At 40.3% G+C, this 72,089-nt stretch overlaps 1 pseudogene; it reads left to right on the forward strand.

The window, feature by feature from the left end:
- The first annotated feature begins 11,887 nt into the window (after positions 1 to 11,887).
- LOC150012180 (E3 ubiquitin-protein ligase RNF5 pseudogene) lies at positions 11,888 to 15,287 on the forward strand (annotated as a pseudogene).
- The last annotated feature ends 56,802 nt before the right edge of the window (positions 15,288 to 72,089 follow it).

Raw genomic sequence — 72,089 nt, forward strand, 5'->3', positions numbered from 1 at the left:
TTCTTTTTCTGGGTCCGCAGCTGGTCTAGTGTGGCAGGTCAGAGGTTCTTGTTCTTTTGCCGGACTGGTGTGCGCACCCGGTTGCCGCTATGGTGCGCGCCCGCGATTGCCGGCGCGGCGCGCTACCTTGCTGCCCTCTGTAGCCAGTTGAGGTGCCCTTGCGCGTAAGCCCCTGCGCGCTCTGACGGCCCGAGAGTTTGCCCCGCGGTTGGAGCCCACTGCTGCCGGGCCGCGGTGGTTCCCCGTTCGTGCCAAGGTGTCTCTGTCCGCGCGGGCGGCCCGAGCGCTTTCCCCGGGATTGGCTCCTTCTTTCGCTGGGGCGCGGCAGTTCCCCGTTCGCAACGAGGTGACCCTGCCCGCGCGGACGGCCCGAGTGCTTTCCCCGGGATTGGCTCCTTCTTTCGCTGGGGCGCGGCAGTTCCCCGTTCGCGCCGAGGTGACCCTGCCCGCGCGGACGGCCCGAGCGCTTTCCCCGGGATTGGCTCCTTCTTTCGCTGGGGCGCGGCAGTTCCCCGTTCGCGCCGAGGTGACCCTGCCCGCGCGGACGGCCCGAGCGCTTTCCCCGGGATTGGCTCCTTCTTTCGCTGGGGCGCGGCAGTTCCCCGTTCGCGCCGAGGTGACCCTGCCCGCGCGGACGGCCCGAGCGCTTTCCCCGGGATTGGCTCCTTCTTTCGCTGGGGCGCGGCAGTTCCCCGTTCGCGCCGAGGTGACCCTGCCCGCGCGGACGGCCCGAGCGCTTTCCCCGGGATTGGCTCCTTCTTTCGCTGGGCCGCGGCGGTTCCCCGTTTGCGCCAAGGTGACCCTGCCCGCACAGGTGGCCAGAGAGCTCCCACTGACCCCGGGCTGAGGTGCTTTCACGCTAGCATGCTGCCCCGTGCCCTCAGTCCCGCTGAGCCGAGCTCCGGGAGTTGGTCTCTCGCCTCTTAGGGCAGGGCCAGGGACACTTGCGCTCAGTGGAATCGAGCGTCCGTGGGTCGCCGCCTCTCGCTGTTCCCGTGCTGCAGCCGCCCGCCTTCCCTCACCCGTCTGGGCGGGCACAAACGGAGCCTGCGCTAGTGGTCTGCTTTCCGGCCTGGGGCCCTGCGCCCACGGGAGCTGTCTAGGGGTGTCTGTGCACAGTCCTCTGCGTGTTCAGTGGGCCCTCCCTGTGCCCGTTGGGGCACTGATCTTATGTCCGTTGGGGAATGTCCGAGGGACGCCTGGACTCACGGCCCCGCGCACCTGGGCCAGTGAATGAGAGCACTTCCCTATGTGCGCCCCCGCGACCCAATGGTAGGGTTGAGGAGTGGATTAGCGCGCCCCTGCGCCTGGGCTCCTCCAGAACGGCCTACCACACCCAAACTTTCCTCCCGTCTCCACCATCCACTAGAGAAAAATATAAAGGAGAATTATGTTCTCACTTGCCCGGTAGCACGCTGTCTCCTGTCCTTCAGCGCCAATGCCACTTGGTCGAGTCCCGTCTCTGCCAGCGGGCAGAGATCCGCTCTCCGCCTGACTCCTCTCTGGGGTAGCCTGTGGTCGCCAAAAATCCTTTGTGTGCTTCCCGCCACAGCTCGGGCAGCCGCCCCAGTCAGGAATCCCGTTTCGTCCCCTTTTTCTCCGCTATCCTCACTAAACAGGTTGTTCCCAGATGGATTTTCTCTAATCCAGCAGTGCCTTGGCTCAACTCCCGCCAATGTCCAGCTGCTCACTGAGATGTTCTGTCTGCAATTAGACCAAACTGTAGACGGGTCTCCGGAGCCTAAAACCGCAACCTCTCCTCACTCCTCCGCCATCTTACCGCCTTCTGCTTCTTAAAATACAGAGTCCATCATAGTGTTCAAAAAAGACTGCTTTCCCCTTCTACGATGTCACTAAACAAGTCTCATCTCTTCCTTTCTACCCAGCAATGTGTCCCCTGGTTTTGGGTCCTCTGCAGAGTCACTCTCTGTTTAATGGACTGCCTGGTTGTGGTGGCTTCATCTAATGGTCTGGATTTGGGCAGAAATACTGGGTCAAATTGCACAGTAGTGTGATTGCTGTTTTATTTCCTATGCCACACTGTTATATGTGCAGGTCAGGTTAATTAATTAACTTACTTCACAGCCACATTCATGCAGCCTACATTAGTGAATAATGATGCAAAGTTATAACATAACTTATTACATCAAAACTCTCATTCCAGTTTAAAAAGGAATCAAAGGGAAACTTCAATGCAGAAATTCTCATTTATTTAGGAATGCAGGAGCAGCCTGCCTTCCAGGCAAGTACGTGGTCTTGATGCTCTTGTAACATTTTTCCCATTCCAGTAATGGTAAAATTTTGCACAAGTAACAACGAAAATCAAAGTCACTGCTCAGTTCAACCAGGTCATGTTTTTTTCGATGTTTATAAAGGACTTACCTTAGAAACTAATCATTTGATTTCTGTGGTTTTCTTATCTAAATTTAAATTCCGGTTTAGTTTCAAGTAATATCAGTAGCCCTTTAAAGAAATCAGGGAAGTAGTTAAAAGGGTTAATTGCAGAAGGTTAAAGCAGAATGTTATTTTTAAAAGACACCTTAAAGATTTTAGTTACCTTAAGAATATATAGCCCTGGCTGCGTAGCTCAGCTGTTTAGAGCGTTGTCCTGATATGCCAGGGTTGTACGTTTGATCCCCCATCAGGCCACATATGAGAATCAACCGATGAATGTAAATAAGTGGAACAACAAATTGATGTTTCTCTCTCTGTCTCTCTTCACCTTTCTCTTTCTAAAACCAATAAATAAATAAAAAAAACATATAAATCTGTATTCATTCATCAATACTTTGCTGTAGACTGACTGTCCTCATTTTGGGTGTGGGTCCCCTGACTGGAGCTGGGTGTCATCTTTCTTTCATCACCCACAGCCATAATCCATTGTCTTTGAGCTCTGGTTTAGCTTTCTTCATGTGGAGCAATAACCTAAGGACATGGGCACAGCCACCTGGGTGCTGGCACCTACATTTTCTTTTTTTTTTTTTTTTTTAAAGTATATTTTATTGATTATGCTGTTACAGTAGTTCCAATTTTTTCCCCTTTACTCCCCTCCACCCAGTATCTCCCTCCCCCAGCATCCCCCCCCAAGTCCATACCCATGGTTCGTAAAAAATAACTATCCCTCCCTCTCAGATATTAAGACCCTTTGTAATCTTGTAAAGGACAATGGGCGAAGGTCTCAAGCTCCTCTAGCTGCTTCAAGCTGGACATGGTCGTCGTCCTACCTACCCTTGGGTCCAGAAATCCCTAATAAGAGTGGGGGTGTGGAGGGGAGGGGAGGGGAAGGATCATGCAGACTCCAGGTCAGTTGGCTGTCTCCGGACAACGGCGTGCTTGGTTTAGCAGGCTGGCATCCTTGTTGTGTTCTGGGGGCAACAGATTTGGCAAAAAGGGTTAAAAAGCATCATTCAATCCATAACTACTAGGTGGCAAAAGGCAGGGATTAATTTTTCAATGTTCCACATTAGGAGAAAAAAAAAAAAAAAAAAAAAAAAGGGCTTCTTTGGAGGAAGGTGTGCTAGGCACATCTCTCCTGTCCAAAACCCTTTTGCCCATTTTATTTAGTTTGGGCTGAGGGAAATAGTTTATGTTTCCCCCCTCTCAGACCTCTGGGCCCTTTCTGTCCAAGCCATTAGGATAGAAAAGAGAATTCAGTTTTAAAGTGAAGCCCACAGACCACCCCATTCTTCACCAACTCAGCCATTTAGTTCAGCCAAACTGTTGAGTCGGCACCTACATTTTCATGATTCTTTAAAAATACTTTGTCTCACTCACATCTAATCTGACAACAAAGTTTTTAGTGATTCACCTTTATAAAATCTTTCAAAGCATTCAATATGGTTTTCAACTCCCATTTTGCATTTGTATTCAGTTGACTTACATGTTATTTCATTAAATTATGCAATTACAAAAACAACTTGAAGAGCCACAAACAGGGCTGAGAGCAAACAGCTGACTCTTGGCAAGCCCTGAACTCAACTGATGGGATTCAGTGGCTTTCTTACCGCTCTAGGCTTCAACAGAAAAGCTTCATAAGTAGACAGGAGCACTGGGGGATACAGCAAGTTGGGTAAGTGGGGTTGGTTAAGAGTTCTGTTGTTCTTCTAAGATCCCTATTAAATGTTTAATAGGGAAATTTAAATGCTATTTACCATGATTTCAGTTAATGTGTGAAATAAGTCTTTTGCAGAGGTCAAAACCTTTTAATTTGAGATTCTAAAAGATTTTATCTTTTAGTTCACTCTAATACTCTAACACTTGTCTTGATGTAATTCTTGGCAGCTTCAATATCTGAGCCTAGATGAATCTTTTGATACAAGGACGTTCCATTTCCTTCATCTTCCTTCTTCCACATACCTTGTCCTCCACCTTCCTATAACACTTCACTCCCAGTCACACTGTCCATAAATTCTGTTTAAGAAACCACTTTCTGCAACTACCACTCCAACTTCGCAGCTAGCTTCAGTGACTTCAATTCTAAAAGTTCTTGTGCCCAATATCATTCTCCCTCACCCCTACTTGTACACATTTCTCTCCTCTTCCAACTTAAATTTCATGGTCAAATATTATCATTCCCCTGTATACACTCTCAACTACCTTGATGCACTCTGTTGCTTTCTTAGTTTTGTTTGGGAAAGTCCCAACTTTGGATACATCTAATTACCTTCCTGCTCTATGGGTGTAATAGAACATAGTTGTAAACACACACACAACCATGTGATTGGTCTCACTTCATATTCATGATCTCTTACCTCAAGTGGACCTTATGCAGCCTGGCCTTGTGTGGTCCATTGACTTTCTCTTTCTCCTAATGATTATTTCACACTTTTTCCTCTCTCTCTAAACTCTCATATCTCCTGCCCCATGCTCTCTTAGCTGACCATGCTTCCGAGTCCATTAAGACAATATAAACAAGCAGAAGAGACTTTTCATAAGCTCCCATCCACAACTGCTTGCCTTCTTGCATAAGTTCCCATCTACTCCATCTTCTTTTCCTGTTTATCAATTGTCCACCTCTCTCTTCTATCAAGCTTTCCTCTTCTGCTCATCAGTATATGAAAAAGAATGCTATTCTCTGCCCCATTAAAAGAACAAGCTTTTATTTTTATTGATTGATTGACTGAATTTATTGGGGAGACATTGGTTCACAAAACTATACAGCTTTCAAGTGTTTAGCTCAACAAAACATCATCTGCACACTGCATAACACACCCATTGCCCTAAGCAAAATCTGTTTCTGTCCCCGGTTATCCCCACCTTGCACACCTCCTTCTACTCCCACCCTCCTTCCCCTCTGGCTATCACCACACTGTTGTCTGTGCTATGTGTTACATACACATGTTTTTCGCTTAATCCTTCCATCTTTCATCCAGCTCACACCCTCTCCTCTCTGTCAGCTGTCAGTCTGTTTCATGTATCTAGGCCTCTGTTTCTCTTTTGTTCATCAGTTTATTCTGTTCATCAGATTCCACATATACGTGAGATATGTTGTTTTCTTTCTCTGACTGGCTTATTTTACTTAGCATAATAATCTCCAGGTCCATTCATACTGTGGCAAAAGGTAAGATTTCCTTCTTTTTTTTATGACTGAGTAGAATTTTATTGTTAAAAATATCTACTCAAAACTCCTTTTAAAATCTCATTTCTCCCTCTAGCCAATTTTCTACTTCTCCACTTCTCTCTACAGTGTAACAAAACTTGTTAAAGAATGATCTGTACATACTGATTGATCCTTTTCTTTTCCTCACTCAAACTCATTTCAATCAAGCTTTAAAATGTTTTTTTTTTAATTCTTACCAGAGGATATTTTTCTCTTTGATTTTATAGACAGAGGAAGGGAGAGAGAGAAAAATTGATGTGAAAGAGAAACATTGATTGGTTGCCTCCTGAGCGCCTGGATTGAAGATCCTACTCACCCAGACTGGTGATCACACTGAAACTTAGATATGTGCCCTGACTGGGAACCAAACAATTAGCCCTTCGGTTTTGAGATGATGTTCTAACCAAGTGAACCACACTAGCCAGGGCTTAATCAAACTTTTACCCCTACTATTATATCAAAACTTAGCAAAGTCACCAGACCTTTACACTGCAGACTCAGTAGTAAAGTTTCAGTCTTCATCCTTACTTCACCTATCAGTGCAACATCTGGGCCAATGGATCACTTCCTCTGTACATCACTTATTCACTAGGCTTCAAGGCACCATCCTCTTTTGGGCCCTTCTCCTACTCTTCTGGCTGTTTCTACTCAGTCTCCTTTGCTTGGTTCTTCTTCATTTCCTCACCTTCTTCACATTGAAGTGTCCCAAGGCTTAGATTTCATCTATTCTTTACCTGTACTCACTTCCTTGGAGATCTTAACTAACCTTATGTCTTTAAATACCATCTAAATTCCTATGACACTTATATTTTAACCTAGACCTTTTCCCTTGCATGTGCAATTCTTATTCAATCTCTGCTTTAAAGTCTAAAGGAAACTCAGTATGTCCAAGACTAAGATCTTGATTTTCTTCCCCAATCTCACTTCCTCTTGCAGGCATCCTTAGTTTAGTAATTACAGGTGTACCCATTAGTTTGTTCAGTGTATCAGTTAGGATTGCTTCATAACCACCCCATTCTCAAAGGCTGAAAACAGCTCTCATTTCTTATTAATCACATGTCTAAAGGTTGATTTGGAGTTGGCTAATTTAGACTGGCTTTGGCTAGGCACCTCTGTTCAGCTTCAGAGGTTAAGACTCTGCTTCCCACTCTAAGTCTGTTGGTCCCCTGAGCCATTTGACTACACTTGTATATTATCCTGAAACAGGAAGGCTGTTTTTTCATACTGATGGCAGACGTATAAGAGGGCAAGAAACAATGTGCAAGGTATCTTAAGCCTGTCATACTTGACTCTTCTTTCTCATACTAGCCCTAAACATCTAACTAGTGAATTCTGTTGACTCTAACTTCAAAATACAGTACATGCCAAATCTGATCACTTCTCACCACCTTACTTGCTTGCCACTACTCAGGTCCCAGCCAACATTATATATTATTAGGATAACCATGAGGACTTTTCCATCCTGTCTCTTAGATGCTGCCCTGAATCCATTGCCTTACCTCTATGATATAATCTTTACTTTCTCCTGTTTCACATAGCTCTAGAGATACTTTATTCCTTGATGTTCCTTGAAAATGTCAATCATATCTATGCCTCAGGGCCCTTGCACTCATTCTTCCCTTTGCCTGAAATGCTTTTGTCAAAAATGCTTTTGCCCTAGATATCAAAATGTCTTCCTTCCGGTCTTTGCACACATGCTAACTTCTCAGAAAGGCCTTTTATTCAATTTTCTGTCCCCAAATCTTGCTACCCCCAGTACTTCCCATCATCCTGTTTTGCTTTGTTTTCCAGAGTACTTATCACCATCAAATATATATATATGTATATATATAAATTCATATTTTGTCTTTCTTTATTAGAATGAAAACTCTATTCTTACTGCTCCTAGCTGAGATTTCCCCCTTCTTGTTCACTTGTTAACCTCCAATGTCTAGAAAAACAGTCTAGACCTTCAATAAATATTCAATAAATAGTAGACCTTAAATAAAAAAAAAACTTTGAATCAAAGAATAACTGAGTGAATTTGACTGTTTTATCAATATTTATTTCATAATGGGCAGAAATTATTACCTTAGAAATGTTTAACCTTTGAAATACTGTTGATTAGTCCTCTGAAGTTGGCTATGGATTTAGGAACTGTTTCCTTAGAAAATTTTTATAATTTGAATGTTGGTTAATTATTATTAAAGTACATGGTAGAGAATATATTAATTGAAATTACTTCTTAACTGAGCTTTATTTTCATCTTTCTCCTTCTTCTTTAATCCATAGTATTTACTCTGGGCAGCACAGAATCTTTATTATCCATTCTCTTTCTTTTGCAAAAATATCTTGTTTTGCAATTTCAGCACAATGGCCTCAGTTAGGGAAATAAATACATTTAATTCTCTTTTAGGTTTGAGATTATTAAAATTGAGAATAGGTGGAATGTTTCTTTCGTATATTATTTCTTCAGCTTTATAATTGTATGTTCAGGCTAGTTTATTTTTCTAAGCCCTCCCTTATTTTCCCTCCTCAGAGGGCAAAATATATCGCTTTACCTTGCAGAAATGTGCCAGCAGCAGCCTGCAAAATCTTTGAGGAAGCTGATCCATTGTCATTAATTTTGGAAGACCCATGGATTCCTGTAAAAGACATCAAAAGTCAGTGCTTGGGGGTTGATGATGATGATTTTTTACTTTTCTTCCCTTTCATATTCAAGGGAGTGGGGTGGGTATATTACCCTAGTTTTAATGATAGTGATACATGATCATAGGTAGTCATTCTTCCCTAGCTCTAATGGGGTAGGGGGTGACTGCTCATCCAAATAATAGAGCTTGGTCTTCAGTAAGAATTATGTGTGACTGGATGAAAGAAATTGGTTTGGATTTTCTAGCATATATCAATAAGTTTAGTTTCCTCTGTATATCTTACAAAGTTCTTTTCATTTCTTTTATTTTGTAAAAGGTGATTGCAATAGAGGTTTAGAGGAACTAAATATATTACTGCAATTCCCTGCAACTATTGTTTCCCTTCATATGTCAGGCTGAAGACAATTATCAATAAAATGTATAGAATTATTATTTGGCATTTAACACTCACCACTTATCACACACATTTATAAATGCACAGGGGATATATTGGGTTAGGTTTTCCAAGTCTTTATAAATAAATCTTTGATCTTTTATTGTTTTAATTCATATTTAATTTTTAATTCGTATTTTAACCTTCAGGTTTTTATAGGGAAAAACAAAAAACAAAACCCTCACTATCTGGCTTCTTCATGATCCACATTTCAAAGAAGATTTTTTTGTAGGAATGCATAATCTTACCCCTCCCACCTCCTGCAATGATCAAATAGTAGTTTTTCTTTATGTGAAAAAAATTGAACTTAAATGGTATCATTTTTAACCACTGCGGTATATTAAGAAAAATACATTACATTAATTATTTGCTCTCCTTTCTAAAATCAAAAGCAGCAGATGAGAAACAGTAGCCACTTTAGCATTCTCCTATAGAAAGCTTTCTATTTGTCAATAGTATCTTGCAATATTTTCTTTGGGACCCAGTGATCCTAGTACCCATGTCTCTTCTGGAAAAAAATATAGGAAACTTTACCTTAAAGAAACAAATATTTTGCAGATACTTCCGAAGTTAATTTCTCCCTGAGGAAGGTCAAAGTCTTATTTTTAGCCATTTAAAATGAGAATGTTAATAACACAATTAGAGTAAACAGTCTACAGCCCATGTGAGAATCATCAAAGTTATGAACAAGAGAAGGCATTTACATGGTAAACATAATTGCTGAAAGGTATTTGAAAGAAAAGAAGATTAGACTGGAGGGTATGCTGTGGGATTTTAATCAGATTTTGGCTCCTTTTCATACACTCCCCTCAACCCGCCTCCCCCAAGTGCCAGTCAAGCATTGGTCTTGCTGTTGGGCCTGGAGGGGTGGGAAGGTGACAAGGTAGTGAATGCCCGCTTCCCCATCCCCCTTCTCTTCTTATGAGTCTCCTGGCCCACCAACCCCATAGGTTTTACTACTTGTTGGATCCAGGTCCACATGCTCTGGGCAGAAATGGCATTTTCCTCATGTGAAGGCACGTAGGAATTTCATGAGAGAGGTCCTGATAAGGCTTTTTCTAATTCTATGGAAAACTCTTAAAAGGAACTGGTTGGAATTCAGGACACTTTTTAAAAGTTGAAAGCACTGGAGTAGTCACTGTTATAGAAAAAGTCTTTAAGTTTCTGCTTCTGGAGATTGTCAAGGAAAACAGTTCATCAACAGCTATTCACTGAAGCTTATTTTGTTCTAACGTTCAGAGCTCTCACATCTGCTGCCATATAGCTACACCAGAATGTGAAGGGCCTGTGGAACTTCTTGTTATTCATGATTTTGTCTGTTCTTGTCTGAGGTGAGAGCCCCCCCAACCCCTGGCCCACTTTCCCCAGTGTGAAGAGACATCTGGCTGGTGGAGACCTTGACCTCAGCAGTCAGATTGCCTGGCTTTGAGCTCCAGTTCTCAAGGTCACAAGCTTTGGGACCTCAGAAAGTTACCTAATCTCTCTGTGCCTCAGTTTTCTCATCTGTAATATGGGAGCAGTAATGGTATTCCCTTCATAGAGCTGCAGTAGAGTGCTGAGAACAGTGTCTGACACATGGTACTCATGAGCTGGGAGTTGGAGGAGGCTGACAATAAGAATGATTCTGCTTTGCATTAATGTGAGATGTGATTGAACTCTATGAAACCAAAGTGACTAATTAAGAAGTGCGACAGCACCAATGGATTTTATTCTACCCCAGCCAACATTTAGATGTAAGACATTTCTTTTACTTCTCTAAGTCAAGTTTAATCTTATTCAAGCATTTATCTCATTATGTTGGCTGAAAATTCAATTTCAGTAATTATTGGAGTTTTTCCTATCTCCAGATTGGGCAAAGATGAGGATGGAATGGGGTGAAAAAGGTTGTGAATCCTGTGGTGAGAACATTAGGGGATGATTCTTGTGTCTTTGGTTCAAATGGATCTCTGCCCAAACTCGTATCTGTCCTGGATGGGGAGAGGCTCTGCTGTCCAACCAGGCTTTACTGAGGTAGAATTGACAAATAAAATCATATATATTTAAAGTGTACAACATGAAGATTTAATATATATGTGTGTCTATATATATACACACACACACATTATGAAGTGATTTCCACAATCAAGTAAATTAACACGTGTCACCTCACAAAGTAATTTTCTTTTTTTGGTGGTTGTAAAAAGCCTTAAAATCTACTCTCTTAGCAAAGTTAAAGTATATGATACAGTCTCGTTAGCTATAGTCATCATGCTGTGTATTAGTTCCTCAAAACTCATTCATCGTATACCTGGAGGTTTGTACCCGTTCACCATCTTCCCATTTCCCCAACCCTCAGCCCCTGGCAACCATGATTTACTCTGTCTATGAGTTCAACTTTTTAATTCAGAGTCCACATATAAGTGATACCACACAGTATTTGTTTTTCTCTGTCTGCTGCTTTGTTGTAAGCTGGAGCCTGGGTCTTTATGAGGCCTAGGCACCTACTGTCGAGTCTCCCTACATACATAGCGCAGTTGTTCCCTTTGAGGTCCTACTGTCTTCTCACATTGTGGAATCTCCTTGTAGAATTTACAGATCTCAATCCCTTTCCCAGTTTTACGAGAAGCTCTCCCTCCAAACATTCACCTTATTACCTTCTCTTCTTCCCCCACAGACCTAGCATACTGTCCTAAATGAGTTTAGACTTTTAGGGACAAACAAAAATCCAGAACTTTGCATAATCTTTAGGCAACTTCTACTTGGCATTGGCAACATGAACTCTCCTTAGGAGAAAACACAGAGACCTTGTGGCCAATGGGCCATGTATAACAGGGAGAGAAAGTTATAGGGGAAAAAAACCATGTGAATCTCACCATTTTGGTTTTAATATTGGTTTCAGAGTAAAACATGGGAGTTATTTTTCTCTGGAGTTTCTCATATATGCCTTTTACACTTATAAGAGTTATCTTCTCTGTCACTCATTGAAATCAATAAGTCATGTTAAATGGTAGTCAATACAGTTTTAATAATTCCTGGCCTATTGTATGGCCCATGCATTTTCTTCCATTGGAAAATGCAGTATGATTCTTCCCACAACAGAGGTCTCAAATGGTGGAAGTACAATGCACACCAGAGCAGATCTGAGGGATCCAAATACACCAAGGTGACACTGAATCTGTTATATTAGATGTTTTGTTTTATAGAGTTGGAGGAGGCCATTGAGAGGAAGTGACCACTGGTTGACCCATGCATGAATTGGAGCTGTGCAGTTGGATGCTTCTTACCTCCTCTCCTGTCTTTGGAATGTACGTCCTACCCACCACGCCAATAGTTGGAGCCATTTTAAGGACACAATGTAGAAAGAATAAGATGTTGTTAAGACCATATGGACTTGATATACCAGTAGCCCTCAGTTCTTTTGCACCAGGGACGAGTTTTTCCATGGAGGTGGAGGGAGGCGGAACTCAGATGGGGGTTGGGTGGGGGTCAGGAGGCAGAGCTCAGGCAGTGGGTAGGGGACAGGAGGTGGGGCTCAGGAAACCTTTCCTTGCAGCAGGTTTCCTAACAGGCCATGTACTTGTCCATCACCTGGGGGTTGGGGACCTCTGGTGTATATGACTGAACCCAGTTAAGGTTTCTACACAAACTTTAAATATTATGGGCAAATGTAGAGATCTACTCATCTTGCGGATGCTTCAATAAACCTCCTAAGTGTTTCCTTGCTTATTAACACCATTACCTACCAATCAGAAGTAGTTTGCCTCTTTCCTTTGGTCTCTTTTGCCCTCCAAGTATGTGGACAGTGGAACCAACACAAAGAATTGAATTAAGGCAATTATCTTAATTTCTGTAAAATACTATATACTAGATTTTTGAAAACTATTGTTAACCAGACTGGTCATCCATGACTCTGGACTGTTTACATGACCTTGAAGGAATCCTTGACAACCTGCCACTCCTACCATAGGCTCTTTGATCTCTGTCTCTTTACCTTATTATTCCTTCCTCTCCTATTTTTATTATCTTTCTTATTACTTTTTCTATCTCTCAATTTTCTCTGTCCCATTTCTCTGTACTTTCTCTAATATTCTATTGCAGAATAATTATTTCCAGCTATCTGATATGATCAAGCCTTCATCTCATTGGGTACAATCAGGAATAATGAGACTGTTAATTTCTACATGGAGGTTTTTTTCCCATTTAACATGAAGAGCTGTTTTTCTTTTTCTAAAAGAATGTTACATGTGTATAGTATGGTGTCCATTTGCTATCTTCTTTTTTCTGTCTTAGGTATCTAAACTAGAATTTAGGGAAACAATATAATCTCAGTAAATATAGTTCCTTGAGTTCTCATCAGAGAAAATAAGGCCTGTTTTCTCTACACCAGACAAGAATTTGGGTTTCTAAACTGATACTCCTTTTGATCTTTTTAAGACCAAGCAGTAGTATTGATGTCCCATTCTGTTTTCATTTCTGCAGCAACATTTTTTGGAGGTGCTTAGTGTCAGTTACCATTGCTTCAGGTGAATATATGTGTATATATCTATCTATCCAATATTTACCTATGATCCTGACCGTCTTGGTGTGTTTAGCCTTATCACCACAGACATATATGAGGTCTGTCCAGAAAAAGTCTAGCCACTGTTAATATAATGAGAATGGTTTGTGTGACATCGATGTAACCTGGCAGTCAAGGAAAGTGGACTGGAATGCATATGTGAGAACAATGATGACATCACTGTACCAGTTAATGGGGGCTGCAGATATTGAATGAGCATGTGTACTGTGTGGCCATCACATTCAAAATGACTGAGCAAGTAGAGCAACGAATTTGCATCAAATTTTGTGTCAAGCTTGAATGTTCCTTCATGGAAACTATTCAGATGATTCAGAAGGATTCAGGGACAGTGCAATGAGTGTAGTGCAAATAAAAGTGTGGTGCAAATGCTTCAAAGATAGTCGAGAATCTGTTGAAAGTGATCCATGTTATGGAAGGCCTGCAACAAGCAGAACACATGAGAGTGTTGAACACGTATGGGCAGCAATCAATAAAGATTGGCAACTGTCAGTGCGAGAACTAGAAGCTGATCTGGGGATTCCAAAGCTATTGTATCTGAGATTTTGATGCAGGGTCTTGGCATAAAATGTGTTATGACAAAATTTGTTCTGTGGCTTCTGCTGCCAGAGCAGAAGGGATATTGTGCTGCAGTTGCTAATGACTTGATTCAGCCCTCTACCAACAAACCAGATTTGGTGCTCTGCAACTTCTGGCTTTTCTCAAAACTAAAATCACCTTTGAAAGGGAAGAGATTTCAGACCGTCGATGAGATTCAGGAAAATATGAGGGGGCAGCTGATGGCAACTGGGAAAACTATAAGTTCCCAAAGTGCCTACCGTGAAGGAGACTAAAGTGCCATTGTCCTATGTACAATGCTTCTTGTATCTTCTTCAATGAATTTCTATTTTTCATAGTACATGGCTGGATACTTTCTGGGTAGACCTTTTATATATATGTGTGTATATTTGTATATAGGTATATATGAATATATGTGTGTGTATATGTGTATATCAGCAAAGATCAGAGTCCAAAATCAAAAGAGTAAAGTCCTCCAAATAGTTCAACTTCATTCAACAAAAATTGCAATGATAAAAATGGTTTCTATCCTCTAGAACAGGATTCAGCAAACTATGTTCCATGGGCCCAATATGGATCACTGTCTGTAAATAAAGTTTTATTGGGATATAGCCATGCTTCTTTGTTTCCATATTGACTATGGCTGCTTTTGTGCCACAGTGACAGGGTTTAATAGTTGTGACAGACAGAGTATGGTTTGAAAAGCTTAGAATATTTACTGTCTGGCTCTTTGCAGAAAATGGTTTCTGATCCCTGCTGCTGAAACTCACATTTGGTGCGGGAAGCAGTGTGGAGCGTGGGCAAGCAGACACATCCGCACCTTCTGGCTTACCTTTATTATATGTTATGCTGATTGAAGAGGCAAAGCCTGTTGTGTTTCCACTGTATCCTGTATATATTTTTAAAATAGCCGTTGTGAGGGGAGTGGGGGTTGGGGAGGGGCGAAACCAAACCAGCCCTGGCAGCAGCAGAGGAGGAGGAGGAGGACGGGCCCGAAGGGACAAACCGCGAGCAGGGCGGGGCAGGCGCAACCTTCGAACGTGTTATACACCTGGAGACTGCTCAGGAAGCTGTGATCGGTGTGTGTGGCCACCTGTACTGTTGGCCCCGTCTTCCTCAGTGGCTGGAGACCGGCGGCCAGAGCGGCAAGAGTGCCCGTGTGTAAAGCTGGGATCAGCAGAGAAAAGGTTGTCCCTCTTTTCTTTACGGGCAAGGGAGTCAGAAACCCCAGGATCCCAGACTGAAGAAGACTCCACCTCGTCCCCAGGGCCAGCGACCAACTCCAGAGAGCAGAGGGGGATTCCAGCCATTTGGCGATATCGGGGGCTTTCACTTCTCATTTGGTCTCGGTGATTTTCCCTTTGGATTTTCACCACCGTCTTTGATACCCGTGAGCCATTCTGCCGGGGTGCAGGTGTGGATCTGGGACAGGGTCACCTGGCCTCCTGCTGACAGGACTCCCTCGTCCTGTTTTTTGCCATTTTCTTCTTTTTCTGGCTGCTGAGTATTTGAGCTGTGTCTCCTTTCTGCCCAACCCCAGCCAGAGGAGAATCAGTATTGGGGGTCCCTGCTGACCCTTCCTCACTCCTGGGCCCTTCCCCGCAGCCCCTCCATTCCTGTGGCTGAAGCCAACCATGGTCATTTTCCTGGAGGGTGTGGGGAAGAGTGACATCTGTGCATGGGACGGGAGAAGCATCTGTTCTGAATTGCACACTCTTACTCAGTAGCAGCGTACCTCCCAGCTCAGGGGGTAGGGGGATGAGGGGGTGGAGGGGAGGACGGACTGAAGAGAAGGTCTGTTTCTCCTCTCTCCTCATCCTTTGCTTTCCCTCACATTTCTTGATTTGATATTGAAAGGTGGGCAGGGCTCCCTTTGACTCTCCCCACCTTTCCCCTTGTTGATTTAATTTTTCTCTGCCCAGTGTCTAATATGGGTTCTGATTTTAAATGCTTCCTTTCCTTCGTTACCTCCTTTATTACAAATTCAACAAACAAGGAGAGATGTAAAAACAAAACAAAACAAAAAAAATAGCAGTTGTCATTGTGTAAATGCAGTTATTATTTTTAAATAGCTATCTCCTTTTCTCTTTGACTGTGTTTGTTCAACAAACACATACTCAGGATCTGCTTTGTGCCAGGCATTGTTCTAGGCATAGAAGATAGGACAATAAAGAACAACAAAATATTCTCTCTCTCTTTCCCCCTCTCTTCATGGAATTAACAGTCTTGTGGCTTGCAAACCCAAATGACTTCAGGGACCAGGCTGGTAATGTAAATGAGTAAAGCAGCCCAAGTTTCCTAGTCTGTGCAGGTAGCTATAACAAAATACTATGAACAGGGTGGCTTATAAACAATAAACATTTACTTCTCATCACTCTAGAGGCTAGAAAGTTCAAGATTAAGGTGCTGACAGATTCAGCGTCTGGTGAGAACCAGCCTCCCCCTTGACAGACAACTTCTCACTGTAACTTCACAGGTAGAAGGGGCAAGGAAGCCCCCGGAGGCTTCTTTTAAGGGCATTAATGTTATTTGTGAGGGCCCCACCTTTATAACCTAATCACCGCCAAAGGTCCCACCTCCTAGTACCATCACCTTGGGGTTAGGATTTCAACATATAAATTTTTTTTTGGGGGGGGAACACAAGCATTCATACCATAACAACAAGTGGAAGACACATACTCATATATGTAAAAATAGTTTTCACTCCTACAGAGTTTGTGCCGTTTTCCGGTTTTATTGAAACATAACTTCTTTCTGGATTACCCTTTTCCAATTTTGTTAGAGACACATTTGAGATATATTTCTCTGCTCTAAGAAAAACAATACTGTATGATGGTAAGTGGGGACTAATGGCTTTGGTATCAGGCAATAGGGACTGGTGGGGACTGTGACACACTAAGACGAATACCTTCTTCAAAGGGAACACCAGCTACTCAACTCCAGGGCATTGGCATATAGGAATGCTAAATCTTTCCTCCTCCTCTTCCACCTTCAGAGAAAGAGAAGCTGGATAGCTGATCTGGATTTTCTGTGAACTCCTGATCTTTAAATGTTGGCCGAACTAAAAAAATTCCTTGCAGACCCAACTCAATATATATACCAGTCAAATTCTGTTTACAGTCCATCAGTTTGTGTTCTCTATGTGAAAACTGGGTAAGGTCCTTGGGAATAGGTACCTTGTTTTAATAGTAATAACAATATTCTCAATGATTATTGATTTACTATATTATTATTCGTATTTTGCAGATAGAAATGAGGTTCAGATAGAAATAACTTGTCTGAGGTACTGAAAATTCCTTCTCTTTCTTCAAGAAAATAGTACTGAAAATACAGGACTTTTGTGAAAATTTAGAGATAATATCTGCAAAAGTTATTTTGTAAACCATAACATATTGCCTAGATGTTTATTTATAAAGGGCTAAAAAGAAAGAAAGAGCTTCAGTATTCTCTATAAGTGCTGAGAAAAGAGAGATTTTGTTTTCTTGACAGAGAGACACTTTCCTGGGAAGTTTCACAGAAGGCTGGGGCTTCGGAGGTTTGGAGGATTGCATCCAGGGCAGAGGGAACTGCCTGGGCAAGGCTAAAGCATCATTTCTTAATCTGTTCCTAAGAAGCCTGTTGGAGCACTGGTGTTTGAGAAATACGTGCCTAGAAATAGGCAACTCTAGTGTTAATTTAGGGAACTGACTATAATTGTGTGACTGAAACATGTTTGAAGGGGAAGGAAACTGCCAAATAGGAAAGGGTTTAAAGGGCCATACTGGGGAAGTTGAACTTTATTCTGTAGGAAATAGGTATCACGGGACGTTTTGGGCAGGCCAGAGATATGCTTATTTTCAAATGTGAGGAGGAAATAAACCCCTTTAACCACAGCAGGAACTATGGGGAGCTTTGGGAAACTGACCAGAGGTTGGAAAGCTGATATGTCCATCTAGGAAAATACCCAGCATGTACAAATGAAGGGAAAGGTTGGGAAAAGTTTTTCATAAACTTTCTCTTGTTTTAGATAAAGCTGCATTTTCATGTTGCTTGTATATTAAAAAAATAATAAGAAGGCATGTGGATCTAGGCTGCAGATTTCTTCCGAAGGACCCGAAGGACTTTTGCATCACTGAATTTGATCCTTCCATCACCATCCATTTAAAGAAGTGAAAGCTCTGGACAGAATGATAAACATAATTTTTGTTGTAAAAATTTAATTATTTGAAGAAAAATCCATCGTGATGGTAGCACTTTGATGTTCTAATGTTTCTGTTTAAACCTAATAGTATACACTTCCTATCTTTTACTCCATTCTCCTTCTCTCCTTTTTAAATTTACAATGTAAATTTTACCATCTTTCTCTCTTCGCCTTGTCTCTATTCCCTGCTCTTATTGTGGCTTCTCCCTCTCAAAATCATTTTTTTTCAGTTACCTCGTACTTGTTTTTCCTTTCTTACAATAGTCTTTTTTTACACCTTTATTAATATTGGCTCATTAGCTGTTAATAGTGTGATCTTGGGTGGGGGATATTTTTGCAGGTGTGGGTTTGTTTTCTGGGCTTTTTGGTTTTGTTTGGCAGCACCTATACAACAGCATACAAGACATCGTGGTCAGAGTGACTCTCAGTCAGCCAGCCTGAGGAAAGGACCCATCAAAGAATGACCCAACAACAACCAAAATCCAATTACAACCAGAGAGCCTATAAAAACAGCATAAAGGATATCCCCAAAGCATCAAACTCAGGAGATCAAGGATACTGCACCACTGCACTAATCTATAGATTTAACTCAATTCCTATTAAAATACCAATGACATATTTTACAGATATAGAAAAAATATTTCAAAAATTTATATGGAAACAAAGACAACCCCAAACATTCTCAGCAATCTAGAGAAAGAAGAACAAAGTAGGAGGGATCACAATACCTGATATCAAATTATATTACAACACAACTATAATCAAAACAGTCTTATACTGGCATAAGAATAGACACATAGATCAATGGAACAGAATGGGTCTCTACAGTCAATTAATATTTCACAAAGGGGACAGGAGCATAAAATGGAGTAAAAATAGCCTCTTCAACAAATGGTATTGAGAGAACTGGACAGGGACATGCAGAAAAATGAAACTAGACCACAACTTACATCATACACCGGAATAAACTCAAAATGGATAAAAGACTTAAACATAAGGCATGACATCATAAAAGTCCTAGAGGAAAACATAGGCAGGAAAATCTCAGATATCCCATGTAGCAATATTTTCACTGATATATCCTCCACGGCAAGGGAAGTAAAGGAAAAAAAAATAAACAAATGGGACTACTTCAAATTAAAAAGCTTCTGCACAGCTAAAGAAAACATCAAAATGAAAAGGAAACTGACCATATGAAAAGCATATTTGCCAATACCTTGGATAAGGGTTTAATCTCTAAAATACACAAAGAACTAAAAAAACAAACAAAAAAAAAAACCTCAACACTGGAAGACAAAAAATCCAATCAAAAAATGGGCAAAGGACCTGAACAGACACTTCTTCCTGGAGGACATACAGAAAGCCTATAGACACATGAAAGGATGCTCAACATCACTAGCCAGCAGAGAGATGCAAATTAAAACCACAATGAGGTACCACCTCACATCTGTCAGAATGGCCATCATTAACAAATTAAAAAACAACAACTGCTAACAAGGATGTGGATAGAAGGGAACCCTAGTGCACTGTTGGTGGGAATGCAGGGTGGTATAGCCTCTGTGGAAAGCAGTATGGAATTTTCTCAAAAAAACTAAAAATGGAACTGCCTTTTGATCCAGGGATTCCACTACTGGGATTATACCCTAAGAATCCTGGATCACCACTTCAGAAGAACCTATGCACCCCTATGTTCATAGCAGCATTATTTACAATAGCCAAGTGCTGGAAGTAACCCAAGTACCCATCAGAAAATGAGTAGATCAAAAAACCGTGGTACATTTACAGAATGGACTGCTGTGCAGCAGAAAGAATGAACTACTACCTTTTGCAACAGCATGGATGGAACTGGAGAGTATTATGCTAAGTGAAAAAATGCCAGGCTTATACATAATCTAATTTATAAGAGGAACCTAATGAACAAAACAAACGAGCAAAGAGAACCAAAGTCATGGAAACAGGGAAGAGACGGACTGTGACCAGAGGGGAGGGGTGAGGGGGGAAAGAAGGGGAAAGGACTAGTCAAGGAACAGGTATAAATGACCCACGGACACGGACAACAGGGTGGGGACTGACTGTGGGAGCAGGGTGTGGGCGGGGCGGTGGAGAGCAATGGGAAAATTGAGACAACTGTAATAGAACAACAATAAAATAAAAAGAATGTGTCTAATATTTTTTTGCAAGGCTTATTTCTGGTTTGTAAATAGCCATCTAAAGAGAAAACTAGAGGAAAAAATCTTCAGTAGAGTTTATGCAGATAGAATCGGATTAGCATTATTCATTAACCTCAGCAGTGCGTACTGGTTAATAATAGCTACACACTGCACTTTGGAAGATTACTTATTAGGTAGTATAAATGTCCCTTCAAAGACATTCTTGCTATTTCATTTAAAAGACAATGAATTAGCCCCTGACATCTGCCATCTATAATTTCTATCTAGTGGAATTGCCCTTTTATATAGCATAATAGAATTTAATGTTGGGAAAATTTTGTCAGGTAACATCTTGTTTCTCTAGCAGGGGAAAGAATTGAAAATGAGAGCAGTGTCAGGAGTGATGATAAAATTTACTTTTTTTGTTTTAAATTTATTTTTCCCTTTTTTATTAAATTTATTGGGGTGATGCTAGTTAACAAAATTATATAGGTTTTAAGTGCACAATTCTACAACATATCATCTGTACCCTGTATTGTGTGTTCATTGCCCCATCAAGTCTCCATCTTATCTGTCCTTGTTTTATTTTGTCTTTTTAATCTTTATTATATTTTTTCCCATTACAATTTAGTCCCTTTATTCCTTTCCCCCCAGCAATCACCACACTGTTGTTTATGTCCATGAATCCTTTTTCCTTTTCACTCAATCTTTCCAACCTCTCACTTCCCCACCAACTGTCATCCTGCTTTCCATCTATGAATCTGTCCCATTTACCTTGCTAGTTCAGTTTGCTTATTAGATTCTACATATGAGTGAAATCATATGATATTTGTCTTTCCATGACTGGCTTACTTCACTTAGGATAATGTTCTCCAGGTCCATCTATCCTGTCGCAAAAGGTAAAATTTTCTTCAGTTTTATGGCCTAATAGCATCCCATTGTACAAATGTTCCATAGTTGCTTTATCCACTCATCTATTGATGGGCACTTGGGTTGCTTCCATATCTTGGTGATTGTAAATAATGCTGCAATGAAATAGTGGTGCTTATGTTCTTTTGCATTTGTGTTTTGGGTTCCTTAGGATATATTCCCAGAAGTGGGATTGCTGGGTCAAAAGGCAGATGCATTTTTAATTTTTTGAAGTATCTAAATACTGCTTTCCACAGTGGTGGCACCAGCCTACATTCCCACCAACAGTGCAAAGTGGTTCCCTTTCTCCATGTCCTCGCCAGCACTTGTTTGTTGATTTATTGACATAGCCATTCTGACTGGTGTGAGGTGGTATCGCATTGTAGTTTTAATTTGCGTTTCTCTGATGATTAATGACGTTGAGCATCTATCTTTTCATATGTCTATTGGCCATCTGTATGTTCTCTTTGGAGAAGTGTCTATTCAGGTCCTTTGCCCATTTTTAAATTGGGTTGTTGTTTTTTTTTTCGTGTTGAGTTTTATAAGTTCTTTATAAATTTTGGATATTAACCCATTAGCAAACGTATTGGTGAATATGTTCTCCCATTCCCTGGGTTAACTTTTTATTTTGTTGACGGTTTCCTTTTTTGTGAAAAATCTTTTTAGTATGATGTAGCCCTATTTGTTTCTTTTTTTTTTTTCTTAGCCTGGGGGTATATAACTGAAAAAATATTGCTACAAGCAATGTCTGATATTTTGCTGCCTATGTTTTCTTCTGTGATGGCTTCAAGTCTAACATTTATGTCTTTGACCCATTTTGAGTTTATGATTGTGTGTGGTGTAAGGAGGTGGTCTAGTTTCTTTTTTCTGCAAGTATATGTCCAATTTTCCCAACACCATTTTTTAAATAAACTACCTTTAGACAATTGTATGTACTTGCTTCCTCTGTTGAATATTAATTGACTATAAAGGCATGGGTTTATTTCTGGGCTCTCTTTTGTGTTTCATTGATCTATGTGTCTGTTTTTATGGCAGTACCACGATTACTATGGCCTTAGAATATAGTTTGATATTAGGTAGTGTGATTCATTGAACTCTGTTCTTTCTCAGGATCGCTGTTGCCATGTGGGGCCTTTTGTGGTTCCATGTAAACTTTTGAAATATTTCTTCTAGTTCTGTGAAATATGTCATTGAAATCTTAATAGGAATTGCATTGACTCTATAGATGGCTTTGGGTAGAATGCACATTTCAAGGATGTTAATTCCTCCTACCCATAAACATGGTATATACTTACAGTTATTTGTACTTTTCAACTTTTTTCTTCAATGTCTTGTAATTTTCCAAGTACTGGTATTTTACGTCCTTGGTTAACTATATTCCTGGGTATTTTATTTTATTTTATTCACTTGTACATGAGATGGTTTTCTCAGTTTTCCTTTATGAAAGTTCATTATTGATGGGTTAAAATGCAATTGATATTCATATATTAATTTTATATCCTGCTACTTTGCCAAACCCATTTATCAGTTCCAGTAGTTTCTAGGTGGAATCTTTAGGGTTCTCTCTGTCCAGTGTCATGTCTTCTGTGAATGACAGTTTTACTTCTTCCTTTCCAATATGGATGCCTTTAATTTTCTCTTCTTGTCTGACTGCTGTGGCTGGGACTTCCACTACAGTGTTGGGTAAGAGTGGTGAAAACAAGCATCTCTGCCTTTTCCCTGATCTGAAGGGAAACATTTGTAGATTTTGCCCACTGAGTATGATGTTGGCTGTAGCTTTGTCAATTTGGCCTCTACTGTGTGCAAGCATGTTCCCTCTATTCCCAGTTTGGTGAGAGTTTTTATCATAAATGGGTGCTAGATTTCATCAAATGCTCTTTCTGCATCTGTTGATGGATCATATAATTTTTATACTTCCTTTTATGTAGTGTATCATGTTAATTGATTTGCAGATATTGTACCAACCTTGCATCCCAGGAATAAATCCTATGTGACCGCGGTATATAATCTTTTCAATGTATTGCTGGATTTGGTTTGCTAATATTTTGTAGAAGATTTTGCATCTATGTTCATGAAAGATATTGGCTTCTATTTTCTTTCTTTGTAGTGCCTTTATCTGGTTTTAGTATTAGGATAATGCTGGCCTGGTAAAATGAGCTTGGGTCTCTTCCCTCCTCTTGAACTTTTTGGAATAGTTCTGACTGGCTTCTGAGCCTGGGGTCATACTTAGCACAGTGGTCTCTACCCCAAGATTATCCACACAATTTCTAAAAAGGCTTTCTTTTTCCTTCTTTTTTTTAAAGTATATTTTATTGATTATGTTGTTACAGTAGTTCCAATTTTTTCCCCTTTGCTCCCTTTGCCCAGTACCCGCCTTCCCTCTAGCAATCCCACCCCCCTTAGTTCATGTCCGTAGGTCGTGCATATAAATTCTTTGGCTTCTCCCTTTCCTATATTATTCTTAAGTTCCCCCTGTCTATTTTGTACTAAACAATTATGCTTCTTAGTCCCTGCACCATTTCTCCATTTCTCCCCTCCCCTCTCCCAGCAATAAACCTCCAAATGATCCCCATACCTATGATTCTGTTCCTATTCTGGTTTGCTTAGTTGGGTTTTGTTTTTCAGATTCAGTTGATAGTTGTGAGTTTGTTGTCATTTTAGTGTTCATAGTTTTGATCTTCTTTTTCTTAAGTCCCTTTGACATTTCATATAATAATGGCTTGGTGATGATGAACTGCTATAGCTTCACCTTAACTGGGAAGCACTTCACCTGCCCTTCCATTCCAAATGATAGCTTTGCTGGATAGAGTAATCTTGGTTGTAGTTTGCTTTTCATTACATTGAATACTGCTTGCCAGTCCCTTCCTGCCTGCAAAGTGTCCTCTGAGAAATCAGCTGATAGTCATATAGGCACCCTCCTGTAGGCAACTCTCCACCTCTCTGTTGCTGCCCCCAGGACTCTGTCTTTATCTTTCACCTTTGGCATCTCAGTCATGATGTGTCCTGGTGTGGTCCCCTCTGGGTCCAGCTCGCCCAGGACCCTCCATGCTTCCTGAATCTGAACATCCACCTCCTTCACAAAATTTGGGAAGTTTTCCTCATTTTTTTCAGTCCTTGCTTCTTCATTCTGCACTGGTTGACTTTTTTTCTTCCTCATGTTCCAAATCATTGATTTGAACCCTAGTTTCCTTCCCTTCACCATTGGTTTTGTGTGGATTTTCCTTTGTTTCACTTAGCATAGCCTTCGCTTCTTCTCTTATACGTTTGCCATACTCAAGCATATCTGTCAAGCCTGTGAGCATCTTTATCACCAGTGTTTTAAATTCTGTGTGTGTTAGGCTGTCTATTACCTCATCCGTTAGGTTGGCTACCTCCTTGTTGCTTGGTTCTCCCACTGGAACCTTGATCCATTCCCCCTTCTGGGACATACTCCTCTGTCTCCTCATTCTGACAGGCTCCTGTGTTTGTTTGCCTCCACATCCCAGGTAGAGCTGTCGCTCCTGTTACATTGTAAGGGGCGGAGCCTTAGGGATTCGTCAGTACAGAGCGACCAGTTTCACCATGTTGTGGCACTGTATGTGGGGGAGGGGTCCAAAGGGGAACAATGCTGCCTGGCCAGCACTCGCCCCTTTTCCAGGCACCTCTCCCACTTCCGCACCAGACTGGGGACCCTCTAGCTGCTGCCCTGGCTGTTGTTCCCAGAGTGGGTGGGTCTGCAGATATTCTAGGACTGTGGGGGCCTTTTAAACAAGCAGACTCTGCTGAGACCAGCAGTTTCTGCCTCCACCCCAACCCCCAGTGGTTTGCACAGTCACAAGTAATGAGACTTGATTTTCTCTGGTGCTGGGACTGTGAGCTGCAGTGTCTGGTGAGGAGCTGGGAATGCTCCCCAGGTGTCCCTCCTGACTTTTTAAAACATGTGACTGTGCTCTCTGCCAGCCTGCCATGCTTGCCGCCACCACACCGCGTCCTCTCCCCCCTGGCTCCACCCCTCCTACCTGTCAGGATGAGTATTTCTTCTTTATATCTTTGTTTGTTGGACTTCCATGCAGTTTAATTTTCTGGAACTTCTAGTTGATTCTAGTTTTGAGGTAGTTGTATTCCTTCTTAGTTGTGGAGGGAGACGCAGCGTGTATGTCTACAGCTCCATCTTGGCTAGAAGTCTCTTTTTCCTTCTTAACATACGATCACTAATACCCCTTGAAATTTCCTTTGAAAAAACCAAAATGCAATTTTAGATAAAAACTAACAAAATATGTGAGCAGACATAAAAATGTACCTATTGTAACATTCCATTGATAGCAAACTTCCAGAACAGGTAAAAGAACAGAGACAGAAAGCAGAGCAGGGGTTGCTGGGGCAGGAGGAGTGGGGAGTGAGTATCTGGTGCAGGGTTTCCCTGTGGGGAGATGGAGCGTCCTGCAACTAGACAGCAGCCGTGATGCTTGCACAGCATCGTGAATGGCACATGCTCAGGAATGGCACGAATTTAAAATACAAACAATAGCTTTTATTTATTATTTAAAATGAATCACACCCTGGAAAAGTGAAGGTTAAAAACACATAAAAGAAAAGAATACAAGAAAAAAATCCTAAGGAATCCCAAATAATAAAAGTAAGACAATAGAAAACTGAATTATGCCACAGAGAAAAGAAAGACACAACAATGAAAGCAAATAATAGAATTACGTTAAAGAATGAAGGCAAAACAAATTCAACAGACCCAACAGGTAGCTCTAGAGCTGGGTGTGACCCATCTTCCAGAGGCTGCTCTGACTCTGCAGCAGGAACCAGGGCAGATTTGAGGGAGGGCTCTTTAGGCAGGGGCAGTGGGGCCTCAGTCAGGTAGGAGATGCTGCACAGGCCAGCCCCGGCTCCAGAGCTGCAGCTGCAGTGGCTGCTGGCGGTGGCGTGGCCTCTGGAGGCGGACACCCCACCAAGTCTGGGGTGGCCTCCTGGTCTGCCCTTGCGTGGAGCTCCTCAGGATGTGTGACAGGTGTTGATGCAGGAGCCAGCTCTGCCTCCTGGGCTGGTGTTGGAGTTGCAAGAAGAGAAGAGATCACTCACGTGCCTGGATTTCCATGGGCCCCAAAAGATAGAACACAGCCACAGGCTGGGACCCAGCCCAGGATGTTCTTTCTTGTGGGCAGTCCAGCTCATGGGTGGTCTGAGACCAATCTCTGCTCCTGGCCAGCTTCTGCAGGTGCTCCCTGTATGTCTGGCACTGACCCCTCCCCATGAGCTGGCATTCACCTTCACCCCCATGCCACTCCCACCTCCCCCACCTTCTCACACTTGGGCTTTTCTTCCTTGGGCCCCAGGTCATCAGCCCTGTGTGTTTAATGTGGGCACCATGCTCCAGGCTGCAGTTGGAAATGGTGAGCTGGCTGTGGAGCCCGGGGGGATCCTGGGGTGGTGTACTCTGGTCATCCACTGGCCCTGGTTCCTCAGACCCCCAGGTGCCATTGTCATTTTGGGCCTTCCCTGGCCCTTAGTGATGTGGCACACCTGCCCCTCGCTGGTGGACACAGTGTGGGAGTCTTTGTCAATCAGCCACTGCTCCTCCATGACCTGGGTGGAGCTCTGCAATGACAGTGACCAGCAGCCAGTCCAGTTGCCTCAGGCCCTGCCTGGCCCTAGTCGCTTACTTGCTGCTGCTTCTGCCCACTGGAACTTCTGCTCCTGGATCTGGCCCAGCTCTGTGTCTGCACAGACCTCCACCCAGGGAAAGGGAGATTCACCCCCAGGGCTCCAGATAAAGCAAGGGCAGAGGGTGTCGCCCACACTCCATGTCCACTCAGCCAGGCTTGGCCTGGGGTGTGGACTTGAACGGTGCACCAGGCTTCTGACCACGCCCCTCAGCTTGTTTCTGCTCTGGCATCCTCCCCACATGCACCCCCTTATATGTGCACACACATATGCATATGCACACAAGGGGAAGGGACATAGGGCTGCTTAAGAGGGATCAGAGTGGTGGCCTGGCCCAAGCAAAACCACCCTGGGCCACCATGTGTTACCTCTGGGTCTCACCATGAAAAGTGCTACAGGTGTCTGGGATGAGTGTGAACCTAACTGTGGCCATGGTGGAACATGTCATTGCTGCCTCTTTTGGGGCCACGGCCTTGTGACACAGGCCAACAATGAGAAAACATCCTGTTGGGTGTCAGAGTGTCCAGCCAAATGAGCTGGGAGGGGCAGTTTTAGAATGTAGCTGCCTGGGTACCAGGGTTGTAAGTTCTGTTGGGCTCTATGGTCAGGAAGTGAGGTCACTGCTCAGTGTAGCTCAGTGTAGTGAGGTCACTGCCTGGGTCCCCTACGATGAGCATCTCCTCAGGCAGGAGCACTGACTTCAATTTTTTTTTTTTTTGCACAGTATTTTTTATTGTATATTTTTCCATTACCGTTCATCCCCCTAAACCACCGCCTGCCCCACAACGGTCACCACATTTTTGTCCATGTTTATGAGTCCCTTTTCCTTTCTGTTCGATACCTTTGTTCCCTAACCCTCATTCCCATAGCTGTCATCCTACTTTCTATGAGTGTCTCTATTTTGCTTGTTAGTTCAGTTTGTTCATTAGATTCCACATATGAGTGAGATCATATGGTATTTGTCTTTCTCTGACTGGCTTATTTCACTTAGCATAATGTTTTTGAGATCCAGGTAAAGCCCACCCCCCAACCCTCAATGCTGCAGAGGAAAAAGAACAATGGCTATAGCCCTCAAAGGAAAAAGGAAAAAAAAAAAAAAAAAGGAAAGAAAAGAAATGGGACATAAAACAGCCTTTGGAGTGCTGATATTTTGTTTCTTGACCTGGTTTTTGGTATGTTTGCTTTGTGATAATATATTGAGCTATGCACTTGTCTGAATGTATGTTACCAGTAGAAGAATGAAAATTAATGAAAAGAACAAATCAGATGATAAAATGTAGGCTGCAAAATAGACTAGACATAGAGATCAAGACAGTTCATCTTAAATGCATAAGGAACATGCATTGTTTTCAGAGATAAAAAGAAATATTCTATCCTTGCATTCATGTCAGTGTCCGTGTCTATGCTAGTTCCAGGTTTTGGCTGATAGTGCAGGACCCACAAGTGGGTTAGCTCAGCTGGGCAGGAGAGAAGAGAGCTGGCTTCCACACAGCAAACACTATGAAGCAGGCTTGCAGGTGGGGAGCTGGTATCTGGCAGGCCTGGCTGTGGTCTGCAGACAGATGTCCTGGCTGGTGGGTTAGGGTTCTCAAGCTGGCAGCAGGCAGGCAATGAGTGTCCAAGTGGTCAGGTGGTTGGTATTGCAGGTAGTACTAACCATGCCATGTAATAGGGCTCAGGGGCTGGCATCCATAGCATGAGAGCAATGGGAGGAAAAAGATAGAATTGAAATCCCAGAGAAAGAGGGGACAAGGCAGGAAATTAGGTGTCAATTCAGTTAATGGAAATGGGGTATAATGTGGAGGTTTGGACATAAGAATCTTAGAGCCTGGAGCTATTTTGAATCTATAAGTAGGAGTTTAATATTTGCTGCTATGAACCTTGGAGGCTAGAAGAGGAAACCAGGCTGGTAAATAATTTCTAATACTAGGAAAAAATAATAGAAATATAAAATGTTAGCATCAGAAGGCATCTCAAGGCTCACCTAATTAAATTCCTTCATTTTACAGAGAAGGAGACTAATATTATTAAATAGCACCTGTTAATTGCTTTCTATAAGTGAATTAATTTGATTCTTATTGTTAGGTTTTGGGGGCTAAATTGCCTCCTTATGCAGCCAGCAGGTTTGTGACTGGCCCAGTTGCACCCTCCTGATAGCCACCTGAGTCCAGGGCAGCTGGGGGGGCGGGGAGGGGGGTGGATGGAAGAGGAGAGGAAGGTGAGTTGCCTTGGGGCAGGCTTTTGTTTGGAATGGTGGGCTTTTGAATGGCTTTGTTTAGAATGGCAGGCTTCAAAAAGGCTTCTTCCTCACACTTGTAACCATCCTGTGAATTAAATAGTAATATTATCTTCATTTTATAGCTGGATTGGAGAAGTAATTTCCTTTGTGTCACACAGCACTGACATGCTATTTCCACTTCATCAAATGGCAAGTTGTGGCAGAGTTGGGTAAAATTTAGCATTTTTGACTTCTAGGTTTATTCTATTTCCAGTATGACAGAAATGACTGTAATTTTATTTACATGGATTAGTGGAAAAGGAAAGAATCTAAAATTTCAATACCTCTCCTATCTCTCTTGAGCTGAAAACATGGGTTGATTGATAATTTACACTGAAAGTATTAGTTTCCTGTATTTGAGGGTTGTTGAAAATCTGATTTGTGCTTGAGACAGCTTCAAATACAGAAGGATGCTTAAATGGATCAAATTGTATTTTCGGTTTCCAGCTGAATTTTCTGTGTGGTCTTAGTTCAGGAAAACCAGAGCATGCAAAGTAAAAAAAAAAAAAAAAATCAAATAGGAAAGTTCTAGTCAACTGCTCTGAAGCTTTTTGGATGAGAGGTGAGCTGATGGCCTGGGGAGAGGCTAATGACACCCTTGCAGCCTGCTATCACAGCCCTGTTAGCCCTGCAGCAAGAACAAGGAAGACAATGGAAGCACTCTGCTGGGGTAGAGGAGGAGAAATTTCCAAAGCCACCTGAAAAGCAAAATAATTATAGAGAGTCACCTGAAATTCAGCCAGAAACATAGCATGGACAAGTCACCTGAAACCTTTATTCATTCCATTTGAATTACAGATAAAAGCTTTTTTATCTACCCACCTTATGGAGACATAAAAATACATGTAATTTTTGTTGTAAGATTCTTTCAACTATTTCACAAAGAATTCTATCTAAAGACAATGTATTGTTACTATCATTTTTTTCTGCTTTGTGTCTAGGGAGATTTTGAAAGATGCTACAAATGGATTGGGTGGGTTAGGGATAATATAGTCACCATCCTTCAGGAGGCTGAAATCTGTAGATGGCAGATCATTTTCTCCATAGCACCCACATGTAGAAATACAAATGAATACATATCAATATGTATATAATATCTAGAGATGTTTCTGTACTGGTATATTGTGTTAAGTCCTCTTGTGTTAATGATGAGATTTCTTGTTCTCTGTGTCATGCTTTGTCCCCTTTCCCCTTCCTGTCTGTGATCCTCCCCTTCTTTCTTATTTGTCCCCTTTGGGCATTTATTGACTGAGATGAGAAGTGAAAATCATGGATGTTTTCTTTTTCTATATGATGTCAAATATCCAAATATTTCTATGTGATGCCAAATACCCAAATATTCTTAAACATCCTCACTTTGGAAGACTCTGTTTGGTGTGTTACTGAAAAACAGGTGGCCGTTCTCTCTCAGTTCAGTTTTAAAACAGAAACATGTGGTTCTCTCAGTCCAGATTTCACTTTCTCATGTAGTAAAAGATACTTTTAGAAAAATACCCATGACTATGACATGAAAAAGAGACTGTGCACCCTTGATGATAAAGAAATATTGATGCACAGATGAGGCTCCGAAGATGTGATGGGATGGTGGAAGTTGTAGTTCTTACCATGTGGAAACATGGGTCCAGTTTAGACATAGTTTACAAATTTTCAAGAAAATTCAGAAATTTCCATTTTTAATGGTAATATCCTCCTTTTCAAATATTGGTATTTGAAATCTTTTGAAACCCTCTTTAGGGCAAACAAAATATGTTTGTGGGTCAAATTCTCTTTACAGGTCCTAGTCTATAGCCTTTGAGGCAAGATCTTATGAGAATATTAGATTTTAATATGTATGCAATGGCACATCACTGAATAGTTTTAGTAGCAGTGATATAATCTAATTTACATTTCCATAGGAACCTCGTGACTTTGGAGACTGGCTGCTAGGTGGGCAAGGGCTGAAGGAGGTTACGGCTGTGGTCCAGGTGAAAGATGGTGGGCCTTGGTATGCGAAGTGCCAATGGAAGAATACTTTAGAAAGGGTAGAATCTAGGATGTCACATAGATATGGGGCTGATGCAGTGAGGTAGGTGGTGGTACCATCTACTGAGGTTGTGACAAGAAAAAAAGGATTCAGTTCCAGGTAGAACCAGAATTTAATTTTGGAAAAGTTCTTTCTCTAATTTCTTACATTAAATCTTTGTTCACTTCTCCTTTCTTTAAAATTTGATAGCATTTCTGTTTGACCCTATCAAGATTGTCAATTTTATTTTTTGGTAGTTTCCCTTCAATGGGTTATTATATTTTTAATTTTCATTTTGATCTAAACTTGTTTAAGAGAATATTTAAAAATATCTAAGTGGTCTGGCTTTATTATTGACTTCTTTCATTGCATTGTGGTTAGAAAATGATGCCTATCCAAATTCTGATTTTCTAAATTGAGATTTTCTTTGTATTAATGCCTAGTATAAAACTGGTTCTTTTGGGAAAAGTACCTATTTTATCTCTATTGCAGGTCACTAAGGTTTTAACACCTCTGAAGGCCAATCAGAGTTTCTTTTCTAGACTACTTCAAGAAAGAAGAATTATTGTTCTATTTAAACTAATTGTTGTTTTGCTCTGTCAGTGAAAATACCTCATACAAAATGAATCTCATGAAAAGGTAATGTCATACCATTTTTTTTTACATTTGAGTTTTCAGTGGAATACAGTGAACATTTGCTACAGAACCATTTACTTTAGATCTGACTGTGACAAAAGGCGATTTTATTTTGGACCTTGTTCAAAGAAGTTTGACCTCTTCCAAGGGATTTAAGCTACTGCGGGCTAGCAAGTTAAGAGGGTCTCTGGGACACTTTCTCATAACACAGCCCTGTTCCCAGGCCTGGCACAACCTGCAGGTCCCAGGGATGCGCTGCCCATTCCACCGCAGATGCTTCTTAAGTATGTACTTACTTTGATTCCCTCAGATGCTCTCCTCTGCTCTTTCTTTTCTGAACCCTCATTTCTGTGACTTCTTTGATAGCTTCTCTGAAGTGCTGACTCTCATGCACGTGCATTTCTTAGGATATTCCCTTTCTGTTGAAATACTGTGCAGCTGCTCTGCAACAGAGTGACAATCTTGTTCCCGCCACTTTTTACATACTCTCTTGGCCTCGTGTTTCTCCTCTTTTTAATAAGGGGTCAAGCAGAATAAAACTTTGCCAAACTCCTGTTTCACAATATAGCCTCCTGTTCACTTATTCATTTTTCAGTTTTTCTCTCTCTCCTTAGGTCCCTCTCTGAAACTACTTGGGTAAGTATATAGTGTTTATTTCACAAGCATAGCTAATATTTTTATACTTGTTATTATAATAACATTCGGTAGTAAACCTGCTTGTCTGTTCTACACTGTTTTGGACTTCTATTTACACTTTTGTGTATTCTTTTTGTGAAGAGTTGAGCTCAACTTTCAACAGGAGGAAAATAGGGAAATAGAGTCTAATGAAGTGCATCATAGTTAAAAGCTCATGGAAGAAGAGAGCCTTTCTTAAAAAGTTTCTGAAATATCGCCAATGTGGAGGTTGTGCTAAAGGTGAAGCAAGGTAAAGAATCAAATTTAAATCCCCCCCCAAATGGTAGCCAATATTTCTAGTGTACATTGAAAATAAAGTAGTCTACCAGTTACTAAGTAGGCTTGAATATATTATTATAGGAAGAAAATTATATGGGATTTAAGTGCCAGCTCAGGACGAGAGAGTCCTAGGCTAGCATTCTTGCCTCCTCTGGTCTCCATTTAGTTGCAGCTTGCTTCTGAAAGAAGCAATCAGCAGTGGTTTATGAGGCTCAGACATTTCTCTGATGCACACTCCCTGAAAATCATTGATGTTTCTGCTTTAACTAGATTTAGCTACTTTAAGTTGAAAGCACTGTGCTGCCTGAAATCCCATTTTACTAAACCTGTCAGTGAGTCAAACCACTGAGTCCTTCAGGAAAATTTCATTGCACAGTTAGAGGAAGCTGTTAATTACAGCTACAATCAGCTCTACCTTAAAGGTACAGGAATTCTGCCTGCTCCAGCTGTCTTTATATCCAGCCCATGTGGTGCCATTCAAGTGGTATCATGTGGTTTAGCTTCTTTTGATGTGTTTCCTGGGCTCCTGTGATTTTTGTGTCCCTGCAAAATGCTGTGTGAGCGAGGCCGTGAATTTTTCAGACATATCCTTTCTTTTCCATTCGTGGGATTACAGGTTTTTTCCACCTTCCATCTTCTCCCCTCTCCTTTAGCAAAACACCTACTTAAAAAATAAGTCTAAACAGCACCACACTCGACTATGTGTAGAAATCGCCCCTTTATATGGAATAAGTTACCTTGGGAACTGAGACAATTTGTAGGCTTATGGATTATAAAGATTATTTTTTTACCTTAATGAAAATTTAATTTGTTATGAATGGTTCATCATAACATATGCCTAGAAGAGCATGCCAGAAATAACAATCTGAAGGAACACACGAGATCTAATGCTTTCATACTTTTCCAGGAGTGAAAGAGATCACTGAAACAACACATGTCAGATGCTATTACTGTCATATTGTTGAGGCCATCTGTTAAAAACCAAGATCAGGACCTGCTGCATTCATTGCATTTTCAGTACCAAAAAAGACAATGTCAAATGAAATTAAGTTGATTCTGTTAAGAAGAACGTACCTGAGAGATTAAATTTTTTTTCCAGAAAGGTAAATCCATTTTATTTGTGTAGATGTCCATACAAACATAGCAGTCTTTTTTTAAAAAAAGCACTATAATTTACATCATGACAGTATTCAGTTTTTAAAACACAAAATTCAATAATCATTTGTATATTTACATATTAAATGTATGCATGTAAAGATGCAGAATATGGCTACACACTCAACAAAGTTGGCACTTAGAATACTTAGGGGCTTCCAGAATAAATCAAGGATGATCGCAAAAGAATATCTGTTAGCTTATAAATGAAAAACATATGCTTTTTCCTTTGATATTCTGATGAGGCCTGAAAAGTGGAATGTAAGAGTGGTTTTTAATGAGATGCTTGCTCACTTTTCAGCCACTCTAGCTTTTGTATTGAAACATCAAGCTGGTTTTATTAAACAATAACTATGTGGGCCTGCCAGTTTTCTAGAATGTTTTTTGGGGCTGTATTTCAAGTGTCCCTGCCAAGATTCCATTTGTCTGTATTCTATGCTTTCCCCCCATTCTCCCCTAATCTACCCTCCCCTCACATAGATAACAAAAGAGTAAAAATTCTCTTTCTCAGAAAATCTGTTTCTTAATTCTGATCAGGCTCTGTGGCTGGGGCTCTTTAGTAAAAGCATATTTGCCTAATGCATCAGTTCTTAACTGGTGGCTAAATGCATTGGAAAGTCATGGACAACCCTTCAATCTTAGTTTCCTCATCTATTAAAATAATCTATTTATTAATTATTAATCTCCTTTCTCTTTATAGAAATCCAGGATCCCGGGGAAAAGGAAATCCCGTATATGGCTATGAAGTGATAGAACACGCTCTATTTAAATGTTATCTCAGTGGATGATACAGAGTTAATGATATAGAGCCAAATTGCCAAGAAAATCTAGGACTTAGAACAATGTTTGACATAAATTTGTACCCACTGAAGAGGAGGATACTTTCTAAATAGTTCCCTAATTTTCCTTTGTTTTTTAAAATCTTATTCCAGGTTTCACCACAAATTTGTATTTATCTATGTAGTTATTATTTGTCTGTCTAACTGTCTATCAATCATCAGTGAAGTTTCCTTTGAGGTCATCAGATGGCTTACATGCATGAGGTTGTTTCTCATTTACTTTCCGTGTGATGCTCAAGGCTGGTCCATGTTATAACAAGCCTATAGAATTGTTCCCAGTCTTCCCTTGCATGGAATGGGTCTGAGAGGAAAGGAAGTGGGCCCAGATTAAATGGATGTGGACCCAATGGTGAGAACTATACATATGTCAATACCAAAGCAGTAGGGGTGGATGTTGGGGTGGGAGAGGGGTTGCTGGAATCCTTCATTTATCCTTCTCTTTCCTAGGGTTTCCAAAAGAGTGACATAGACACTGAAATCTCTTTAAAAAGAAAGTCACGTCTGAGTAGTTGCTTGATGGTCCTTGGTGCATAAGACTTAGGCCCAGAAATCTAAGAACATATTCCCAATTCCTTCTCACCTAATGGCTGACCAGCAGGGCAGACTTAATCTGACTCACCCAGCCATAAACTGAGAGTTAATATCACTAGGTTCACTGTAGTGATCCTGTCTATAGGTGAAATGGAATCAGGGTCTGTTTCAGGCTCTGACTAATCTCTGGCAGCGTTTTATTCCTCCATCGGGGCCTTGGGAAATGGTGCGGGGAGGTGGAATTTAGTTAGTAAGGGAGTGGACAGTGGTGGAAGCATGGGCAGAAGTTATCCCTGTGGACAGAGCAGAAATACGAGGAGAGAGAAAGACATACCCTCAATCCCAGCAGCTCATATAAAAATAGCAAATGTAACAAATTGATTGATTGCTCACCTTCTTGGTTCTACATGCAACTCTCAGGGAACCTGTTGTCTACTGTCCCATACTATTATACAAATAGGTATTGGGGATCAATATGCTTCATGCTTTTGGGCTTTATAGTTCTAATAAGAGGAATCCGCTATATATTTGATTGAAATTTCCTATAAACGCATTTTTTTCTAGTGACATTATCAGATACTGATTAATTATTACTCTTCATAGATTGTGAGAGGGTCCCTAACCCAAAAGGAAAGTTATAACTGTCTTTTGCATATATTTGATTAAATGTAACAAAAGATCATTGCCTACTATAAACAAAGCTCTGTAGGGTACACAAATGAATTTCTCTGCTCTTCAGGATCTCACAGTTTGGTTTAAAAATATTAATACTATACTTACTGATTCTGAGATAAGCATTTTAACATCTCTAAATTTGGGATTCTTATAGTTGATGGCATGACACACTTTGACTGCATTTAAATTTTTTGATGGTAAGTAAAATTATGTGTCTCACAGTTAATGTCTTCGGATTCAGTGAGATGGCAGCATGAGAAATTTGGGCAAGCCACCTGCCATTCTACTTGGTAACCACATGCTGTGAGCGATTGTGGCTGAGGAAATAGGAATCTGTAGTTCTGTCTGTTGATTTCAGTTTTCAGTTTCCATCTGCCTTTCATTGTGTGAGCATTGCACCAACTGAAAGTGATTCTAGGATTTAAAGATATATCATTGTCTTACAAGATTTAAACCAATTACCTCATTTGGCAGTCAGTAAACAGATACCTCTCACAACTCTGGAGGGAACATTGGGTTTTCTAGAGTTATTGAAAGATAACATGAAAGACTTCAGTAATGTGACACCTTTCTAAAAGATTTTCAAAGTTAAATCTGACTATATGTGACCTTTTTCACTATCACAACTAAAAGATTATATAAGGTGGGCCTTAAGTTTATACAATGAGGCAGGATATGTAATTTTTGGCATTGGTGTGAAGGTTGGACAATGTCCAAATTATTTCCATGAATTTGTGTATTTGGAAAACATATTGAATGTGTATATGTGCAAGGTGCCCCCCCGCCCCCCAGTCTGAGACAGTATATTAGCAAGAGGCCAAGAGATATCATTATAGATTTTTGCCTTAAAGGACTTTGTAATATAATGTATCAAAGTGTATACAAATATTTAAATGAGAAAAGTATTGTAATTGTTGATGTTATTAAATGAGTTAATATTTTAAAATGTGTTTAAAACAGTGTCTAGAACATTGTAAGTGCTACATGAAGGTATTTCTTAAAATAAATACGCAGACAAAGGAAGGACAATATGTAGTGTGCTATGGTATGGAATAAATGATCTAGTATCAAAAAATATTATGGAGGTTCAAATAGAGCAATATGTTCCAGCTGGGGGTGATCGCAGAGTCAAGGGATTTTTGAGCCAAGGGATTTTTGAGCCAAGCCTGCAAAGAACAGTAGGATTCCAGTGAAGACAGAGAGAGAAGAGAAAGCACTCTGGATCCAAAGAGTGTCAGAAGAAAAGTCCTTGTACACTAGCTTGTCTCTTTACACTAGATCATGTTTATTTGCTACAGGTAGGAGCCATGGGAGAGAGAAAGGCTAAAGACATGAGGCCAGAGGGATCAATAATTGAGCCTGACTTGGGAAGAGGTAAGAGGTGATGGAATTTAGACAGGCAGAGAGATTAATATTAGATAAGAAAGGCAACATCTATTCCTCCAAGGCATGAGAAAAGGAAAAAGGAGTAGGTATGAATACAGTTGAATTAATTTGGGGTTGATTCCTTTAGCAATCCTTAGCAGCTGAGATGCAAAAGCAGAAGAGAAGTAGGAATGCAGGATCTCTACAAGGCTGAGTTGTCTTGGAAGCTGCAGCTCAACAGGGAAGAAAATGAAGTCAAGAAGGTGTCCAAAGAGAAGAAGGGAAATGAAGGGTCAGGAATTGGCAGGCTTCAAGAAGTTGAGTGGGCTTTGTGGAAGTCCAGGAGGCTGTTTCGTAGAACAGAGTATCAGAATCTTGGGTCCTTAGGCTGAGAGATCTCTGCAGTGGAAAAGGAGCTGTAGGATAGTCATCCACATTGATACTGAATTAACTCAACTTTCAAAGTCCTCAGTGGATCTTGAAATATAATTAGGAAGTCAACAGATGATTAGAACAAGGACAGCTGCAAGGAGTTCCAGAGGAATCAAATGTGCCTTGAGGAAGTGAAGGCATATTTTCAAAGGTGAGGGTGGAAAGAGCAAAGATCTGCAACAAACAGTGGGAGAATGGAGAGTCATATCCGAATATTTTAGCCTTAAAGTATGTGTGCTATAGGAGAATGAACATTTGAGGGGTCTATAATGACAGCAATGATTTTAGGGGAGACACATGCCTTGAAGATTATGCCTATAGCAGTTTAGCATTTCGAATTAGAGTATGGACTACGTAATTGGACAAATGAGTCAAACCCAGGCTCTAGAGCTGTTTGACTCCAGGCAGCAAAACTTTTCTATGCCTCGGTTTTCTCACCTGTAAAGTGGGAATAATAATAGTACCTGGTTATCGTGTGGGTTAAATGCTATGGTGTTTTCCTAGATCTCTCATTCTCAGTTCCTTTTTTTTGTCCCGTTGGGTTTTTAATTTTAAACTGTATTAGGGCTCATATCTTGCTCTGCTTTGTTTTACATCTTCTCCCCTTCCCTTCCCATCAGCCAACCTCAGGGTTTTAAATAACATTCATATGCTGATAACTCATAAGTTTTTATATCTAATACGGATCTTTCTCCACCTGTTTATTAGACATCTCCGTTTGGATGACTAATAAACATCTTCAACTCAACATGTTCAGAACTGAAATTCTGAACTATCTCTTAAACCTGCTCTACCCACAGCCTTCCGCACCTCACTGATGGCAACTCTATCCAGTTGCTGAGGTGCACATTCACATGTCTCTGTCTACAATGACTATCCTGAACCCAGCCATTTCTCACGTCTTCTGCTGCTACCATCCTGATTGGAGTTCACCTCCTACACTGTCTCCAGCATTGTCCTCTGCAGTCTTTTCTCAGCATAACTTGGGAATGCTAGAGAGATCTTTAGAAATTAAAGTCAGGTCATATCACTCTTCTAACACTGTCCAGTGGAATCCATTTTTCTCAGAAAATGGAAGTCCTTACAAAGGTCTGTATAGCTTCCTCGTTCCTTGAAGAGGTCATGGATGCTCTCATTCTACTGCCTTTGTGTTGACAATTTTCTCTTTCCAGTATGCTCTTTTTTTAAGTTGTTTTTGTGGCCAACTTCTTGCCTTCAAATCTTTGTTCAAATATTTACATTCTCGATGATGTCTGCTGCCCACCCCATTTAGCAGTGCACCCTGTCCCAGACCCCCTGTGGCCCTCCCAGTCTCCTAACCCTGCTTTACTTTTCATTATCACCTCCTTACAGACCATATGATTCACTTATTATGTTTATTCTCTATTTCCTATATCCTGTGCAATAAAAACTCTACACAAGCAGAGTCTTTATCTGTTTTTATCATTAATGTAACTAAGAACCTAGTATGGTGTTTGGCAAGTGGTGGGTACTCAATAAATATTTATTGAATGAATAAAACAATAGACAAATGAATGGATGACTATAAAGCACTTTCCATATGCTGGACATTATACTAAACACCCCATTAATGCTACCTGTTATTATTGTTGCTCTGTTTTAGTTGGGAGAAATGAATGGAGAATACATTCTAGAAAGGTTTGCAAAAAAGGAAGAAGGCAGGAGAGGAAGACTGTTAGCTTGACATAGGACAGAAACTGGATTATGACTTTAAAATAAACCCTAACAGACTATTGACTTCTCTTTAGGATCTTGCTTTCTGGAAGAAGGCACCTTCGGGAGAGCATAGTTAGGAAAGAATTTGCACAGGAATAATTGTTACTAGCAGGAATGAGTCTTTTCCCACCCTGACTCACCCAATGGAGACTACTTTTAAGTAATTACCTTGGTTAAGTTTTATTAATCTTTTGGCACTGAGCACAGTGGTACACTTTATTGGAGGACCCTGCTCATCACTGAGGTTTCAAAGGCTCTTGGGGGAGCATTTGAAAGAGAACAGAATTTGATAGCAGGAGGGTTGATTTAGGAGTGATTGTTCATATTTTCCTTACATTCCTTTTTATATTTTGAATGTTTATGCAATTAGTGAGCTTAAGAGAAAATCGCAAAATTTTAGTTCAGAGAATATGAGATTTTCTGGTTACGTTGAGTGAGTTTTTATGACTTTTGAATTTTGATTCTTCTTTCTTGCACTGTCTATTGATTTAAATATTGAAGTGTCCTAATTGCTATGTTGGAACTGGGAGTTTTATGGCTGACCCAGGGATATAGGTAGATTTTCTTCCCCTTAACTTAAACTTTTATACCACTGACATAATTCATATTTATCATAGGTAATGCAGTCAAGGTACAAAGAAGAAAAATTAGCCCTTATCACCAGAGATAACCATTGTTAACCTATTGGTGTATGTTCTACGTTGAATCATTTCAAAAGTTGGATATATTTCCCTTGGGACTTGTACATTAGGCATCAAAACCACCTTGCAGTCTACAAAGCAGTGATTTCTCACACTTTCCTGTATTATGGACTCTTCTGAGAACCTAATAAAAGCTGTAGATTCCCTTCCCCCAGTCTCCATATTGTCATGCACACAGATTTTGTGTTTATTGTCAGGGGTTTTGCACGCAGTCTGAATCCTACAATAGTCTCTGCATTCTATATTAACATCCTTGATAAAAGGCACAAGACACTCTTAAAAATTTTTAAGTCTAATAAATAATAAAAAATTAAAATTCTTTCCCATAATTCTCACACTTGTTCTAAGGTAACGATAGTGAATATCTTTTATCCCTCTCTTCTGGTAACACTATCCGATCACCTTGTTACAAGAATGGGCATATAAGCCAGGTTGCAGCAAGAAGATCTGACCTTAGAATAGTTAAAGTTGAGTTAAAATGAATAGATGACATTTTACCAAGTGTAAGAATCTATGCATCTGAATATTTTTTTCTATTGTAACCACTTTGGGAGGTTTTATTTCAATAATACTGTCATGGTTTGAAATATTATATTTTTCCATCATTCTTCTGGAATTGCCTCTAAACAAATTTATGACCTATATAATCATATCACATGATCAAACTTCTGGTTGAAAGTTACATAAAACTTCACTTGAATGATTGAAGCAAAAATAAGTTCATGAGGATCTTTTTCGTCTCCTTGTTCCTGAGCCCTGCTTCCTCTGTGTTGGCTCTGTTCTCTGTCAGGCTTTTCCTGTACGGTGGCAAAAGTGACTATAGCATCTTTTCAGGCTCAAATCTGTTAGAAGCAGAGAGTGTCATTTCTGGTAGCTCCCAGAAGAGTCCCAGGATTTAGACTGCATGACCAGGTGAAACCATCTCTGAGGCCAAGGGAATGCACTGTGGTTTTTGATTTAGTTCTGGGGTGTGTGCTTCACCATGGAGTCTTAGTTCTACCTAACAGGCATGGACTAATTATGAATGAGGAAGGGGGTTAAGAGTGAAAATAGGAGACTGTTGTTGGAAGAAGGGAAAAAGGATGCAGAGAAGACTCATTCTGTAGTAAATATGATTAAAAAAAAGTGTAGTTGACATATAACATTAATTTCAGGTGTACAACATAGTACATTTATATATCTTACAAAGTGATTACCATGACAAGTCTAGTAACCATCCATCACTGTACAAAGTTACTACCATATGATTGAATAGATTTCTCATGCCATATATTATATCTTTGTGACTTATTAGTTTTCTAACTGGAAGTTTGCACCTTTTAATTCCCTTCATCTTTTTTTGCCCATTCCTCTATTCCCTTTCCCTCTGGCAACATCAGTTTGTTCTCTATCTGTAAGTCTGTTTTACTTCTTTGTTTACTTATTTTTTTTGTTTTGTTTTTCAGATTCTATGAATGACTGAAATAATAAAGTGTCTTTCTCTGTTTGACTTATTTCATTTAATATAATACCCTCTAGGTCTATTCATGTTGCTACAGCGGCAAGATTTCATTCATTTTTTAAAGTACATTTTATTGATTATGCTGTTACAGTTGTCTCTATTTTTCCCCTTTGACCCCCTCTTCCCAGTACTCCCTTCAGTCCAGCAACCCTCCCCTTAATTCATGCCCATGTAAGTTCTTTGGCTTCACCCTTTTCTATACTTTTCTTAACACTCACCCCTATCTATTTTGTTCCTACCAATTATGCTTCTTGATTTCTGCACCATTTTCCCATTTCTCCTTTTCCGCCTCCCAGCTGATAACCCTTCAAATGATCCCCATACTTATGATTCTGTTCCTATTCTGGTTGTTTGCTTAGTTTGTTTTTACTTTTAGATTCTGTTGTTGATAGTTGTGAGTTTGTTGTCATATTAATGTTCATAGTTTTGATCTTCTTTTTCTTAAATAAGTTCCTTTGACATTTCATATAAAAATGGCATAGTGATGATGAATTTCTTTAGCTTTACCTTGTCTGGGAAGCACTTTATCTGCCCTTCCAGTGCAAATGATAGCTTTGCTGAGAAGAGTAATCTTGGTTGTAGGTCCTTGCTTTTCATCACTTTGAATACTTCTTGCCTATAAAGTTCCTTTTGAGAAATCAGCTGACAGCTTTCAATTTCTTGCTCTTCCTCTTCTCCTTCTGGCACTCCTATGATTCAGATGTTGGCATATTTGAAGTTGTCCCAGAGGTTCCTAATCCTCTCCTTGTTTTTTTCAATTCCTTTTTCTTCTTTCTATTCCTGCTGAATGTTTATTTTTTCCTTTTGTTCCGAATCATTGATTTGAATCCCAGCTTTCTTCCCATCCCTGTTTGTTCCCTGTATATATTTTTTTTAATTTCACTTTGTATAGCCTTCACTTCTTCCTTTATTTTGTGGCCATACTCAGTCATTTCTGTGAGCATCCTAATCACCAGTGTTTCAAACTCTGCATCTGATATGTTGGTTATCTGTTTCATTTAGTTTTTTCTGGGCTTTTGTTCTGTTCTTTCATTTGGGCCATATTTCTTTGCCTCCTCAATTTGGCAGCTTCCCTGTGCTTGTTTCTGCAGAGCTTCTATGACTCCCTGTCTTGGTAGCATGGCCTAATGTAGTAGGTATCCTACAGGGTCCAGTGTCACAGCTTCCCCGATCACCCAAGCTGGATACTCGAAGTGCGTCCTTTGTGTGGGTTCAGTACACCCTCCTCTTGTAGTTGAGACTTGGTTGCTGTTGGCAGATCAATGGGAGGGATTTACCCAGGCCAGTCAGGTGAAAGGACTGCCTTTGACTACAGACCATCAACCTCTGTCCTCCGTGGAGGATCAGCTGTACAGGGACAGGGTGGTGGTGCTCCAATGTGGTCTGTAGTTGTCCACTTGGTGCGCTGGCCCTGGGGTTTCCTGGGCGGCTAAAGCCAAGGTCTGCCCCCACCTGTGTTTTGCCTGGGGCCACCCTGCCTGGGCTATAAAGCAATCTGAGATGGCTACTAGTTGTGCTGGGCTTGGAGAGTCCCAGGTGAAGCGCAGCTCTGAATCTAAACTGGCTACTGGGCCTCGCCCTCACTAAGGCCAGCTGTTGCTGGTTTGATAGGATTTAGGAAGTTGTGAAGCATGAGCCAAGACCAGCCATTCATATGGAAAAGCAGCTTGGGTGGGCCCCTAAATTGGTGGGGTGGAGTCTCTGGGAATCTCCAAGGTACATCAAACAGTGTTAGTAGGGTTGATGGAGTCTCAGATATGGCACCAGCTTGCTGGCTCTCTGAGGGGAGGGTTTATAAAAGGGACAATAGCTTCTGGTCTCCTGGATGCCAGACACTTCAGTTTCTGCCTGTATACCACTGAAGCCTTTCAATGTGCTACCCCAGTGCTGGAGCTCAGAGGGAGTGAGTCTGAGTAGGTGAGTCTGTGTGTTGGTTCTTCAAAAGGAACTGCTTGGAGCTCCAGCAGTTTCTTCCACTGACTCAATCCTGGCTGGTTTTTGCAGCCAGAAGTTTTGGGGACATATCTTCTTGGCACTGGAACCCTGGACCGGGGGGCCTGGTGTGGGGCTGGGACTCCTTGCTCCCGAGATAGTCACCACACATGGGTGAGAGGTCAGCTTGTTCCACATCTGTGCCCCTCCTACTTGCCTGGATGGATGTGGTTTCTTTACTTCTATAGCTGTCAGACTTATATTCAACTCAATTTCTGACAGTTCTGCCTGATTGTTGCTCTATACGTTGGTTGTAATTTCTTTTTTCTTTTTGTCACTGCGTGGTTGCCTCTAACTCATGCCCCCAACTGGGGACCTGATGTGCAACCTAGTAATGTGCCCTGACTGGGAATCAAACCAGCGACACTTGGCTTGCAGGCCGATGCTCAATCCACTGAGCTACAGCAGCCAGGGCTGTTGGTTGTAATTTTGATGTGGTTGTGCGAAGTGTGGAGCCATGTCTGCCTTTGCTACCATTTTGACCAGATCCTCCTCATTCTTTTTTATGTTTGAGTAATGGTCCAATGTGTACATGTGTGTGTATGTGTGTATGCATATAACTAGGTTGTTTCCATAACTTGGCTATTGTAAATAATGCTGCAATGAACATAGGGGTGCTTATATCTTTTCAAATTGGTGTTTTTATTTTCTTTGGATAAATACTCAGAAGTGGAATTGCTGGGTCACATGATAATTCTATTTTAAAATTTTTGAAGATCCTCCATACTATTTCCCATAGTGGCTGCATAAATTTACAATTTCACTAACAGTGCATGAAGGTTCATTTTTCTCTCGTTATCCTCACCAACACATGTTATTTGTTGTCTTTTGCATATTAGCCATTCTGAGAAATGTGATATGTCACTGTGATTTTGATTTCCAGTTCCCTTATAATTTGTGATTTTGAGCATTTTTTTTTTCAGGTATCCGTTGGTCATTTGTGTATCTTCTTTGGAGAAATCTCTGTTCAAGTCCTCTGCCCATTTTTATATCACATTTAAAAAAAACGCCGACTTGTATAAGTTTTTTGTATTGTTTGTATATTAACCCTTATCAAAGATATCATTTGAAAATCTCTAATCAGTAAGTTGCCTTTTTATTCTGTTAATGTTTTATTTTTCCCCCTCTGGAAAAGCTTTTTGGTTTGATGTAGTCCCATGTTTATTTTTGCTTTCATTGCCTTAATCCAAGGAGACATATATATAAAAAAAAATTGCTAAACTGATGTCAAAGAGTTTATTGCTTGTGTTTTCTTTTTTTTTCCTGGTAGTTTTATGATTTCAGTTCTTGCATTTTGGTATTTAACCCATTTTGAGTTATTTTTGGGTGTTGTGTAAGAAAATGGTCCAATTTTATTTATTTTTTACATGTATCTGATCAGTTTTTCCAAGACCATTTATTGAAAAGACTTCCATATTTTCATTGTATATTTTGCCTTTTGTGTCATAAATTAATTGTCCATATTAGTATAGGTTTATTTCTGGTTTCTCTATCCTGTTTCTTTGATCTATGTGTCTATTTTTGTGCCACTACCATACTGTTTTGATTACTATAGATTTGTAGTATAGTTTGAAATCATTTAGCATAATACCTTCAACTTTGTTCTTCTTTCTCAGGTTGCTTTGCTCTTTTGTGGTTCCCTATAATATTTAAGATTACTTGTTCTAGTTCTGTGAAAAATGCCAGAGATTTCATTTAATCTGTAGATTGTGCTGGATAGTATAGACATTTTAATGATATTTATTCTTCCAATTTATGAGCATAGTATATCCTAATTTATTTGTATTCTATCCAATTTCATCAACATCTTCTAGTTTTTAGAGTACAGGTCTTTGGTTAAATTATTTCTATGTATTTTATTCTTTTTTATGCAATTATAAATGGAATTATTTTCCTAATTACTCTTTCTGACAGTTCACTACTAGTGTATAGAAATGTAACAGATTTCTGTATATTAATTTTGTATCATTCAACTTTATTGAATTCATTTATTAGTTCTAATAGTTTTTTTGATGGAATCTTTGTATTTTCCATATGCAGTATCATGTCATCTGCAAATAGTGACATTTTTACTTCTTCCTTTCCAATTTGGATGGCTTTTACTTCTTTTTCTTACCTGACTGCTGCGGCATCAATGTAATTAGTTTAAACTCACAACTTACATGTGATACAAAGCATCCACCTTCTTTGCCAGACATGACCCTAAATAAATTTCAATAATGATAAATAAATTAATCTACTATTATCAGAGGTATTGAAAAAAATGTGTTGTAATATCAACTCCAAAGGTGGCAGTTGTCTTACCTGGGAAAATATAGTTACTCAGAAGAGTTACCTGCTAATTTAAGTAAAATAGGAGGACTAAGACAAGTAAATCATATAATTCCATGTAAACAAGTGTTGATTTTTAGCCTGCATTTTAAAAGACTTTTTCCTAAGAAGAGATTGTGAAATTCTTAAGGAGTGTCTACAACATTGAATTACAGACAAAAGGTCAAACTAGTAAATATATTGTTTTGAAAAATGTTCTAAAATATGCATTGTTTGAGTCCCTGTGGGCTCAGAAAATTACATGCAATCTGTGTTACTGGTTCTAATGTTCTATGTAATCAAGCATATTTATTTTGGAATTAATACATTTTCTACTTGGCTTTTTTGTCCTTTGGTGTAGCACTTTCTGAGATGACTATGTTAAAATCCTAACTTACAATTGTTGATATTGTTGATTCAGCTGTTTATCTCTCCTAATTTTTCAGTGACTTAAAAATATATATACTTTTCAAGGCTACATACATACATCCATCCTTACTTCCCACACCTCATTACCCTAACAAACACATCAAACACCTATCATGTGTGCAGTGTACTGAGTGAAGTGACAAAGATAAAGGATGTAATCCTTGTGCTTATGGAATTTGCAGTTAAATAAGATCACTAGAACAGCCATAAAATAATTTTAATTTGGAGCAGCCTCTAATAATCCACACTTCCTCCTTTGAACTCTATTGGTACATCTTTGTAACATCTGCCTGCCATTTTACATGTTGTTTTGGTCCCTTTAAAATGTATGTTTCTTAGCATGCATGTCTCTTATAACTCTTATTAAAAATTTTATTTGTGGCACGAACACCATACGAGATCTACTCTCTGAACAATTTCTTAACTGTAGGTATACTTTTTACATCATATGTCTATAACTTATTTATCTTATGTAATTAAAATGTGCCCATTGATTAGAAATTTCCCATTTTCCCCTCCCTCTAGACCTGGTCACCACTATTTTACTCTCTGATTATATGAATTTGATTACTTAGAAACCTCATGTAAGTGGAATAGAACAGTACTAATTTTTCTGTGATTGGCTTGTTTTGCTTAGCATAATGTTTTTTAAGGTTCATTCATGTTGTTGCATATTACAGAATTTCCTCTTTTTAATGGCTGTGCAATATTTAATTATATGTACGCACTATATTTTCATTATCCATTTATTTATCAATTGGCATTTAGTTTGTCTCCACATTTTGCCTATTGTGAATAGTGCTGCAATGAACATTGGGGGTGTTGATAATCTGTTTGTGATCCTTTTTTCAGTTATTTTGGATAAATACTCAGAATGAGATAACTGGATCAAACGGTAGTTCTAATTTTAATATCTTAAGAAATCTGCATACTGTTCTGCAGAGCAGCTATACCATTTTGCATTCCCACCAATAGTATAACTCTCCTATTTGATTAAAAAAAAAAATTACATCCTAGGTGCTAAACATAAGTGTGCTATTATAGGAATTACAGAGGATAAAGGAGCATTTCTGGGTAGACAAGAATAGTGAAAATGCTATTTGAAGTAAGTTACTCTTTGGTTTTAACTCAAATCCTCTTTCCTCAGGTGTCCTTTCCAACCCTTTATTTTTTATTAATTATCTTGAAATATCTTTTTCTTCTGAGCAGAAATATCTCAAGAACACATCAGCTCCCAGGGAAGAGCTAAGTGTTTTTGTCATCACCATTGTCTTTTGGATCCAATGTATTTTCCATTGAAAAAGCAAAACTTTCACTTGATATAGCTGAGAAAACCTGTTAGTGTGGCTGCCTATAACAGTTCAGTGTCACCTTGGCTAGGCTGCTGCCAATACCCACGAACTCCTGTTATTGCTATTTTCAGTAGCACACGCCCCACTGTTATTTAAATAGTAAAAAGGTTGAAGCTGGAAAAGAGAACACTATCCAGTTAGTATTTGAAATAAATATTATAAATAGAGACTGAAGAGATTCTTGGAAGGAGCAAGATTGGTGGTCTTGATGAGAGAAGAGATTGGAACCATGCCATGATTGACTGTTAGAAGGTAACTTGCAGGGTATTAGTTTACTCTCCTCACCTTAGAGATAAGAAAACTGAAATTCAGATTGGTGAAATGCCCTGGTTAAATTAGCACCATACCTGCAACTACAACTTGGACCTTCTTGCTCCTAGGGTTATGTTCTTATCATTGTCAACTATGCTTCCTGTGTATTTCAATCAATGATAGTGTGCTGGTAGGACATTTTTCTACAGATATGGATTTTGTAAACCAGGAAAAAATTTAGTTGATGACATTGAGAAATTTGCTAAGACTTGTTTCTATACTTAGTATGCTGGTAAATTTCATGTATTAACTTGGCTGAGCATAGTGCCAGATATGTGGTCAAACATTATTCTGGACTTCTGGCCAAGATGGAGGCGTAGACACACATGCTTCATCTCCCTCCACAGCTAAGAAGGAATACAACTACCTCAAAACTAGAAACAACCAGAAGATCCAGAAAATCAAAGTGCATGGAATCCAGCAAACAAAGATATAAAGAAGAAATACTCATCCAAATAGGTAGGGGGGGCAGAGCCAGGGCAGAGAGGACATGGTGTGGTGGTGGCAGCAGCATCAACAACAGTAGGCTGGTGGAAAGTGCAGTTACACATTTGAAAAATTTAGGAGGGACACCTGGGGAGCGTTCCCAGCCCCTCACCAGACCATGCAGCTCACTGTCACAGCACCGGAGAAAATCAAGCCTCATTGCTTTTGACTGTGCAAATCAGTAGGGGTTGGGACGGAGGCAGAAACTGCCCATCTCTCAGCAGAGTTTGCTTGTTTAAAGGGACCCCATGGACCTAGAACATCTGCAGACCCACCCACTCTGGGAACAACGGCCAGGGCATCAGCTAGAGAGAGGGTTGCCAGTCTGGTGCGGAAGTGAGAGAAGTGCCTGGAAAAGGGGCGAGTGCTGGGCAAGGGGTATTGTTCCTTCTCAGACCCCTCCCCCGCATACAGCACCACAATGTGGTGAAACAGGTTGCCCTAAGTCTCCGCCCCTTACAATTTAGTAGGAGTGACAACTCTCCTTGGGACATGGAAGCAAACAAACACAGGAGACTTCCAGCCAAGATGGAGGCCTAGACTGACACGCTCTGTTTCCCTCCACAACTAAGAAGGAATACAACTACCGCAAAACCATAAATAACCAGAAGTTCCAGAAAATAAATGGAAGTCCAACATATTAAGTTATAAAGAGGTGGTGCTCATCCGGACAGGTAGGAGGGGCGAAGCCGGGGGAAAGAGTTCAAGCTGTGCTGTCTGCGGCAGTAGCTGCAATGGAGGCAGAACAGTGGTAAGTACAGACACCCGTATTTAGGGGGAAGTGAGAAGCGCCTGGGGAGCACCCTGGCTGTAGACCAGACCCATCACCTTGCGATTCCAAAGCTGGGGAAGGCAGACCTCCATTGCCTTGGACTGTGAGGCTCGGAGGGTGTGGGGACAGAGGAGGAGGCTCCCAGTCTCTCAGCGGACAGTGAATGGCAGGAAACCATCTTGGACCTCCACTACCGCAGAAAACACCACAGCATGGTGAGAGGGGTCACCTGGCTGTGACGAGTGAATGGGGCTCTGCCCACTATACTGTAGGAGGTGTGACAGCCCTGTCCAGGAAGCAAAGGTAAACACAAAACTGTCAGGATGGCATGATCATGATAGAGATCCCAGTGACACAGCTGACCAGACAGCAAATATCTAATCTAATGAAGCAGCAGATAGGAAATCTTTCTGAGGCTCAGTTCAGAGCTTTGGTTATAAAAATGCTTGCAGACCTAACAGCAGATCTTAAATAAGACAGGGAAGAAATGAAGGCTAGTCCTGCTGAAATGAACAACAACAACAACAAAATGAAACCAGTGGTGAGGGCAAGGAAATCAGGGATCAAATCAACAAATCGGAACATAGGGAATGAACAAACAGTCAACCAGTGCAGAAAGAAGAAACAAAAAGTGAAAAAAATGAGGAGAGGCTCAGAAACCTATGGGACAGCTATAAGTGGGCCAACACCTGAATCAGAGGGTTGCCAGAAGGTGAAGGAGAACAACTAGAAATTGAAAAAAATATGTGAAAAAATAATGAAGCAGAACTTCCCTAAGTTGGGGGAGGAAATAGACTTACAGGTCCAGGAAGCACAGAGAGTTACAAAAAAAAAAAAAAAAAAATTGGATCCAGGGAGAACCACACCAAGACACACTGTAATCAAAATGTCAAAAATTAAGGATAAAGAGAGAATATTAAAAGCAGCAAGAGTGAAGAAGAAAATTACATACAAAGGGGTCCCAATAAGACTGTCAGCTGATTTCTCAAAAGAAACTCTGCAGGCAAGAAGGGACTGGCAAGAAATATTCAAAGTAATGAAAAGCAAAAACCTACAACCATGATTACTCTATCCAGCAAAGCTGTCTTTCAGAATAGAAGGGCAGAGAAAGTGCTTCCAGGACAAAGTAAAACTGAAGGAGTTCATCAGATCCAAACCACTGTTATGTGAAATGTTAAAGGGACTTGTTTAGGAGAAAGAGGATCAAAACTATGAATATTAAAATGAAAACTGTATCACAACAACCAACAACACAAGCTAGGGAATTGAAACAAAGGCAAACTAAGTAGGCAGCAAGAGTGGGAAAAGAATTATAGGTATGGGGAACATTTTTGGGGGAGTTCAGTGGGGAGAGGGGAGAGGGAAAGGGAGGGAGATGGTACATAAATTAAGAAGCATAGTAGGAGGGAGTGGAGTAGACAGGAAGATGTTGAGAAGAACCATACACACAACCAATGGGCATGGAGTAAGGCGGGGAGCAACTGTGTGGAGGGGAATAACGGGAAAAGAAATTGGGAAAACTGTAACAGCATAATCAATAAAGCATATTAAAAAAACATTATTCTGGATGGTTTTGTGAGGGTGTTGTGGATGAGAGTAACATTTAACTTGGTGGACCTTGAGTGAAGCAGATTGCCATTCATAATGTGGATGGGCCTCATCCACTCAGTTGTAGGCTCGTTTAGAACAAAAGACTGACAACCCCTCATGCTGCTTCTGAGCAACAGGGAATTCTTTGTACTTGAATTGCAATATTGCCTTCTCATGGGTTTCTATAACTAAGTGAGCCAAGTCCTTAAAATAAATTTCTTAATATATATATTCACACATCCTCTGTTACTCTGGAGAACTCCGATGTTCGCTTAGTAAAGTATTTGTTTTTTAATCCAGTATGTGGACCTTAAATATTTGTACCTAGAGAGTATTGTCTGATGTTTTACATCATCATATGCCATTATATATCTTTCCAATGCTCTGCAAACACAAAGATACTTCTCTTTCATTTTGGTACTAAAAGAAAACCTCTAAAACTTACACTCTTGTTTCTTCCTCAGTAACAGAGATGCTTTCATAATAGAATCTTGATGTTCCTTTGTCAAACTGTGAGACCAGTGCCACTGGCTCTGCCTATTGAAGGGTGAGGTCAGTTATTGGCTTACACACCAGAGGAGGCAAGAAAGCAAGCACACAGCAACTCAATTTTCAATCTTTTTCTGAAAAATTGGCAATTATTCTGCTGCCGAGTCCTCTATCCTTCTTTTCTAAGACACTCCCAGGTCCTCGGCATCCTCTCTGTATTGGTTAGGACACTTTCAGTTATGAGTAGCAGTAACCCAGCTTAAACTGATAAGCTCAAAGAGAATTTTATTTGCTTATGTAATAAAGGGAAGTTCTGGGGTAAGTGAATTCAGAGCTCAAATATGGTCATCAAAACTGAGTTTTTCCCCATCTCTTCGCTTGGCTTTGTATGTGTCCGTGCTGCTTTCAGTCTAACTCATCCTTAGTATGGGCAAGATGCAGTCTGCAGCTGCTCCCTCTCATCCTGTTCACTTCACACCACAGGGGAAAAGAGAGTGCTTCCCAGGAACTATAACAGAAGTCCTGGGCCTGACTCACATTGGCCATTTAGGTCATAGGTCTTTCCATGAATATGCTGATTAGCTGACTCTCAGATCATATGCCCATCTTATACCTAAATTAGTGCTGGCCTCAATCAACACACATGTACAAAGAACAGGAAGAGGCAGTTTTCCCAAAAGGGAGGCAAGAATGGATGCCAGGTAAGCAAATTTATAGAATATGCTACATCATCCTTGTCAAGTTTAGGCAGTCAGATAGTGTTTGGCAGGTGGGTGAAGAGCTGAGGAGAGAACTAAAGAGCTCAGTCTTGCATAGTTCAATACTTTTTAATCTTTAAACAAATTTAAATGTATTTTTAGCTTTATTGAAGTATAATTGACAAATATAATTGAAATATATTTAATATGCACAGCCCTGGTCAGGTGGCTCAGTTGGTTGGAACATTGTCTTGTACACTAAAAGGTTATGAGTTCGATCCCTAGTCAGGGCACATACTTAGGTGGCAGGTTTGATCCTCAGTCGGGGTGTGTATGGGAGGCAAACGATCAATGTTTGTCTCTCACATTGATGTCTCTCTCTCACTCTCTCTTCCTTCCTCTCTCTTTGAAGTCAATAAACATATCCTTGGTGAGGATTTTTAAGATGTATAGTGTACAATGTAATGAGTTGATATACCTATACATACATACACACTCACACACACACGCACAATGGAATATTTTGTGGTTCTGGATAACTGAGTTTTGAAACTAGTGAAAGAAGACTAAACTAGAGAGCCTTCTCAGTATTTTAGGAACAAGTTACATTTCCTGATAGGTTTTAAAGTTCTAGAATGGAGGATTTAGATATATTTAGACTTTCCTTACCTTAAAGTGCCATTTTCTATTGTCTGTTTTCTTGTCAGTTCCCGGGCTTTCTCTGTGCTTGTTGCACTGCTTAGAATGAAATACTAGGAAGTGTGCTCCATGAGGAAAAGGGTTTGGTTCTTTTGCTCATTGTTACATATTCAAGGCATAGATGAGTACCAGGCCCATGATAGGCACTCAAGAATATTTATTGAATAAATGATTTGATAAACTACATGTTATTTTATACTTGGCCTCTCCATGGATTGGTAAAATGTCATGGCAATGAGTTCTTTTTGTTTACTATGTTGTTTATAATGACTTTTCCACATTTTTATACATTAAATTTTTAATTTTGAGATAATTATAGATTCATAAGTACTTGTCAGAAATAATACAGAAATGTAATGTATTCTTTACCTTATTTCTCCCAAGGTACCATCTTGCAAAGCAATAATATAATATCACAATCAGTATACTGAGACGTTGACATTGATGCAGTCAATCTGAGTGATTCGTTTGTGTGTGTGTGTGCGCGCATGTGCGCACACAAGCTAAATTGTCTCATGACACACTTTTTTTCCCATCCAATATACATGCCCTTTTGCAATGTGACTTTGCAGTTCCTAAATCCAGACGTAAAGTCTCATTCCATCCCCTTGTATCCAGGCCAGGCTAGCAGAAGTCATATTGTGTGCACCCCAGTGCCTCGGCCTCAAATGGCTTTGCATATTTTACCTTATCTCTCTTGCTACATTTTCCCAAGACTTCATTAAAAGAAGATGGTTTAGACTACTAGAGGATGAGAAATAATGAGGAAGTAAATTGAGGTACCCCAGCCAATATTTGGAACCAACTGCCAGACATGTGAATGAATTCAGCCTACTGTCTCTCTAAGTGTGTGAATAAGCCCAGACAAAACCACCATAGGGTCTGCCAGTCAAAACCCACAGAATTTTGAGAAATAATTATTTGTGCTTTTGTTTTTGAAATATTTGTTATATATTAGAGGGTAACTGAGATGGCAACGTCTCACATTGAGCATCTTTATATATAAACACTCTGATTTTATTCTTAGATTATGATATGGCAACTAGCAAGTGAGGATCAATTATGTGTAGTTTGAGACTTTTCTCCTTTAATATATTACCTGTCAGTTGTTTTTATCTTTTCATGTTTCTACTCAGTTACATACTAAGAAAATCTGATTAATGCCAGCCTGATTTCATTCCTCTTTTTAGCTAGCATGCAGAATTTTTAGTGGTATCTGACAAAGCAGTTTAATAGTTTCATGTAGATGAAGACACAAATCTGCTTTTCTAGGTTAATATTTATGTAGGCTTAAATCTAGCTAAATAGTTGTTTCAGTAGAAAAATCTACATTATCATATTGTAAGATAAGTATTGAGACCCAGGTTTCAGTCTCAAGAAGACAATTCAAACACTTCATGGTTCTGAAAAACATTCAGTTCCTATCATTCTCATTTTTATGTTGATTGTAATGTTAATACCAATAATAAATCTTCAACTAGATATGGTTTGAAAGGATACATTATTTCAGAAATTCCAAGAAAGTATCTGTACATACAAATTTTTCTATAGACAGTGAAAATGTAAATGCATTTATATTTACTGGTTCTTTACAGCATTTATTTCTTAGATATATTAAAGATTAATCAAATCCAGTAAGTAGCTCTTTCTTTTCATAGTGGTGAAGAAATAAGTTGTTGAACTGATTTAAACTCCCAGGTTTAAAATATAATTATATCATTTGTGGACTGTAGGACATTATACAGGTTGCTTAATCTCCTTGTGCCTCAGTTCCTACATCTTGAAGATAGGAATGATAATAATTTCTGTCTCAGGTTTGTTATGAGGACTAAATGGGAAAATATACAATCCCTACTGGATACTAATTACTCAAATTTCACTTACTACTACACCTTCTTTTTACTTCTTCTTCTGTGATTGCTACCATAATAACTTCATCCTCTCCTGGGTTAACCACTAGCATGTAGTGTCTTATTCCTAATGTTGGGAGTCTGAACTTTTACACAAAGCTAACAACTTGTTGCCTGGTTCAAGCTTTTGATTGTTACAGTTAATAGATGTTTATGATAAGGTCTCCTGGCTGGTTTGGCTCAGTGGATTGAGCGTCGGCCTGCGAGCTAAGTGTCGCTGGTTCGATCTTCCAGTCAGGGCACATCAGAGAAGGAAAACTCTGACTCCAAAAAACCTCCGCTGCCTTGCGGCATACCTCTTCAGGGGAAAGGCTAAGGGAGTAAACCCCGACAGAAAATCCGGAGCCGGAGTCCCTAAGGCGGTTTGACGTTGTAGTCAACACCGGCAACTCCTGCGGCGCACCTGAACCCAAGCTGTATCGACTCCGTCTTTCCCTTGGACCCTTCAGCTGCGAAGAGAGGGGGGGTCTGCTGCATGGGCAACAGCAGACCCTCCATATCACCCTGCCCAGGCTCTGTAGCTTCAGCTTCACTGGAGAGGACACTCCAGCGACATCGCAAGATGTCGATTCAACACGGGAGGAGACAGATACCGTGTCACTCCCGAGTCGGACTGCACAGCCATTCTCGGCGGTGCAGATAGACTCTTAAGAAGCTACACCATCGTCTCTCGAGACAGACGGCTGCCGACGACGATGATAAGGTCTGCAATGTGTAGTATGAGAGGAACTCTGAGGATTCACAACTGGATCACCAGGGTGTGTTTGTTCTTGTCTTTGTTATTTATCTTTCCTGGATAGCCCTCTGCTTCCCCTGAGGGAGCAGATAAATAAATAGAGATTTCTAAAAGTTGCTGCCTCCTAGTTCTTTTGGGATCAGGTGAAGAATAGTACCTTTTAAATGAAAATTATCTCTTGGCTGTACTTACCTTTCCAAAACATATTGCAATCATGATCCAGTCATTCCACCAAAGTTCAAGTCTTGTTCCACTTATTGAATTGTGGGTTGGGTCACTAACCCCATCACATACACAGTAGGGAGGTATCAGTCTGGGAATCCATGACAGCTCGGTTCTTAACAAGATTCCTCATTCTTTCTTCTGAATAGCCATGATTCATCCTGGCTGCTAAATTCATCACAAAGTACATACATTCTTGGTCTCCTGCATGCAAATAAAGCAGCATGGGATGTATCCAAATTCAAAAGTAAATGAAGGATAAAATGGTATGCTAGTGTGACTGCAGTTTGACTAATTTGAATCTATTTGCCCTTCATCATTTCTGTGTCAGCATAGCCATACCAAAGTGAATTCTGTGAAGCTGATCAAATCACAGCATCTAGAAGCTTAATAAGCTGCTGAAATGTAAATACTGACCTGGGGAATTTTGCATGGCTAATGAAGGCAGAGTTTAGTGTCCATGATTATATTGCACAGCTTTACTGAAACAGCCAATAAGTGTTTACAAATCCATTTGATCTACTCGGTTTGCCTGCTCACAATATAGGTGGGATGATTATATCTCAGCAAATACTTAGTTCTTTCAGGGAGAATGACATGAAGAGAATGAAGCAGTAGACAAAGAATGAGTGTCTGCTTTGAGTGCAGGTTTTAAGGATGGTTGATGAACAATCATTAAAGTACTCTGTTTGGTGATTACAGTATCATCTTTATGAACAAGGAACTTTCTGCCAATAAGTCTTGCAAATAGTTCTGGTTCTGGGAGGAAATTGAGAGGAGAGTGGAGGAAAGAGAATACAAATGTTTTGTGCCATGAATCCTAGGTCTTTCCATCTGAAATCTGTAAATACAATATAGATTTTCCTGGCATTGAGCTAGATTTGGCAGATACTTCATTCCATTGATCTTGAGGGCAATAATATTTATCATAGTGTATTCTCTTATTAGAAGCAAAAATACTTTTGACTGAAGAGACATTCCAATTATTCATGTCTCTTTGTTATCGTGCTATTATCTAAATGTTTGTTTTATCTGACTGTGAAGAGATAACAGACTGAGAAAAATGTGGAATTTAAGTGGTATAGGGTGAGTACTCTAGAAATTGAAAAATGCGCACATAATATGTTTACTTTGAATTAGAGTGAAAGTTCATTTTCAAACTAAAAATGTAATTAGCTATAACAAGACTATTTTGTTTACATCATTTAAAATATCAAAGTGTCTTGCTAAATGCACAGACTCCTTTTTATTTCCTTTCCCATGTGAATCTTTGCTTAGATCAAGGACCTCCATGATGGAACAGAGAAAATCTTTATGAAGCAGTTATCAAGCACAGTGAACACAATTGGGAGCTCAGAGACTTGGTGCAAACTACACTTTTCATAGCCCTCAGGTGTATTTGGGTGGCTGGACATGCTTGACCCACATCCTGGGTGCTAGGCAGTTTGGATGCCCCATCTCCCCTCAGATAATAGCAGGGCTTTGAATAAGGCATTAAGAGAGGGACAGAGTGACATGCTTGAACTCAGTCACCCCAAAGGAGGCTTTTCTAGAGCAGACTGGCTCAGTCATCTTGGGATCTCCCCAAATGTGGTAGAGGAGTCACAGAGAAATGCTATTAATTTGATGAGTCTATTGAATACTCAAATAACTTGACTGTCTTAGAGAACTGGACCTGATTGTTGGACCTGAGTCTGCTGGGCCATCTGATCCTATATCCCAGCACAACCCTAACCTAAATTCAATTATTTATGCCATTAAATTCCAATCTTGCACTTAATTTAGTTCAGCTGATAAGAGGCAGCTCATAGGATACCAGAAAATGTATTTAGAGATCAAATGTATTGGCAAAAGCTTTGGGTGTTTATGGGAAAGAGAAGGGAAGACCATAAGGAGTCACTGCCACTGTGGGACTCTCCAACCTACAACATTTAGAAAATGCTCCCGTGGAAGAGGTCATCAGGCTGAGAAATGAGGCAAATCCCAATGTATAATGAACTGTGAGACGCATTGTCCAGATCCCCTTTCAAGGAAGGGCTTGTTGCCTTAGCTGGTGGGAGTATTCCCAGCAGATGGCCTGCAGGCATTGTCTTAGCAGCAGAGAACTGACTGCCTTGCCATAGGATACCTTCTTGGGAAGCACATATCTAATGACTGATCTAGGCAGGGGTGTAAGGACTTGCACTTTTGGCCCAACATAGGACAACTCTAGCTTCAGATCTCTCTTTGACATTGACCTGCTTTGCTGTGTGACTTCTTTTGCTCAGTCCTTTTTTTCCCCTTCTTCACAAATTCACTACCTGCACACTACAGTAGTCCCTCTCTATATCGTGGTTCACTTATTGCGGCCTCACTGTATTGCGGGATTTTTAAGAATATTATATTTAATTATTTATCGTGAATTTTTCACTATATCGCGGGATTTCGCGGTACTGTATACATATGTTGTTAAAGTTATGTAGGTTTAAGAGTGTAGAATATGTTTGAGAACATAAATAGTGTTTATAAAAGTGTAGAAAAGATTAAAAAGGGAGTGGGAAAGGTTAATAAGAGACAGAACCGTTTATAAGTGTGTGGGAAGGGTTTATAAAGCCTTAAAATATATATAAATACTAAAATAAATGTAAGATTCCTACTTCGTGGATTTTCACCTATTGTGGGGGTGGGTCCTAGAGCGTAATACCCGCAATAAGTGAAGGAATACTGTAAATTCCCCCTCAGAGTCAACTTCCCAGAGAACCCCATCTGGGGCACTATGTGGACATTAGGGTCCAATTGAAAATACGGCTGGAGTTTAATGAGGAAGCAGGAAAGTGCCCTGATTTGAAAGGTAAAGGAGGCAGAGATTAAATCCTTTGCTCACAGATCCTTTGCCACAATACCTATATCAGGTTCAGTTTTTAACAGTATTTTATCTTAAAGAAGTATCATACTAAAATATCACTAAAGAATGATCTTTTTCAATAAATTCATCAGGAAGTCTACTACTTATAGGAATCCCACTTTTAGGTGAGAAAGTTAAGAAGACCCTAACCTGCTCACAGGGAGGAGAGCCCAGGAAGGCAGAAAGGAGCTAGACATTAATGGCAGGAGGAATAAAAGGCAAGGCCTATAGCATCCCCTGCCTGGAGCCCTGTTGTATGATTTCTGTTTACTGTGAATCCTGTGATTGGAGAAGAAGTTCTTACAATCATAAGAGAAGCATCTCTTTTTCTGTTTTCACACTCTCTACTCCTCTATTAAACGACTATTATTTGCAAGCTGGCCTTTCTCACTAGAGTGTAAGTTCTTTAAGGGTATTGTTTTAGTTTGGGTTGCCCTGGAAACAGAGAAATGAATAAAGATTTGAATACAAGTAGTCCACCCCCCCACCCCACCCAGATACAAAAAACACTGACAAGAAGTGGAAACATGATAGAGAAAAGAAAAGTCAATTAAATGTCTGTTTTGAAGTTGGTTATAGTGGGCCACCCATGTGTCTCAACAGTACGCCTCTTAACTGTCAAAGGAGCTGGGGTATTTTTGCACCTTCCTCGGTTACTCAATAGCTAAGGGGTGTGAGGACAGAGCTATGGGAAGCTGAGGAGGCACAGGAGGTGTTAATTCCCTGGCACTTCTAGCTTGTTGTGCTCTGGAAGAGCCACTTTCTAGAAGAATTCCAGGCTCAGAGATATACTTGTAGATGGCAGCAGGTGGAAGTTGGAGCACACCAAACTGAAGTCCAGAATATCTGGGTGTCGGGGGGAGGCTCACAATGGTTGCTCAGGCATGAATTACATCATTCATTCTTATATTTCCCCTGACCTGCCCTGAGCCTGGTACATAGTGTGAGCTCAGTTGTTTTTTGAATTCCTTGAAGATGCCACCAAGTTCAGCTCTGTGGTCCTTGTGTGCCAGGGTCCGAGACTGCCAGCAGGCTGGAGAAGATGAATATGCTATGGCTCAGGTCATCTCTTGTTTCTGGAAGAGGGGCTGAAGAGGGGGAAGCATACTTAGGCTTATTTCTTAAAGACTAATGTAATACTAGAATTCCCTGATAAGCTTTAAATTAAGGTTGGAAATTGTCTAGTGCAATTTACAAAGGTGCATACACAAGGAGGGAGAAAAAGTTCACTTATGGTTTTATTTGCTGACACTCCTTAACAATTTATGTTCAAGTGCTATTTTGCTAATTAATGGCTGCTCAAGAAATGCCATGTGTCAGCAATGAATCACTTACTTTTGTTGCTCTTCAATGGTATGGATAATGAACAAGGAAAAGTTGTGTAATTAAAGCTGAAAATAGCCTGGCTGTGGGATAAAAGCCTGTCAGTGGGAAAAAAGACATATTTGCCATTATTCATACCAGGCTGATAACAGTTACACTCATTAAAAGCATAAGAGGGAACTTTACTGATGACTATAACTTGATAACCAAGGTACAGAGGACAGGTAGAACTAGCTTCAGGGATACTTGGGACCAGGGAATAGAACATCACCCAGAATCCCACTTCCTATCTCTCACCTATGCCTCTCTCTGTGCTTCCTTCCCTCTCTCACACTAGCTTTTTTTTCAGGTACTTTTTCTTTATTTTCCTTTGTATGTAAATTTTATATAATTTTGGGGACAAAGGGAGGGTGTCCTTTACCTTAAAAAGTTTACATGATAGAGAAAAACTGGGGTCATTTTTGGGTTCAGATGCCAAAAGTTAGTCAAAAACAACTGTCAGATCTAACTCACCAAAAATTGTGTTCCCCAGTGTAATCTCTGAGCAGGAATGGGTCAAATCTGGCAATGATTCTGTAGGTATCAAGGAGACTGGATTTAAGGTATTATAGCTTTTTACAGTTATTTCAGGATTGTCCAGAGGAAGGGCCTGATATTTGGTTAGTCTATTTCCAGTTAGCCAGAGGTGCCCTTTCGTTTCTAATACTCCTTGTACCCTTTTGGAGTTAAGACCTCTAACTTCTGCCCTGGAGTTAATTTAGCCACTTCCTTGGTTAGCATGGCTGTGGCTGCAACTACTCTTAGACACAGTTGCCAGCTGGTTGTTACAGTGTCCAGTTTTTTTAGAGAAATATGCAACCATGGAGGTTCATTCCCTAGTCATTGGACTAAGACCCCTAAGACTTTTCCCTGCTTCTCTGCTATGTATAGAGAGAAAGGCTCATTTAAATTAGGGATGCCTAAGACTGGGGCCTCAGCTAGGGCCTTCTTGATTTTATTAAAAGCCCAATCATGTTCCTTTTCCCATATAGTGGTTTCAGTGCCTGGCACCTTAGTAGCTTCATACAATGGTCTGGCAATTAGCCCAAAGTTGGGGATCCAAATCCTACATAATCTTGCCATTCCTAAAAAGGAGAGAAGCTGCTGCTTAGTAGCAGGTGGAGTTAACTCAGTAATGGCTTTAATTCTCTCCTGTAATAATTGCCTAGACCCAGAAATCAAAATAAACCTAAAAAGTTTACTTCAGTTTGGTAACCTGAGCTTTCTTCTTTGATACTTGATATCCTCTTTCAGCTAGGAAATTCAGAGTCTGGATGGTATTTTGATATGAAGCCTCCTTCGAGGTGCAGCAGATTAATATATCATCGACATATTGTAAAATGGCTCCTTCTTGTAACTGTCACTCTAAAATCCTTTTCTAATACTCTAGCAAACAGGTGGGGACTGTCCCTGAACCCTTGCAGCAGTACAATCCAAGTGTATTGCTGATGTATCATTGTCTTTGGATCAGTCCACTCAAAAACGAAAAAATACTGAGAGTCAGGAAGCAAAAGGATGCAGAAGAAATAATCTTTCAAATCTAACCAGAATACCACTGAGCATCATCAGGTGCCTGTGAGAACAAGGTATAAGTGTTAACTACTATTGAATGTAGAGGGACTACTGCTTCATTGACAAACCCTAGCTCCTGGACTACCCTATGCTCTTTGGTTGTTTTTTTTTTTTTTAAATATGCTTTACTGATTATGCTGTTACAGTTGTCCCAATTTCTTTTCCCTTTGTTCCCCTCCACACAGTGATATCCCTCCCTCCAGTTGCTCCCCGCCTTACTCCATGCTCATTGGTTGTGCATATAGTTCTTCTCAACATCTTCCTATCTACTCCACTCCCTCCTATTATGCTTCTTAATTCCTGTACCATCTCCCTCCCTTTTCCCCCTTTCCCCTCCCTGCTGACCTCCCCCCAAAATGTTCCCCATACCTGTAATTCTTTTCACACTCTCGTTGCCTACTTAGTTTGCCATTGTTTCAAGTCCCTAGCTTCTGTTGTTGGTTGTTGTGATACAGTTTTCGTTTTAATGTTCATAGTTTTGATCTTCTTTCTCCTAAACAAGTCCCTTTCACATTTCACATAACAGTGGTTTGGATCTGATGAACTCCTTCAGTTTTACTTTGTCCTGGAAGCACTTTCTCTGCCCTTCCATTCTGAATGACAGCTTCGCTGGAGAGGGTAACCATGGTTGTAGGTTTTTGCTTTTCATTACTTTGAATATTTCTTGCCAGTCTCTTCTTGCTTGCAGAGTTTCTTTTGAGAAATCAGCTGATGTCTTACTGGGACCCCTTTATATGTAATTCTCTTCTCTCTTGCTGCTTTTAAGATCCTCTCTTTATCCTTAATTTTTGACATTTTGATTATAATGTGTCTTGGTGTGGTTCTCCCTGGGTCCAGTTTTTTTTGGAACTCTGTGCTTCCTGGACCTGTAAGTCTATTTCCTCCCCCAACTTAGGGAAGTTCTGCTTCATCGTTTTTTCACATATTTTTTCAATTTCTAGTTGTTCTCCTTCATCTTCTGGCAACCCTCTGATTCAAGTATTGGCCCACTTATAGCTGTCCCATAGGTTTCTGAGCCTCTCCTCATTTTTTTCACTTTTCGTTTCCTCTTTCTGCACTGGTTGACTGTTTGTTCCTTCCCTATGTTCCGATTTGTTGATTTGATCCCTGGTTTCCTTGCCCTCACCAGTAATTTCATATGTTTTTCTGTTCATTTCAGCAGGACTAGCCTTCATTTCTTCCCTGTCTTATTTAAGATCTGCTGTTAGGTCTGTAAGCATTCTTAAAACCAAAGCTCTGAACTGTGCCTCAGAAAGATTTCCTATCTGCGCTTTGTTAGATTAGATATTTGCTGTCTGGTCAGCTGTGTCACTGGGATCTCTATCATGATCTGTGCCATCCTGACAGTTTTGTGTTTACCTTTGCTTCCTGGACAGGGCTGTCGCACCTTTTATGCTATAGGGGGCAGAGCCCCATGCACTCATCACAACCAGGCGACCCATCTCACCACACTGTGACATTTTCTGTGGCAGTGGGGGTCCAAGATGGATTCCTGCTGTTCACTCTCTGCTGAGAGACTAGGATCCTCCTCCTCCATTCCCACCCCCTCCGGGGCCTCACAGTCCAAGGCAATGGAGGTCTGCCTTCCTCAGCTTTGGAATCACAAGCTGATGGGTCTGGTCTGGTGATGCTTCTCACCTCCCCTTAAATATGGGTGTCTGTGCTTACCACTGTCCTGTCACCATTGCTGCTGCTGCTGCTGCGGACAGCACTGCTTGACCTCTCCTCCCCAGCTTTGCCCCTCCTACCTGTCCAGACAAGTACCACTTCTTTATAACTTCACACATTGGACTTTCATCTACTTTCTGGAACTTCTGGTTATTTCTGGTTTTGCAGTAGTTGTATTCCTTCTTAGTTGTGGAGGAAGACGGAACGTGTCAGTCTAGCCCTCCATCTTGGCCATAAGTCTCCTGTGTTTGTTTGCCTCTGTGTCCCAGGGAGAGCTGTCACTCCTATTATGTTGTAAGGGGTGGAGCCTTAGGTATTCATCATTAACAGGTGACCTATTTCACCACGTTGTGGCGCTGTATGCAGGGGAGGGGTCTGAGAAGAAACAATGCCGCTTGTCCAGCACTCACCCCTTTTCCAGGCACTTCTCCCACTTCCACACCAGACTGGGACCCCTCTAGCTGCTGCCCTGGCTGTCATTCCCAGAGTGGGTGGGTCTGCAGATGTTCTAGGTCCATGGGGGCCCTGTCTGGATGAGTATTTCTTCTTTATATCTTTGTTTGCTGGATTTCCATGCACTTCGATTTTTTGGAACTTCTGGTTGTTTCTAGTTTTGAGGTAGCTGTATTCCTTCTTAGTTGTGGAGGGAGATGCAGCATGTCTGTCTATGCCTCCATCTTGGTCAGAAGTCTGCAATGTTTAACTTTTTAAAGTAGGCAACTTTAATATCTTAAATGATCTTTCCTCAGTAAAAATGTGCATCTGATTAGTTTTCCTTTTTCAAAATATCAGAAGACATTGAGTTTAATTTTTCATAATTTCTATTGAAATATAAGCATGGAGTTTAATTTTTTTAACTATATAATTTCCATCTTCTGAATTGGAAAGTAAACAGAATCACCGTAACTCAGGCTCTTACCATGACTCCATTGGCTGTCCCCAGCAGCCTACTGAATCATCTGCACACTTGTGGTTCTCCCATCACTGCTTTACTAGGCCACCTACCCATAATACATTAATGTTCTGGCAATGAGGCAAAAAACCCAGTCAGACTCAGGAGCTCTGAACTCTATTCTGAGTCCAACTATTTTCCAGTCATGTGAATTAAGAGAAATTTCATGGGATGAGAGAGTTGTATTTCAATGGTCTCAAAAATAAAATGGAGATAGAAATAAATACCTATTATACTGAATTCACAGGATTGTTATGAAATGCAAATGAATTCATGTAGATAATAGTGCTTTGTAGTGTATAAGACATTATACAAATATTAGGTGTTATTAAGCTTACAATGTATTACCTTTATACAGCACAGCAGTGAAAGCACAGGCTTCGGAGTCAGACTGTCCATAATCTCTCTTTTATAATACATCCTACCTTCTACTCCCAAGTACAGACCAGCATCACTTGCCTAAAATGTCCTTTTCTCTCCTATTTACCCAATGACTTGAACCATCCCCTTCTTCTCTGAATTACTATGGCAGTTTTAATTCAGACTGTTTACCTGGAACTTCCATTATACAGCTACTTATAGTTAACAATCTATTGTCTTGTTCAGCCACAAGGCACCTCTCCTGGGAAGGCTCTAAAGATTGAAACCCACGTCCTTGGCCATATGACTTTCATGGCCAATCAACCCTTCCTTGAAGTAGATTAAGTTTGAGTGGAGAAGAAGGGTCCTCTCCTTTCTGGCACAGAGGTGTTAGCTGTGAGCCTGAAGCTACCAAGAGCCATGTCCCCAAACCCACATTAAATCTAGTGTGAGAGATAACTACAGTTTACAACATGAACTCATAGTTCCTTGTCAATCTCGTTGTAACATTGCCATGTAACCAGTAATAAAACTGACCAGAGAGACTTCCAGCCAAGATGGAGGCCTACAATGACACGCTCCATTTCCCTCCACAACTAAGAAGGAATACAACTACCACAAAACCAGAAATAACAAGGATTCCAGAAAATAATGCTACATGGAAGTCCAACGTATGAAGTCATAAAGAAGTGGTACTCGTCTGGATGGGTAGGAGGGATGAAGCCAGGGTAGAGAGGTCAAGCTGTGCTGGCATCAGCAGCTGCGGTGAGGGCAGTGGAATGGCAGTAAGCACAGACACCTGTATTTAAGGGGAAGCGAGAAACACCTGGGGAGCACCCTCAGCTGCAGACCAGACCCATCAGCTCATGATTCCAATTCCAGGGAATGCAGATTCCCATTGCCTCGAACTGTGAGGGCTGGAGGGGGGGGGTGGAGGAGGAGGATCCCGGTTTCTCAGCAGAGAGTGAATGACAGGAAACCATCTTGGACCCCCACCTCCATGCAAGGCATCCTCACCTCCACTCAAAGAACCACAGTGTGGTGAGAAGAGTTGCGTGGTAGTGACAAGTGCAAGGGGCTCCACCTTATATATCATAGGAGGTGTGATAGCCCAGGAAGCAAAGGTAAACACAAAACTGTCAGGATGGCACAGATCATGATAGAGATCCCAGTGACACAGCTGACCAGACAGCAAATATCTAATCTAACAAAGCGCAGATAGGAAATCTTTCTGAGGCACAGTTCAGAGCTTTGGTTTTAAGAATGCTTACAGACCTAACAGCAGATCTTAAATAAGACAGGGAAGAAATGAAGGCTAGTCCTGCTGAAATGAACAGAAAAACATATGAAATTACTGGTGAGGGCAAGGAAACCAGGGATCAAATCAACAAATCGGAACATAGGGAAGGAACAAACAGTCAACCAGTGCAGAAAGAGGAAACGAAAAGTGAAAAAAATGAGGAGAGGCTCAGAAACCTATGGGACAGCTATAAGTGGGCCAATACTTGAATCAGAGGGTTGCCAGAAGATGAAGGAGAACAACTAGAAATTGAAAAAATATGTGAAAAAACGATGAAGCAGAACTTCCCTAAGTTGGGGGAGGAAATAGACTTACAGGTCCAGGAAGCACAGAGTTCCAAAAAAAACTGGACCCAGGGAGAACCACACCAAGACACATTATAATCAAAATGTCAAAAATTAAGGATAAAGAGAGGATCTTAAAAGCAGCAAGAGAGAAGAGAATTACATATAAAGGGGTCCCAGTAAGACATCAGCTGATTTCTCAAAAGAAACTCTGCAAGCAAGAAGAGACTGGCAAGAAATATTCAAAGTAATGAAAAGCAAAAACCTACAACCATGGTTACCCTCTCCAGCGAAGCTGTCATTCAGAATGGAAGGGCAGAGAAAGTGCTTCCAGGACAAAGTAAAACTGAAGGAGTTCATCAGATCCAAACCACTGTTATGTGAAATGTGAAAGGGACTTGTTTAGGAGAAAGAAGATCAAAACTATGAACATTAAAACGAAAACTGTATCACAACAACCAACAACAGAAGCTAGGGACTTGAAACAATGGCAAACTAAGTAGGCAACGAGAGTGTGAAAAGAATTACAGGTATGGGGAACATTTTGGGGGGAGGTCAGCAGGGAGGGGAAAGGGGGAAAAGGGAGGGAGATGGTACAGGAATTAAGAAGCATAATAGGAGGGAGTGGAGTAGATAGGAAGATGTTGAGAAGAACTATATGCACAACCAATGAGCATGGAGTAAGGCGGGGAGCAACTGGAGGGAGGGATATCACTGTGTGGAGGGGAACAAAGGGAAAAGAAATTGGGACAACTGTAACAGCATAATCAGTAAAGCATATTAAAAAAAAGTTAAACATTGCAAACTTAAAGGTTTCATTCATTCAGTGTGAAAAATACTAAAAAATATTTAGTTTTAAATTAATTTCAGTTTAAAAAGAAAATAAAAGAAGAAATTGAAAGTAAAGAAAATGGGGGTAAGTAAAAAGGAAATACATGTTAAGGGAATAACAGAGAGAAGGACATGAGAGGAAAGCAGGATGAATCAGATTCTATATGTGAATGACACTAACACAGACCATGGTGATCTCTATATCTAACATCTATCAAAGTTCAGTACATTTTAAGATGTTTCTTGGCCTACAAAATTCAAAGAAAATGGCTTTTGTAATGTTGATTCCTCAGAGATATTTGCTTATTTAAGCCCTGAGTATTTATATGTCCTACTCTTAATATGATAGGCAGGAGACAATATAGTAGACATTTGCACATTGTATAAACATTGATAATTTATTTGTTCATTCCATTCATTCACTAATTCATTGATTCATTCAAAAGACCTCTCCTATTTGCCATATACTATTCTACATGGTCCTGGTCCTCCCTGAACTCTTAGTTTGGCAGAGAGAAAACTTCAGGTGTGCAGCCCTATAAAAAACACTTTCTGATCAATTAGGTCATCAGCCCATAGGGTACCATCTTCTCCAAGTGACAGATGAGGAATCTGAGATTCAGGCCTACAAATTGGGACTTGAACTTCTAAAGATCTACTCAGAGAAGCATTACTCTGATACTGTAAAGAATCAAGCCAGGTGCTGGGACTGATCTATTTGCATATTCTTTACTTACATTTCTAAGTTTTGGCTTAAAGGTTAATACAGATGTAGCTATTACAATTCAGTCTGTCATGATTCAAGGCATTCTTGATTTGATTTGCTTTTTAGTAAAAGAAATATTATGAAACTTAAGGGAAACAGTAAATTAGGTATCATCTTTCAAAAATATGATGGTCCAACCATGTACTATTCCACAAATGTCCTTGAAACTTGTTTTTTTTTTTCTTGTCTGCAAATGATTTGCAGTTATTTTGAGACTGCTTCTTATGGATAGAAACCTATATGCTATAATGAAGCCTTTGACAACAGTATAATTTATTTTCTGCCCAACTCTGAGGAGCAAAATGCAATAATAACCTAAATATATGTCACAATACTTGGAAGCACAGGAAGTGATAGAAGCCTCCGGGTTAGAGCTGTAAGCCCTCTGACTCATCCTCTGTATTCTTATGTTGATTGGATGTAGGTAATTAGGTGAACTCACTCTTTCTGGACCCTTTAGAATTTTCTAGACAATCTTCTGTTTTCCTACCTGACACAGAGAGTCCCACAATGGTGGAGCCTGGAGCTGAATCCTTTGGAAAGGCTCCTGTGGCATCTGGAAACGCAGAACTTTCCGTCTCCAAAGCTATTGTGGCTCTTGAGTGGCTGACAAAACTGCTGCATGCCGCAGAGAGACTGCAGGACTGAGAACTATCAATGACTTTGATCATTTGCTGAGAATTTAAAATAAAATTATTGTGCTTATTTGGACATATTTTTGAAATGTGTCATTTAAGGAATTGATTTAGGTAAACTTATTGAAGAATGCTTCACTGTTTCAGTTGGTGACTTGCAGGACTATATACTTGCTTCATTAGAATGAGATAATCTAATGGTCCACTTCACAACATGACCTTTTGCTCTGCCTGCTCTCCTTGGGCTGTTTCTTGGAGTTAGAGAATAAAAAATTTCCTACATTTCAAATTACAAAATTATGGCTTCCTGATGAATGCCAGACAGTTCAGTGATGCAGTAGCACTAATATTCAATCCAGCTAACTTTAGAAAGTGGTCTAACCCCAAACCAATAACAGAGAAACAAAGCATGGCTTATTGAGAAAAACAAGGATGGGTCATTAACAGTGGAACTGATGACAGTAGGGTGGTAAAGCTGCTTTTTATCCAAACAGATGGATTTGTAAGAGCTAAGTTAGTTAGGGAGCTGGCAGGCTGAATTTTCTCATTGTGGTAAATGCTTAAACAATCAGAGGAGAAGTTCTTACCTTTCATCCAGAAAAGAAGAGAGAGGAAGTAAGATATAGACAGTTTTCAGGTTTTTACATTGACAGAACAGAAAATGTAGAATATGATAGGTCTGATGAACTCAGGATACTAACACGTTATTTCAGGCTAACAGCACCCTAGTTGCAAAATGGACAGGCACTTTATTTTTGCAAGTAGTCAACTAAGCTAATGTGTCAGCTTCTTCTTTGATGTTTCAGCTTTAAGAAAGTTGCATTAATGGAGGGCAATTATGGTAATTTGAATTAGGAATGGAATTATGGTAATTGAAAACTTCTGCAGTGACAGGTATTTGTGAGACCCGGTATTTTGGTGCAGTTCAGACTGCTATTAAGCCCATGGTAATTAGCATTTCCCCCCAGAAATGGCTGAAAGAATAAGGGAACATAAAACAAAATCTGACAGTGTGAGAAGGAAACTGGCAACAACATCAAAACCTACAGTCAACACAAAGAAACAAACACATTGATGGTTTGGGGCTTTTTAAAAATAGAGAATCAGAAGAAAATCACAGCTTTGTATGGGGCACTGGGGAGGCTGAGCATTATGTTGGGGACCTGCAGTATAAAGCCATTAGCAACAGAAAGATGAAGCACAGAGCCATTCTTGTTTTCTGGCTTCCTTTCCAAATCCAGTTATTGTGGAGAGCACGCAGACATCCACAATGCAATGTGTTAGGAAGCTGCAACAAATTTGAAGAATCACACAATGTTCATGCACTTATTCGACAAATATTTATTGACTACTTAATATGTGCCAGGTGCTAAAGATATAAATAAGACAAGGTTTCTTTCCTCCCAGAGATTTTCTGGTCCAGTGTGAAACTGAGACCTATTTGGCTCCACCTTAAAGGCAGGGAAGCATTCTGTTACATCCAGAGCTCTTATACTGGCTTTCTTGATCCTGGAAGGATTAAAAACGCTATTTTAGCTTTCAATTCCTTGGACTTTGTTTCTGTTTCGGTAATTTCTCCTGAGGTCTCTAAAGATAGTACAATAATGGAGTGCTTATAAATTAAGATTTTCTTGACTGCAAATAACCGAATACCTGATTGAAAGTATAAATGGATGGTTTACTAATCTCATGTAATAAAGAGGAAACTCAAGTTGAGAGTAGCAGGTCAGTGTATCACTGGCAGTCCGGGCTTCTACTCTTTCTGATCTGCCACTGTCTCAATGTTAGCAGCGTCTCCCTCATGGTAATAAAGCAATGAGCTAATGTCCTTACACAATAATGCTCCAAGCAAGAATAAAGGCGGCAGGAACTAAAATATTTTTCCCTTTAAGGGGAGAAATCATTCCTAGGGGAGATTTTTTATTTCCCCCAGAAACCACTAGGAAACTACCCCTTATGTCTCATTGGTGAACACTGGGTCACATGCCTTACTCTTAGAACTTTATTGGTAAGTGGGAATAGTACTGGCATGACTGGCTTAAAAATTATTGCTCATTGCCTGTGGCTGCATATGTCCCCATACCATCAAAATCAGGCTTCAGTTAGCAAGGAGGAGGGAAAGGGCTTTGGTTGCACAGGTGTATGTGTGGAGTCAGAGGTAACAGAAAAGCCTGCAGATACATTCCCTGCATGAGTACATTTCTAATTTTTCCCCCTGGGTCAAATAATCTTTCAAATATCTCTCTAAAAATGCAGATGTCTCTGAAAATGGCACCACATCAAGTCCCTAATACCTGTCTGTTGGATAAAACTTAATAGGAGAGAGTAGGACGCTGAGCAATCTCTGGGTGTCTACAAATTTAAGATGGGGTTAGTACTGATAAAAAGGGAAAATCATTTAGAAATTTGAGATTGAGAGTGCTGAGAATACATTTTCCCTATATAATAATTTTACAAGTCTATGTAAAATTTGATTACCTTGTCCATAAGAGGTCATATTTTTTGAGCACCTGTTATCTGTAGAGCACTATATCCTGTGGGCAATTAACCCCTGTGACATTCAGGTGAGGTAAGACCATCCTTATAAATGAGGAAGACAAAGTACAGGGATGTTAAATGACATGCAGGTATTTGAACACACCCAGGCTGGATGTCAAAGTCCACTTTTTCTCCAGTGCACCACAGTTCTTCTCCAAGTCCAGCATAGAAGTAGAGTCACTTGAATCTGGAGATGTGATTTCCTAGGTGTTTCTGTCTGTTGTGAATGTTATTATTTAATGCTAACTTCTGTATAACATACCTCTCTAGTCCTGCAAGATTACAAACACATTGGAAGAAAAATTGAAAACTTCACCTATCCAATAACTGAGATTACATAACAGTGGATTATTCTGATAAATTATAGGTAATTATACTCAGACTCTAGGCGATACCATCATCGCTATCACTCAATGATTTATTTCGTGTGAACTGTGGGGAGGAGATTTTACATGGAACAGAAATTTTTAGATATTAAAAGAGAAAAGAAATGACAGTTTTTAACTGCAGTAGAAACTGTTGTTTTATAAACACATCTAAATGGCTAGTGTTATTGTTTTAATGGGAGGAAATGACAGAAAATAGGATGAAATTCCAATGTCCTCAAATGAGAACTACAATCTATTAAATTGGCACGCACAAGTCCGTCTCTTTTCCTGCCACTCCCAGGCAATCTCTCTTGTGATATACATCACATAGGCTTCAGTTTAGCAGAGGATAAGTGACCAATAAATTCTCCAGTCAGTGCTTGTCATTACCAGTTTATTCCATGTCCTCTGCAAGGAATCTGAGACTCAAGTCTGTTATTGAAGTTCCTTTTCAGGACAACTAATGTTTTCCTGCTGCTGAACATTAACTCATGTTATGGATGTGATGGAAACAATGAAGTAGTCTGTCTCAGAGATGGGGAAACTGGTTCTATTGATGCCCTGATTTCTGCACACTGATGACTTGTGCTGAATACATGAGTTTGTCTGTGCTTGACAGCCCCTGGCAATAGAAAAACTGTATGCAAAAGGAGAACTGATCTGTGCATTAACAGTTTCTGCTTAGTTTTTATTCTGTTTAACAAGCAAACATACAAAAAGGCAAACCTTCCCTCAAACCTTATTTTAGAAAGGCTACTAATTTTTTAAGTCCTTATAAGTAGAATACGGGATGAAACAGTTCACTCTACAGGGAAGAGAATCTCATTTGGGTGTGTAAAAGAAGAATTTGACAACCATCTCCAGAGTTCTAAGGTCTGATGAAGAGAAATGACAACATTTTATTTTAAAGCACTTTTAATTGAAGTAATTAGGAGCAAGAATGCTAGTATAGGCTGAAAGACTGTCAGAGGGAAATGGATTTCTGGTCAAGTATGATGAGCTTGGAGGCTCTTGATGAACTTTTGTGATAATAATAACATAATATTTGTGAGGCATTTTCAGCCTCACCAGAAATTATTTTTCTCTACCTAATTCTTCTTTCA

Source organism: Furipterus horrens, unplaced genomic scaffold (assembly GCF_987537825.1).
Source record: "Furipterus horrens unplaced genomic scaffold, mFurHor1.1.pri manual_scaffold_4, whole genome shotgun sequence".
NCBI lineage: Eukaryota > Metazoa > Chordata > Mammalia > Chiroptera > Furipteridae > Furipterus > Furipterus horrens.